The sequence below is a fragment of the Denticeps clupeoides genome, chromosome 7 (assembly GCF_900700375.1).
Source record: "Denticeps clupeoides chromosome 7, fDenClu1.1, whole genome shotgun sequence".
NCBI classification, from domain to species: domain Eukaryota; kingdom Metazoa; phylum Chordata; class Actinopteri; order Clupeiformes; family Denticipitidae; genus Denticeps; species Denticeps clupeoides.
This window is the reverse complement of record NC_041713.1, coordinates 9,563,969-9,636,057: the sequence shown is the minus strand read 5'-3', so window position 1 is coordinate 9,636,057 and position 72,089 is coordinate 9,563,969. Positions and strand designations below refer to the sequence as shown.

Genomic DNA, 72,089 nt, shown 5'->3' with positions numbered 1-72,089 from the left:
GTGTGTGTGTGTGTGTGTGTGTGTATATATATATAAATAAACACTCAATGAATATATATCTGCTCTGGACCATAAAAGCTGAAGAGCAGCCATACCATCCTCCGGTCTGGGGTAGAAGGACAGCAGCTCAGGTTCGACCTCCTGGACAACTTTCTTCTTGTTCATTCGCTGCTGCAGCCGCTGGAAGATGCGTTGCTCACGGATCCGCTGGATATCCCATCTAACAGAGAGACAGTGGTGGACACATGGATTGAAAACAGAAAAAAAAAAATGTCTGTGTCGCTGGCTCAAGTATCTTTCACTGTTAAAACATGCCTGCCAGCCTACAGAATACAACATATTTTCACGATGATCAACCTCTCCTCAATCTTGGTTTGAGTGCCGCTTCGATGCATAAGGCCGATGGGTCACAGTTTAACAATATTTGACCGGTCAAAGTTAGACCACGGGCGAAGGAAGCGGAAAACATTAATCCATGTCATCAGAGCAGGTTAGGAGCAGCATTTCATGTGATCATCTACTGATAAATTAATGATGAATTTGCTTAGGTTTGCTTCTATGAGAAATCATACTGCCCCTTCCAGTCATGTAAAACTACAGAAAAAGAAATTTGAATGCTATTCAATGATCTACACACCTTTTCCTCCTCTTTTCACCCAGCTCCAACTTTGAGTGCCGCTTACGGAAGGCACTGTCTTCCACACTCTACAAAAGAGGTCACATTTAACTCCAAGAACAAAAACACCATCTTCACAATATTCTAAATCTTTGAGATGAACAAGTATTACTATGCTGGCTTGAGTAGTGGTAAACAGGTTCACAGTTTACCTCTGATATGCTTTTGGCCTCTACCTCTGGCAGTGGCTCCACAATATTCTCTCTCCAGGATGGTACTGCCAACAGACAATATATCCAGAACATTTTTATATATAAAGCTGTGAGATCAAACTACTGTCTCTGTCCATAATGTATTAATGACAGAACCAAATTCACCATCCACATTTTCTTCCTGAGTAGGTGACTGGTCATGCCATGGAGAGGGTGGTGGCTGGTGCCAGCAGCACAGGTACATCTCTGTGGTGGCTAAGTAGGGCACTTCCTCTGTCAGAACAGTGGACGTCCCTGCCACCGCAACAACAGAGCGGTCCTCCAGGCTCAACTCATCCTGTGCCTCCTCTGAGTGGGAATCCTCCTCCTTAACTGGGGAACGTGTCTGCCTGCGAAGAGCCCTTTCAAACCTGGAGTCCTGGAAGAGGAGCCGCCTGTTGATCAAAAGAATCACATAAGTCAACATTTGTTACAGTTTCTACTCCTTAGCCCCTCAAGCCACAAATATTAGCCTCTCTGTAATGTCCCCTCAACTCAAAAATATATTATATATCAAATTTTTATGCATACACAGGTATCTGTATGGATGTAGAGATGTGTAAATTGAAGGAAGTTATAGACACAAGTCAGTTTAAAGTAAAAAAAGAAAACCTTCACACACACATCAAAATCAAAATTCAATGTTTGCATTTAACAGAAGGGGGAGGGGTTTCCCCACACAGGTAAATTGTATTAAGTTAAACTAGGAGGCATAATGCCCCTTACCTGTAGATAGTCATAACGTGTGTCTCAATTCATACGCTCACGTGCAATTTTGCTTGCTTGGCTTTCTTTACCTTTTGTTGCCCTTGCCTCCTCTGCCATATTGTATTTGTTTGGGGGTGTGAAGTGGGTTCTGGGAGAGCCCTGGTGCTTCAGGGCTCTCCTGGTGTCCTTCAGGTTCCTTCTGGCGTGGTGTCTGTGAGACACGCTGCTCCTGGTTGCCTTTTTTTATCAACTGGAGTCGCTGCTCCATCCGTTCAATCCTTGCTATGAGCTGCAGCATATGACAGAGTTAGAACACAGAAGAACCTAAACCGCCTTCTTATTCACTACATCATAACAGTTAAAAGAACCCATTATGGTAATCATGGCTATTAATTACCATGAATAACATAACCATGCCCTATACACTAGACAACTTTACTTGGGACACTTTGGATCAACGTACCATCTCCTTCTCAGCTTTGAGCTCGTCGATCTCGTTGCTCTTGGACTGCAGCTGATTTTGCTGCTGTTCAATAAGCTCCAACTGCAGGAGGAGGATCTGCCGTATGCAGCTGGCCTGCGAGGAGCCATGGCTTGGGCATTTCTGCATATTTTTCCACTTGCTGCCTGAGGTGAGCTCAGGTGGAGGAGTCCCCAACGATCCCAGGGCGCCTCTCATATCCCCAACGTCTCTGGGCTGTTTGTTACGATTTGATGTCACAGGGTCCATTTTACCCATACTGTTGTCAGTCTGTCCAAATAGTGATTTGCTCTTGACTGGGGTGCCCTCACCCCCCATCTGCTTTCCAGGGGGTGTTAGGACCCCAAAGTTCACCCAGTTCTCCTGCTGGGCCTCTCAAACCCAAAAGTACTCTGCACAATAAACTACAACCAAGGGACTGAACCTTTAAGCGAAGCTGTTGTCCACTTCTTTCTATATGGTACGCAAAAGTCTTGGTGGACTTGGTGGACAATGTCCTTATCTGCTCTCGTAGAGTCAGCAAAGAAGTCCTGTGATTCCAACAGGCTTACAAACAGCCTCTTCTCTGGATGTCTGGCAACAGATTATTAAGACACGTGAGACCCCATTCTGGGGCCCATTTCCCTGGTCTACGTTTAAAGAAAGCCTTGGGTTACTATATATTCAACGCGTCACATAAAACGACTTGAAGAGATGGTTTCAGCCTCCGTCGGCTGAATTGCGTGCGTGAACATGAACGCAATGACGTAATGACGCACTGACGTCTTTCCCCGGGAAAGCAAGCCACGCTGTGCCAAGTCGCCACAGAACTTAGCCTTCACAAAACAAAGGACATGGGTAAACGCAAATGGCAGCATGAGCCTAAATTATCCACTTGGCAGGTAAAGTTTCATGATTGCAGTTCAAAACTAAGCCTGCATATATCAAAAACTGCACGGCTCGCTCGACTGTACTCAAGAAAGCCCAGTCCACATGGCTAAAGTCCACGATCCAAACTATAAGCAGCTAAACGGAAAGCCACGTCGTCCATTTTAGCTCTACGGCAGCAAAAACACAATGACAGTCACTTTTAGAGGCTCCCTCGGCTGCAAAGGAGCCGCCGTGACGCCATTTTAAGGGCTTCAGCACCAACGTTATTGGCGTCGTGGACGAAGGGAAACGTTCCACTCCGAACACTCTGCGGCGTCTGCCCCGTTCAAATTTCCCTGCTCCCACGCGAACTCACCTATCGCGGCCATTCCCTGGCTGCAGGTTTTCTATTAAAAAAATAAAAAAAACACAAAGGATGACGCATGCGCAAAGGACCTTCCGCGGCGAACTCGCAACGATTGGACGAAATCTCAGGTGTCGCACAGAGGACTTGATGGAATTTACCAGAGTGACGTCGAACCTTTAATTAACAAGAGATTAAAGTGTGTGGTGGGTTTTTATTTGTTTGTTTCTACAAGTCCGAAGTAAAGAGGTTTAAGCGTCGATAAAATTTCGTAATCACATTCCACATGGGGTGTGTTCAGCTTTCACTGTTAACGTGGTAGTAGCCTAGTGGGTAACACACTCGCCTATGAACCAGAAGACCCAGGTTCGAATCCCACTTACTACCATTGTGTCCCTGAGCAAGACACTTAACCCTAAATTGCTCCAGGGGGACTGTCCCTGTAACTACTGATTGTAAGTCGCTCTGGATAAGGGCGTCTGATAAATGCTGTAAATGTAAAATGTAACGTAGAGCATTTTCACAATAGCCACAGGTACATTTTCTTTCACATTTCTTCTCCCAGCGGTTTAATTAAATTTTATTCGGCTACCTGAAAGTTTCCTCCCGTGGGGGTGTGAATAACTTCAAATAAAGTTGGACGAGCCGCCTAAGTCGACGAACCAGTCGATGGGTGGTAGTAGCCTAGTGGGTAACACACTCGCCTATGAACCAGAAGACCCAGGTTCAAATCCCACTTACTATCATTGTGTCCCTGAGCAAGACACTTAACCCTAAGTTGCTCCAGGGGGGACTGTCCCTGTAACTACTGATAAATGCTGTAAATGTAAACGAACGCCTGCGTTGCCGGGCGAGTTGAGTGTGAGTATTTGTTTGGCCACTAGAGGTCGCGCATCGCCCACTTTACGGCGAGCCACACACACGTCCTAGAAACTACAAACGATCACGTTCATTCGTGCATCTTACAGGTTTGACATCGACTCTTATTAATAGTTTTTTATATAATTTTTTTTATATATAAATTCATAAAAATATATATTTTTTCCGAACATCGCCTGTGCATCACCTTTAATAGCATTTTCAAAATAATGGCTTATATACAAAACTTATTACTTGACAAAACGTGAAAACCGATAGTGTTTAACCTATGAAATGACAGAAGGTCGTGACAACTTTGAACCTCGCGTGTTTTAATGGGCCGTAACGGGGTTTTATCATGGGGGCGGTGTGTTAAAGACCAAAGCCGAGGTTCTGTTCTGATCTCACATGTCGCTGCAGTTCCTCTGGGTGTTCACAACAACAACCCCGCCGACGTTACCCCGCTGACTTGCTTCCTTTCCTTTCCTTTTCTTTTTTTTCTCTCCCTCTTTCCACGAAAATAGGCTACAGCGCCGGAGCCGCCGCCCCCTCGGGCTGTTCTGGAGCGGCAAGAGCGCCCCCCTCACGTGGACCGGCCGGGTGACCGCGCACATTAGTCGCAGTGCCGTGTGACGACACCCCCCACCCCCCTCTCACGCTCCCGGCCCTGGAAGTGCGCTGTCCTCAGTGCTGGAGCTCACATGGCGCACGGGGCAGAGCTCCTGGGCGAACGCCGGTTCTCCGCCTCTCCCCGTGGCCCGCGCGGCCCTGCCGAGTCACGCGGACAGTGGGTTAGGAGGAGGACCAGCCCGGCGACGTGACCTATATTCACGGGGCTCCGGTTTCCTCCTCTGCCCGTTCTTAGGTGCCCGGATTGAAAATCACGCGTCCGCGTGATGTTGCACTGGCGAGAAATACACGGACAAGTGCACCGGAGCCACGTGAAATTATTGCAAACGTTTCTCCTTCTGACGGTCATATGTTGTTGCTAGGCAACCGCGCTTTGACAATGTCGCGTCTTTCGACTGTTCCAAACGACACCGATGCACCAGCAACAAATCGCGCCCAAAGGTCGAAGAGGCAGGACGGCGAAGCACGCGGAGGTGATGCGCGATCCCTCCACGCACGGCCCTCCTCACGAGGACGAACACGGGCACGGCCGCCCGCCCTCCTCCCACTCCGGAATGTTTTGTTCCTAATGCCGCTGCACGGAAGCTTTTTTTTTCACGACTGTCGAGGAACACGGTCGGTTGTTGTTTTGAACTTGTTTTCGTTCCTCTGAATAGAAGCGTTTTTTTTTGCGACGATATCACTTTTCAAGGAGCTGAAACGTTGTTTTCCACACGATGCTCCTTTAACACAGCCCTAGTAAGACTACAAGTTGTTTTTTTTGTTGGTGAAAAAAAATAATAATAATAACGCGTGATTTTTTTGCTGCTGTTTCGTGCTCTTGATTCAGTGTGAATCTTTCGCCTGTTTTTCCCCGCATTTCACCCCTGAACCCGCGCCGTGAGGTCCGCGCATGCGCGCGTGTTCTCTCGTGGACCGCGGCCAGGTAACGTGCAGGCTGAACGTGATGAAAACTTGTCACTGCACTCATCCACGGGAGCTGGTGTCTGTGTCCGATGGCCTTGATCTGTCAACACGGAACGCGGGCGGGGCTATAAATACGGTTTTATTTATTGCACACGTGCATGACAAAGAACGAGGAGATCGTGAGAGTGTGTGTGTGTGTGTGTGTGTGTGTGTGTGTGTGTGTTTGCAATACGTGCTCAAGATTGTTGTTTAACCAGCGTATGAGTGCAGTACCTATGGCTTATTTGTGCTAGTAATGTAGATATATAAAAGCAAGAACTCACAAATTAATTGAAACAGCTAAACAGAGTTCAAGTTGAGCTTTATTGTCATTTCAGATACATGCATGTTAGACAGTACATAGTGAAATGAAACAACATGTAACATTTAAACAAAGATGCTGACATAAAGTGCACGTGTGCGACAAACTGGTTACATGAAGTGCAAAAACATGGGACACAAGCAGCGCATGACAAGCAGTGCAAGAATAACAGAATAACAACACAGACAGCGCTAAAAACCAGTGAAACAAGTCATGAAGGAGTGAGGTGCAGAGTAGCAATGTGCAAATGCTGCTGTTGTAATAATGCTGTTATAGGAATGTAATAGAGATATGTTAGGAACGTCAGAGGTAAAGCGTGCGTTTGTCAGTCCAAAGAGGAAAGTCCCTGAGTGTTCAGGTGTCAAATGGCCCGAAAGCTTAAGTACCTTCAACCCGGTCCACCAAGGTGTCACTGAGGTGCCACTGAGCAAAGCACTATCCCCACACACTGCTCCCCGGGCCCCTGTCATGGCTGCCCACTGCTCACCAAGGGTGATGGTTAAAAGTGGAGGACTTTGTTGTGTCACCGTGTTTCACAATGACTATCACTTCAAGCTCACTTTCCCCTCTCCTGGATGGTAGGAGGGTGAAGAGGGCAGGTGAGGGGCTTGTGTTGTCCTTTACAATGCTAGTGGCTTTCCAGATGCAGCACGTGTGGTAAATGTCCATTATGGAGGAGAGACTCCAATGATCTTCTCAGCTGTTCTCACTCTCTGCTGTAGGGTCTTGCGGTCCAATACGGTGCAGTTTCCAGACAGTCATGCAGCTGGTCAGAATGCATTTACCTTTTACATTTACAGCATTTACCAGGCGCCCTTATCCAGAGCGACTTACAATCAGTAGTTACAGGGACAGTCCCCCCCTGGAGCAACTTAGGGTAAGTGTCTTGCTCAGGGACACAATGGTAGTAAGTAGAGATGCTTCAGCAGCCGCAACTCAAAATAACTATAAAAAAAGTACTTGTTTTCAGGCAATTTTTCTTAATACTGTTAATAAACAGTACATAAACAGAAGGGGAGTTCGTTTCTTAACCCCTCCCCTTCCTAATTGAAATTCACTTGATGTGCAGGGGAAGACTGGGGGCCTGTGGCTGGATTACAAAAAGCCCAACAATAGCCCAGTGAGTTCATCGAGCCACCTGTGGTGTCCTGTCTAGGACACATGACCGCAAAAAAGAGAAATTCAGTAAGGGGGTCTAGTCCCAATAAGACCATTTCAGTGGTGGCTTCCTAATAATCCCCTTCATTGAACTTACCTTTCCGCTAAAAAAAATGGATGACTTCAGCCAAGTGGATGCTGCAGTGTGGTAAAATCACTGCTCCTATTGTCTATCTGAATTCTCTTACTCACTAACCGCTTAGGGTCACATCTGCCGGAGCCCATCCTGGGGCACACACATGAACACAATTCATTCACACCCAAGGACAATTTAGATCGATCCCCCTAGCGTTCAGTCATTAAGATGTTGGGAGGTAACTGGAGAACCTGGAGGAAACCCACGCCAACACAGGGAGAGAATGGGATTCGAACTCACTACGCACTACCACCACCAGTTCAAGTTATGATTATTATTATTTTAACTGGACTGACCACGGTACGGCAGCTCAAGACCTTCCTCTTTAGAGAATATTTAGATTAACTTGTAACCTTCTTATTGTCTGACGTATGTATACAAACTACAACGTAGTGAATAAAAAGATTGTATTCATAGATGGGGGGGGGGGGGGTCCTGGTGAACCAGAATTGATCACTTCATCGATTGGTAACATCGACGCTGCCAAATGCCTTAAATGTAAATAATATATTGGCCATAATAATTTCACTCTCGCACCATACGCTGCCTTTTTGTACAATAGTCTCCTTCTCACCACGTTCCAAGATGATCAGCGACTCGCGACGACGTCTGCAACGTGAACTCGCCACATACCCCGCAGTGCTGCAGGCTCCACGTGCGCGGGGATTTAAAAAAAAACCCTGCTTATATGCGTCCACTGAAAAAGTGTGTCACTGGGACACGCCGCGCACTGCCTCTCCCCTCCCAGGGGTCACATGGTCCCGTTTCAAGCAACGTGCGCGCTGGGGAGCGGTCTGCGCATGCGCCGAGCCGCACGCCGCGCCGTTCCTGGGAATGAGGCGGTCGGAGTAAAACCGGCGTTGCTGCTCCAGCCGAAACCGCACACCAGACCGACACGGACACGGACACGGACGCGGACAGAGACAGAGACAGAGACACAGCTTGTCCGTTCAGTCCCATACTAGGCGCACTTCAAGCCGAGCTCCGCACCGGCACGTAGCGCAACGCTCCACCTCACCCCTCCGACCCGGCGGCCGCTGCAACAGACGTTTTCTTCCGCGAAGGCGGCATGGCACGTTCATAGAGGAGCGGCGACATCTAAATAAGACCAAGGCGAAGCGTCGCTGACGTCCAGTGGGCTTTTGTCCCCTCCTTTATCCATTCCACCTCCGTATGACTCTACTGGTCCTCAGGATGACAAGCGCGATGGACACGAACAACAACACCGGTAAGTGTGGAGATTATTATAATATATTATTATAAATTATTATAAAACCGCGTGTTGGCATGTCCATAATCCCTGCATTAAAACCCTTGCGGTGGCTGCACACCGTGTACGGGGTTTGAGAAGTTCAGTAGGACTTGGCACAGTTGGTGTAGTGTGGACGCGGGCGACGCGAAATAACCACAAAACAAAAAGAAAAATCCGCAAACTTTACCAGAAAGTTAAATAATAATCAAAAAAAGACTATAATTCTATACTAGAATTCCTAATCGTGCTACAAAGTGTGTATTATAATTTTCCTTTTTGAAGTAGCCGTGTAACCTGTTGAAAAAAGTAAAATGTTGATTTTGGGGTGATATTTACGTACACGAGGGTCGCAAGATATAAAATTAGACTTCGTGCAAAGTTTATTTTTCTGGATGTCATTATTGTGAGGAAGAAAAAGTAATAAAACATATTTCGATCCCATATAAATCGGCCACGTACGAATCACGGGTTAGCGGCGCACAGGGGCTGCGGGGAACTGGGTCACGGCGGCGAAGTCAGGTGTACGGACGCCCCGGCGACGTGTCCTCGCCGCCTTCACATGGACCTGCGCGGCGCGCCATGTGCGTTTTGTTTTCGTTCGCGCTGCCCGCCTCCGCCCATTGGTACGCGCGCCGACCGCGTTGCATAATTGCGCCGACGTCGCTCGGCCCCCCCCCCCGCCGCACGGTGACGCGGCCGCGGCGGCCATGTGCGCGACGCGATTGGTTTCAGAAGTGGGACACGAAGCCGATCCGGGGCGGCGTAACTGCTGGTTTGTTATGACACGCTTCCTATTGATGCCATTGGGCGCCGGCCGAACTAGGACTCACCCCGCCATGTGCAGCCTCGTAATCGCCGCGCCGTCGTTTTTAGCCCATTCGGATCGTAACAACGCTGCGGTTATGATAGAAACACCACATTTTATGAGCTGTTGTTCGAACGGATAATATATTAGTAACTATTCACATACTCATGTTTCATATATGTATATATATATATATGGTTATATATATACGGTTATATATATATACACACACACGTCTGCCGGTAAACGTTGGCGTTGCGAAAAACGAACGATTGTAAGGGGGGGGGGGGTGCGCCTCTGTTATTGTCACGAATCAGGACCGCGGCGGCGCGTGCCACCGTGCGCAGGGGCAGTGGGCGTGTTCGCCGGGCGGGGCGGGGCCGCGCTGGGCGGGGCTTGCGCGCCCGGTCTCGTTGAGGAGTCTCATGTACCCGAAGCACGTGGAGCCGCGGCGTGATGCGGGATAATGTACTCGACACGGGGTCTCCGAAGACGAGGTCCCAAATCCCGCCTCCCCTCAACATGCCCTCACCCGCGGTAACGCTCAAATAACCTATAATGTCTTATAATAGGGAAAGGAAAAATAAATATTGCAATCTTTTTTCTTTTTTTTTTTTATCCACAGTGGGAGTGGAGAATAATAAATTGTAGTGGCTCATCCCGTGTGTTGTCAGAGACAGGGTGATGAGAAGGATCAGGGAGGGCCGGGCTCTGGTCTGGCCGCTGCACGTGTTGTGGCTGTGGCTACACCTGACACAGTGACCCTATGCCCTTTTGTTCTGATACACGGTTATGCAATCATCAGGGGCTGCCAATTTTGGAATGTCACAGAGCACGGAATAGGACGGACAAAACGTTTCTTTTTCTTTTTCTTTTTAAAGGTGGCAGTCCTGAACATTTTTTATTACTTTATGAATTTACAAAAAATGTCAAAGGACAACCAGGCATAACGTGTTTTGCAAAATAGTGAAGCTGATTATTGCAAAATATAGATTACAGGGTCCAAATCAAAGATTAAGAATGACATTAAGATTAAGAAAGTCCTTTAGTACAAACTCAAGGCTAATGAGCACATTATCCTGGAGCCCGTGTTCCATAAAACCTTGCGTAGTGCAGTCGCCCCCTCTATCTGAAAACGGTACTTTTTTATTTTGTCTGTCACCTCCACCCATCAGAGAGCAGGGCACCCTAGGGTGATTTGGCATGTGACATGATCGGAGAGGGCGGGTGATGAACAAGTTATCACTCTCAACCGGATACGTGTCAGCATTAGCCTATTAGATTATGAGGCAAAGAGGTGTATGGGTGGAAAGGTGCGACTGAGAGGAAGAGATGAATCTTAAATCATATAAGTAATGTAGTTGTAGCAGCATGGGACACATTATGTCGTCTAAGAGGGTTTGAACCATCATGGCCTCCTTAAGGGATGCTAGTTTGTGCAGAAGAGGAAGGTCACAGAACAGTCGTTGGACTTTGGTAAACATCTCGGGTCATTCTGTTCTGTGTTCCTGGAAAGTGCATTCATCAGGATTTCCTCCTGCCCCTCCCACTGAGGCTGAACATGTTGTGGAGACCCCTTGTGCCGCTGCCTATGCAAAACTGTGGGAACATTACAAATGGGATTTCCCTATGGTGAACACTGAACATCTCCCATTGAGTCTCTATTTTTATTTCAGCTCTTTTTTTTTCACTGCATGATAGATTGTAGTATTTTATGGGTGTGTAAACACTTCTATTATCTCATGTCCTTCCCCCAGGTGGTGTGATTTCATACATTGGTTCTTGCAACGGCTCTCCCAGCCGCACCAGCCCCCTGTCCATGTACAGCGAGAATTCAAACAGCAGCCTGCAGTCGGTGTCCCAGCCCTGCTTCGGCTCTTCCCTGCCGCCATCTCCCAATGGCTCCCAGGACTCCTCTCGCATGTATACCAGCAGCAGCAGCTCCAGTTCAGGCTCTGGTGAAGAGGGCGGTTCTTCCAGCGCTGGCTCGCCAAGGCGTCGTGATGGAGGCAGCAGCTCCCGCTCCTCACCGAGCAAGTCTGTGGCCAGCCTTACAAGTGAGTTGTGTGGTCCTTATCTGCCCTACCCACAAATCTATTGAATTGGCTGATGACTTTCACACGGAATGGGTTATAAAATCGTTCCTTTGTCCAACACAGAGCTGAATGGAATGGTGCTTCTGTGCAAGGTCTGTGGAGATGTGGCCTCTGGTTTCCACTATGGCGTCCATGCCTGCGAAGGCTGCAAGGTAGAGCATGCCCACATGTACCCCTACACCCCCAAGTGGGCTTCCTGAGAATTTTAAGTAACCGGATCCTTTCTATCTGTAGGGTTTCTTCAGGCGAAGCATTCAGCAGAACATTCAGTACAAGAAGTGCCTGAAAAACGAGACCTGCACAATAATGAGGATCAACCGCAATCGCTGTCAGCAGTGCCGCTTCAAGAAATGCCTGTCTGTGGGCATGTCTCGTGACGGTGAGTGCTATTCTGATGAACGGAATGTTTCTATTGTGCCATGGAGCTGTCAATCATAACGTGCTGCACTCATCTTTATAACCTGTAATATTCAGTGGATCTGTTTCCTTTATTTATCCCAGCTGTGCGTTTTGGCCGCATCCCGAAGCGTGAAAAGCAGCGGATGCTAGCCGAGATGCAGAGCGCTATGGACAACATGGTGAACAACCAGCTGCAGAATGAGTTCCAGCTAACCAGTCTAGGCTCCACTTCCTCCTCATCGTCACTGTCTTCCTCGTCGTCTACATCCTCCTCTTCCTCGCCGTGTCCTGGCCAGACGGTGGCGCCCCCAGCACTGCCCCAGGCTCCTTCTCCCTCTCATGCCCAGGCTCCCGAGAGCCCGCCCGCCCTGTCCAGCTCCCCGCCGCTGTGCCCCAGCCCCACGGTTGACTGCACCATTTCCGCAATCACGCGGGCCCACCGCGAGACCTTTGTCTATGCCCACGACAAGCTGGGCGTGGCACTGCACCCACACAACTCCGCCGAGTTCGGCAACTGGGACGTGAACCGGTGCCCAGCCGGGTATCACCTCAATGGCTACAACTCCATCTACCACCGCGACAACAACGCAATTCTGCAGCGCAACAATCACGAGGTGTCGCTGAACAACAACCAGCTCCCGCATCATGGCTTCCCACTCATGAACAGCCAAAGAATCCACAACAGCAACTTAATCGGTAGCCATCAGGGACAAGTGGACTTTGGCAACTGCCCAAAGAGAAACCACAAGGACATCTTGCTGGTAGGTCCACCGAACTTGTGTTTTTTTTTTTATCTTATATGCCCCTTAAAGTGCTCCAGATTCATGAAGAATGATATGTGGTTTTGATTTGCCAAACACCATTAACACCATTTTTTTTTTTTTTTTGTAATGTCTCCAGGCTTGTCCAATGAACATGCGTCCTCATGCAGACCCGAACATGTCCGCTCAGGAGATCTGGGAGGAGTTTTCCCTCAGCTTCACCCCGGCAGTGCGGGAGGTGGTGGAGTTTGCCAAACACATCCCCGGCTTCAGCACACTGTCCCAGCACGACCAGGTCACACTCCTGAAGGCCGGCACTTTTGAAGTAAGCTGCGCATGCAACGCTTTAGATGATTCTTATTTGATGAACAGCACATTTAACCGGCTTCTTTTTTTCTCTGTCCGTAGGTGCTGATGGTGCGTTTTGCCTCGCTGTTCAACTTCAAGGAGCAAACAGTGACCTTCATCTCCGGGTCCACCTACAGCCTTGAAGCCCTTCGGGGTATGGGCATGGGTGACCTGTTGGGTAAAATGTTTGACTTCAGTGAGAAGCTCAATGCTCTGGAGCTGTCCGCTGAGGAACTGGGGCTCTTCACAGCCGTGGTACTGGTGTCAGCAGGTGAGTGAACATAATCTGTGGACAGTTCTGAAAAACCAAAGCAGCATAATGGTGTTACAACCGGTGCAAATAAGACTTACTTCACTAATGTACATAAAGTGCGTTCTCTGGGTTTTCAAAATCCTGATGAGACATTTAAGTACATGTCCCTTGTCTTATTTGCACCAGCCATAGCACCATGAACAAATGAAAACATACAATTTCTATCCAATTCTGTGAATTCCAAATCTTATACATTTACTTTTCTTCTGCTCCAGATCGTTCCGGAATTGAGAATGTGAATGCAGTAGAACTGCTTCAGGAGAGTCTGATTCGGGCACTTCGCACCCTGGTCGGCAAGAGCACGCCGGGCGATGCCTCGCGATTCACTAAACTGCTGCTTAAGCTGCCTGACCTGCGCACTCTGAACAACATGCACTCAGAGAAGCTGCTGTCCTTCCGCATTGACGCATGAGACCAACGCCGTGCCCAACACCAGCTGACTGAATCAGCACCACCATAGGTGGATGCACTTTCTTTTTTTCTTTTTTTTTTTTTTTTTTTAGGTGCCCAGCACCATTTGTCTGCTAGCTGGGCTGTTTCACCCTGTCATCCCAGAACGAAAAGACTTCTGAAGGGGTGACATTAAATGACCCTAACCCTAATGTCCAAAAAGCCTATGAAGCAGTTAAGCTGGCATCAACAGTCATTTATAGTCGGCAAACTGCCAATGCATTAGTGGTCCGGTTCACACACTGTACACCTCTGCCTCTGTGATGTGGGGGTGCAGTCATGATCATTATGAAACACAATCTGTAGGTGGTAATGCAATCCTACCTGGGTTTTTTTAATACTAGTAGTAAGAATTTTAAAACAAAAGAACCAGCACTGATAACACCCTATGCTTTACCATATCTGCCAGGTTCTGGGGTTCTCCGGGAAGCTGCTATATGCACACAACACTCATTTCTTCTATGATTTACCAGCCATGTACATACCAGCATATGTAACATGTATTCAGTCCAACATGCACACTTCACCACAACCCTGTGACTTTGTAAGAAGCATATATGTATATAAAAACCAATACTTGAACATTTTTAAACATGTATAATGTGTACATATATATATATTTTGTAGTTAATGTTAAGAAGGAATGCTCAAGGTGCAAAAATTATCATGTGGGCATAAATGTTTAATATTCAGAAAGTCTGTATGCATATGTTTTTCAGATGTTATAAAGGCATTTAAGAAATGCTATTTGGAATGTGTGTATCCTTTTGCCTTTTATAAACAATTGCTGTGTTTTACTTCTGTCCGGCACTGGCTTGTAAGAATGTCACCTTGGGCCCAACACGGGGACACGGGGCACCGGAGTACAAAGGAATTTGCTATTTCCTTCCTCTGGCATCCCCTGATGTAGAAATAAATAGCAAAGTTCTAATATTGTCAAATATGACACAAACAATAATTACAAATGATGAAGACAGGGGTCCAGTTTATATGGTCAACTGTTTGGATTTGGCTTTAATGATAAAAGCCTAGTATGAATATGTAGTTGGACATGTAATTATGTGGTAATTCTTGTATGATGGACAAAATAGGGTTGAGGTACAAGAGAGCAAACTGTCATTTTCAATGTAAAAAATAAATATATATATATATATATGAAAAATAGCAGCATGTACTCTGCAAATACAAAATGTCTATTTTCCTATGGCACCTCTGTAAGTGTACACTTTATTCATTTGTACAAAAACAAATAAATACTGTGGAATCATGCATGTTGTTGTGTCTTCATATTGCAAACCACTCAGACTTACATGAATCACGTCATTACAATGGTTTGTAACATGAAATAATAGCCACGTTGACATTTTTAGACTGTAAATCTAAATACACTTCCAAAGCAACAGCAAAAGAGAAGTGTCCCACAAGCAGTCAATTAATCCAGAGGAGACAGTCTATAAAAGAGTGGCATTAACCATAATAATTATTATATTCATGGCAAATATGGTGACTGCTCAAAACACACCTGGTCATTAAAGCATCCCCATACCTACAACTGGGATCAGAAAAGTGCACCCACAGGCACAGCACAAAGAAGTGGGTCAAGCTGCCCTTGTAACCCAACTTTTTACAGCTTCTCTATTGGTCCGGTCAGCAGGGGTCCCTCCATCCAAAGAGCCAATCAGAATAGAGCAGACATAAAGCTGAGGCCTGAATGAGCATCCAGTGTTATGACTGAATGAGAATGGAAGAGAGGAGGCGACCGCATCCAGAGGTGGCACGTAACCACGACACTGCTTTTTTTTTTTCTCTTTTAAACTGGATTAAAGATTTATTAAAAACTTTATCCACTGAGGGTAAGACAATGGAGGATTGTTTTCCGAACTTTTCTAGGCTAAATTCACACAGTATTCCGGGTCCTCGTGTTATCTAACCTTGTTATGTCACTGGCTTCACGGCATGCAAGAGTCCCGGGGAACGTATGCACCTACTGCCACCTAGTGGCCTGCCTGCGTAACTACATCAGAGTTGCCAACGAACATAAAAACGAACTTCCATCACGAAATACATTTCAAAGGTGGCATCTTGCATTTGATGTAGAAGAGTACTAGACAATACGAGTAGAAATAAAAGTGGTTTTATTGACACATAAATGAAAGAAAGTGACAGACAAAACAAGGAGTATCAATGACAGAAACTATACACACACAGTCCCCTGGATGTTTAAACATTTGGGCAGGAGGAAAGATACTCCAGCCAGTCAGACAGAGAGGGGTTTGTTTTGGGTGGCTAGAAAACGCAGAAAGACAAAAGTTATTTAAAGCTGCCACACACATTATAATCCACATTTTGGCATAATTATCATCCTTAATACATTTCAGTACAGGCTTATAAATATGCACAATGTATTGTTTTGCTAATGTATTGTATTGGACTTTATGAAATCAATTGCTTGCTAATGTATAATCATCTGGAGACATGCTGTGGTACTTGCCTGTAAAGCAGAAATGTCAGTCAGGCTGCCATCCTTGAGCACAGATAGCAAAGTGACATGTCCGCTGGAAGGGTACCCTTCACCCACCTCCAGATGGCACACAACAGACGCAGACTTGAGAAACACCAGCAGCTTCTGTGCAGGTCGCCAGTCTATGGCAAACCTGCAAAAACATGCAAAAACTGATAATTGCAGTAAACCATAATCTTGTTATACAACCAACAGTTGCTAAATTCCTTGACAGTAACAATAATATTTTACTTTGTCCTGACTTGAAGACTAAGACATGGCCATTAGGGAACTTATGCACAACCAGATGCAAGATGAAGCCACTCAGATAAGCCCTGTTATTTATACCAAACACCCAGATCCTGGTAATAAGCTTCTGAAAAGATGTCCCAGCAGGGTCACCACAGCCACCAGCACCATAATGGCTGAAGCTTCAGGGATCTTCAAATGGACTGCACTGTCCAGTACCTCCAAACATGGACAGATGCTCTATACTGCTTTTTGGACTTTTCCACCACTACACCTGTTGGACTTTTTTCTTTTCTTTTTTTCATCACCAACCCTGCACTGACACCAATTGCAGGCTCACTCTAACCTAGAAGGGGATCCCTCTCTGTTTCACTTGTTCCCAAGGTCCCAAGGTTTTTTTTAATCTCTCCAAGGGTTTTTCCTTCTTTTTTTTTTTGCAGAAGGGTCAAGCGTGGGGGATGTCAAATGAAGGGCCTGTCAAATCCCATTGAGACATTCTGTATGTGGTTTTGGGCTTGAGGGAAACAAGCCTTGCTCTTTACTGCTTGTAATAGTTTAATCAGTACTGCATACCTGGAGTGCAGAGACTGGATTTCAGCCAACTTTTCACCCTGGCTGACATAATGCTGCATGACCTCTAACAGCGTGGCGCTGAACTGGTGCATATGACCCTCAAGAGACTCCTCCTCAAACCCTGTTGTGCCCTGAAACACCTAAGTGTTGGGTGAGAGCACAGAACAAAAATTAAGATTCAGTCCACTGTTATGGTAGCATTTTCTTAAAAGTCTAACATGAACATCTGTCAAAGGGCAAAAATATTATGTGATAATATTTTGTGACATAAAACATTTTTGTGTATATATATATATATATATATATATACACACACACACACACACACACACACACACACACACATATATGTGTGTGTGTGTGTGTGTGTGTGTGTATAATTGAACATTGGTGTCACCTGCAAGTGGAAGCGTTCATTGGGGCTGGTGGTAACAATGACACGCAGGGGCTCCAATTGTCCAGCCGGTTTCATCTCCACACAAAGCTCTGAAGGGCTCACACACACCACCTTGTACTGCATAAGGCCTTCAGTTCCTTCAATATATTCCAACAGTCTATAGTCAAAACAAGAAATAAACAAAACCGTGTTTGCAGGGTTACTTTTTTCTTTAGAAAATCCAGTGTTATGAAGTAAATGAACACACTGCATCACACAAAATGCTAATCTTGCACTGTGATGGGCTGATTTGGACTCAGGGGGGTCCCGGTATGTCATTATGGTACCTCCTGGTCTTATTTGCCCCATTTACCAGTTACATAGTAATGTCAATGCTCTTTTATCCAACCGAATGATGTTGCTTAGCAACAGCACCAACAGCTACACTATACACAGAACTGTACAAAACCAACACCAACCTAAAATGTGTTTAAAATGTTATTATTGTGTGAGTAGTATGCAAACATTACAATTTGACAATGAGCTTTTAGAACATCTCAAGGGTCTCACTTGTCTCTTAGTGATGAGAAGTTATCCAGGCTTGATAAAATCACATCAGTCTCCTCAGTCATCTGTTTGATCTGTCGGTCACAGAGGCGCAAAGCATTACGGGCCTTCTGCAGTGAGTCATCCAGCTGTAGGCTCATCTGTGTCTGTGCAACAGAGAAAGAACGTCAGATGTGATCCTGTCAATGCGTAAAAATCTGGATTTAGCATTCAAGCCCTGCTGTAAAGAGTTTTCACACTTTACCTGAAATGCCTGGTTCTTTTTCTTCCTAATCCTCTGCTTCAGTTTGCTCTCCTCGTTCTTTTAAAGGGTACGCAAACACCACACCACATGAAACCCAACATTTTCTTTCACAACAAACCAGACATTGCAGACATTGTTAAAAACAACTATAAGATTAGATTAGATCACATAACCATACCTTCTTCTCCAGGGAATGAATCAGCCCCTGAAGTTTCTGTTGTTTGTTCTGCAGCAGGTATATACGATCCTGCAGGGCACTGATCAGAATCTCCACCTGCCCCAGTCCCTGCTCATACTGCTTCTTCAATTCTTTCCATTGCTTACGAGCATTACTGTCTAAAGAGAAACAACAGAGGTCGCAACATTTACAGAATCATCTAAAACCTGGGCTCCCAGCTTCTTCCAATACCTTGAACATTCATCCCTTAACAAGGAGCTTATCGAGGCTCAATTATGCATTTAATTATGCAATTTTAAAAAGATACATCACTCTCACTCTATGATTAGTGGAAATAATGATTGTTTTAGCTCTTATGTAATATCAATCATATTATATAAAGTGGTTACAATAACTTCAGGCTCATTATTTTAAAACCCACTAGTGAATATCTTGAGGGAAGTCTTGTTTTCTCCATATGTGCACATGTAAAAGGTACTGAAAGTCCATATTCCACATGTTAAAACACTGTACGACTGATACATCAGTCTGCCTGCGTGACTGTCTGTGATAGAAAGACTTGCCTGGGTTTCTGGTTTGAGAGTCGCTGAGGAGCTGCCCTGGGGACTTCAGCTCTGTCAAAAATGCAATCATGTCATCCAGCATGCACAGCTGCTGACACATAAGCTTCTGCTTTCTTCTGCAGTCCTGCACATACAGAGATGCACCACTGAGGTCAGGGAGGCTTTTAAATCACCAAAAGACTCAAACCACAGCAAAACATTTACATTACCATCAAGTAAGGCACCATTAGCTCTCCCTCTCCTCTTTCCTGAATATCTGTCACGCTGCATGTTAACTTGTTAGGATCACTTCTTTCCAACAACCTACGTCAGGACACAGGAAGAAACCACGCCAGGTTGACACTTGATTGTTTTGTCCAAACCAGCCGACCATCCACTTGCAGAATAATGACTATTAGCTATAGCTGACTAATTCAGAATTGGTATTTATTTCAACGGCACGTATCGTATTATATTAGATTAAGTTTATCTTTCTAAAGTCGCACATTTTTTGCATGCCTTGTAGCATTAGCATCACTGCAGTAAGAAAAAAAAAAACATCGGTCACTCATTTAGGATGACTAGACACACAGATATCTCAAATATTTATTTAATATGTTTGTTTGTATATTAATATATGAATGTTACCATATATTACTATAGCGGACCATCTTATTACTTACGAGCGAGCAACGTCGGTCTCCATTTCTACTTTTGAAAACAGGCCGCCGAACGCTGATTGGTGAGATCTAGACCAATCAGCCAGTAGCTTTTGCATCACGTGTTACGTGACGTAGACACCGTTCTTTTTACAATCGGTGACCGGGAGATGTCGCCATTCTCAATCAAAATTTATTAGGCCCTGTGCACTGTGTATGCAAGAACCGCGAAATGCTATACATTTAAAAACCAAGCAGTGTTTTCTGACGTTTTTGATCCAGACTGACACGTGTTTTTAATGGCCTTATAATGAAGGTGTGGCTTATAAGCAGTGTGGCTTCCATAAATTCATGCTTCCAATACCAGTCCATAGAAACTATACTGGTTTGGGCCTGGCCAGTACTTTGATAGGAGACCACCTTGCATCCTGTGGACCAGCATTTCTACTTAAAGCTAGTGATACACTTTTATTTTTTTTGATAATAAAAAAAAAATACAACTAATAATAATTCATAATAATCTAAATGGGTCAACTTGCAATATGTAGTCAGCTTAGCTGGCCTGTACTTTTTGAGGAACATTCACATTTGTGGCATTTAGCAGAAGCCCTTATCCGCAGCAACTTACAACAGTGGGGTAGTAGACTAGTAGGTAACACACTCATCTATGGACCAGAAGACCACTTCCATAGGTTTAAACCTGACTTAGTACCATTGTGTTCCTTAGTTCCCTGTGACTACTGATAGTAATTTGCATGGGATAAGGGCATCCGATATATGCTGTAAATGTATTTGGTCAAGATTTCATATTATGAATTCAGCAATATCTTATCACAAGTAATTATCAACAAGGCTGTGGTGGTCTAGTGGTTTAATGAAGCGGGCCCATACTCAGAACGTTGCCGAATCCCGATCTGCCAAGGTGCCACTGAAGTGCAACCGCGCAAAGCACCATCCCCACACACTGCCCCCTCGGGCGCCTGTCATGCCTGCCCACTGGTCACTAAGGGTGATGGGTTAAATTCAGAGGACACATTTCACTGTGTGCACCATATGCTTTGCTGCTGTGTATCACAATGACAATCAATTCACTTAACTTTTTAACAAGAACTCTATTCAAACACAAAATGAACACCCTGGAAAAAAAAAAAAAAATCCACAAAACTGGTCTATGCTTTCAAATTCATTTTCGATCAAGAATGAACAGATCAGAATAATGAAAGAAAGAGTCACAATAACACATTCCGCTTTTCTCATCTTTTAATATCACATTCATGTCTATGCTCTGTATTGTTTACAAGGAGTTTAAAACAAGTGTTGATGAACTAAAGGAAAATCAGGCAGGCAGAAAGTAAAAAGTTGAAAGTCCAGGCATGGGGCTGTGCGCTCAGGAGCTGTGAGGGGACGGGAAAAATGTGTATGATATAGATCCCCCCTCCAAATCCCCCTCATCCCAAAGTTTGTTTCAGCCAGCTACACAAGACCTTTAGCTCCAAATGAATAATTAAAAGATAAAAAATAAAAATGAGATTGCTTTTGACATCATGCTGCTCTGAAATGCCTCACAGAGTGTTATGTTTATGCACTTCACAAAGATAAAGAGTGAGAGAGAGAATTCTAATTCATCCAAAACACAAGAGATACAATCCTATGTCATTTTAAAAAGCAATCTGAGAATAAAAAATAAAATAAAATAAAATAAAAAGACGATTTTGAGGTTAAAAACATACGTCTACTGAAGAACAAAACTGGATAATGAAATTTAAATTTTATCCTTTATCCCTCCCACCCCCATTTCACACAACTTTTTTATTTTATAAGCTATTGATGGAGGAAAAAAAAAATCTTTGGAAGAAGTAAAAGTTTCTCTTTTAATAAACTATCCACTACAGTATATTGAGATGCTGCTACCCACTTGCTTATTAATAATTTTATTTTTCAGGAGCATTTAGATTTTTTTTTTTACATTTTTGTGTCCTTTTCTATTTTAGCATTGCCCTGTTTCTCGAAGAGGTAGATCAACAAAAAATTACATGATTACAGGTTTTTGTGCCCATTTATTCAGGAAATGAGGACAAAGGAAATAATTATGGGGAGATATTTGTGGGGGGGTCAAAGTGTAAGTGTAGAAAAAAAAGGGGTAATTTTTAAGGGAGGAGAGTGGTTGGGGACGGGATTAAGAGGTCATGAGGATCCCTGCCAATTGTTTTTTTGGGCTGGGGCAGAGGGCCTGTTGAGGAAGATGGAACAGGCACAGACATTATTTGATCAACTGAGGTATTCAAGGATTAGTTGAGGGACACCCATAGCTTATTCCTCCCTACAGGGGGTATGCAGTACTAAACTCCAGTGTGAGTACGGGGGATGTTTTCACACGCAGGTGGTTTCATTTAGCACCAGCATACAACAGTGCCTCTTCTTCTTCTGTTTGGGTTCCTCACATTGCTCCCATCCTCAAAGATCCCCGCCTAGTTCTTTTTTTTTTTTTTTATTTTAGCACGCCCGGACTTGCTACAAAATCCCACCCCAAGAAAACTCACCCCTTCTTAAGCAGCACCCCCTTCCTTCATCACCCCTCCCCTGAAGTCCATCCTCATTGCTTCATATTAATAGTCAACTCTAAGCCAGAGAGGTAAAGTCAACCCAAAGTTAAAAATGAAAGATATGGGAAAAAAATAAAATAAATGTAACATGCACTGTCACTGTTGTCTGGTTTTATATAAACAATCTTATGGCTAAGTCTTGAGGTAGCGTTCCTAGTTATGTGAGGTTTATTCGTCCGTGTAGCACCCAATATCTTCCTCGAGTTTAGGCCAGAGTCGAATGCCGATGCTTTCCATCTGATATAAACATGCACCGATGAGGTTGAGGTGGACTCTGTTGTCTATGTGCTGAACTATGTGCTGAAATTAGTGGAGTAATAATCATGTTTTTTCTTTTCTTTTCCTACCCAGCAGAAGAACCTTCCTTGCCAGGCTGTGAACAGTCATTATGACACATGCCACATAATTGCATAAGAAAGACAAAAAAGGTGTATATAAAATAAAAAAAAAAAAAAAAACAGAGCGATTCTGTAGCGCTCAGGGTAAGACTGGGCCACAGTGATCAAAATCAGAGGCCCGAATCGGCTCTGTATCCACAGACACGAGCACAAAAAAGTTCTTATCGGACCTCCCAAAAGAAGCTCTGTTTGGCACAGGTTAAACTGCTCGTTGTTAGTATTTTCGACTGATTTAGTAGCTGTTGAGATCTGTGCATTAAACGTAAAATCAATAAAATAACCCAAGAACCCAAGCTAAAGCAACCATTTCGGGGAAATAATAAAAACTAGAAACGACCAAACAGAAGTCAGAAAACGGACACAAACAAGCCAGCGTAAGAGAGGGTGTATTCCAAAACAGGTGAAAAAATGTCCTTATATATATATATAAAACAAAAAATGCTCACAACCCCAGAAACCAAAACAAAAAGAGAGATGGGTGAGAGGGTGGAATATGGGTTAAAACGGAGAATGACGTGAAGGCAAAACGGGAAGAGTGGATTCCATCACAAGAGCTGTTATAAGGGACACAAATATGTATATTGCTCATATTAATCTCTCTTCATCCCAATTCTCCTCAAAACAAACGAAAAAAATGTTCCCATGTTCCTCTCCTCTCGTTTCTCCCGTTTAAACAAATTGCCAAAAAAAAAAACCCTCTCTGTATTTTGATTCCTTTCCTACTTTGCATCAAAGTTCCTGGAGATTTACAATTCATTTTAGTCAACTTCTATTTCCCTACTACTAATGAAACAGTATGCAACCAGATGTCATGTCCAAATAAAAGCTTGCTGTTAAACAAATTAATAAAGTTGCTGCAGTCTGAACAAACCAAAAGCACGCCTTGGCATCTATAGATCCTCTTTGCGTCGTTTCCCATGTGAGGGGCTGGGCAGTGTGTTTGTCTCGGAGGAAAGCGCAAAAGGCAACAGGGCTTAAAAAAAAAATGAAAATAATAAAAATAATAAAACAGCAGGTGTCTCCTGAGACGATTTTGGGAAGCAGAATCAGGATGGCAGATTTCGGGAGCATTTTCGCAATGAGAAGCAATGTTAGTGTGAAATACAAAAGGAGGCGATCTGGCAGTGTCAGTCTATAGTCACACCATGTTAACTCTCAAAAAATCTGTATGTTATCCAACTGCCCCCTCCCCAATATACCTCAAAAATACAAAATGTTACATATTTTTTTCCTGATTGCTTTCTTTCACATTGTATGCACAGGTTAAATCTGTTACGAATTCATGTGATTCTTGCTATTTTTTGCTCCATGTGTCAGAGAATAACATCTCCTTCTACTTTTTCTGCTTAAAAAAAAAACAAAACAAAAAAAATACCCCATATCACTAACCCCAGCAAAATGTATTTTCTTATACAACCCCCCCAAAAAAGCCTCTCACACACACACACACACACACACACACACACACTCAATTCAAACAGCAGGGAAGGATTCAGAGGGCTGAGGCTGGGCCAATATCGTTGGAATGGGGTCTGTCATATCTCCGTTGTATGATGTCCTACGTAAGGCTCAACACATTGAAGTCATGTGAAACGTGTGACCATATAAACAGCTATAATGAAGCAGCAATATCTAGAGTGGGTTCCACAAAGCAAGATTTCCAGGTTAGTTGGACAACTCAAGCTTAAAGATGAGACTTTTTTTCCAGTTGGATTGTTCTTTTAGTTTAAAAAAAAATAATAAAAATCTTGCTTGTATCGCTCCAGCATTTGTCTGTGCAGTTAGAGACATCGGGAGGATTGGGCCAGGTGGCGCTACTTCACGGAGAGGCCACTCGCCCATTGGCCAGGCGGAGACCAAATCAGCTCTAAGCTCGCCCCAGCAGGAACCAGAGGGTCGCTCCATGTCTGAAACTGACCACAAGCGACAGCCCCCAACACACCCTGAAGCCACCTCTGGTTCTAATGAAATGGGGACTGTTCATACACACGTACACACAACAAAAGAAAAAAAAAAAATACCAAAAGCAACAAGACAAAAAAAAAAAAACAAAAAAAAAAACTTTGTCTTAAAAAAATAAAATATTCAGGACTATCAGCTCTTATATAAAACACCAGCAAGCAAACAAAGAAAAAAAAGAAAGAAAAAAGGAATACTGAGGTAACAATACCCTGAGGTAGGTTTTTCTTTCTTTTAATTTCATTTCTCTCTAATTTGTTCTAGTAACAGTGAAGAGGACCGGGATCCGGCAGCCTCACCGGCAGACTCTGGGCGAAATGGGAGACAGAGAGAGGGGAAGGCAATTTCTCCTGCCTGCTCTTGACCTCTGTCCTATGAAGGGTGATTGGAGGTAGCAAGATAGCAGAGTTTGGCCCTCAACCTCCTCCTCCTCAAAAAACAAAACACACGCCTTGATTTCTGTTGAAGGCTCATAAACAGCGTGAGACTGTTCGTAAATGATTAGCCAAGCTCTGCCCTCTACATGCCATCGCTTCACGCCCTCTTTTCTCAGTCCTTATGGGGCTGGGTTAACTCACATATCATATATATATAATATATATAAAATATGCCATTTGGACACAGGCCGCACACCAGCGAGCATCGCTGGCAGGTTTTGGGTCGTGGCTGACTGGGATGCCGTGTTCACGCCACGTAGCTGTTACCCTGCAATAGAACTGCAGGGCCAGCCACGGCCTGTGCGCTTACTGTACTCTCACTGCCCAGACCGTCCAACAAGCCTACTGACATGAGAAGGAAAGACCACCTTCTCGAAAAAAAAAAAAAAAATCACTTCTAAAGGGCTGCGGACGGTCATGCGCAGTATCTCAAACTCATATTTATGAAGATTATATTTACAACCTCATTGTTTTCTCCTTTTGGATTTTTTTTGTTGTTGTTCTTCTTCAACCCTTATGGCTTATACGCCACATGGGACAACAAGAGCAGTGTTAACAACTGCAGCCCCTATGCTGTTCTCCTACTGGCTGGCACAGGTCACCTGATCGGTGGGCCCCCCTGTTCACATGCCAGTGCAATTGATTCCCTCACTCCCATTCTCCCAGTTCCGCAGCACTGCATTTTCATTAATAATACCTCTGAATAAACATTTCTATACATATATATCTCTATTTTTTCTCTTAAAAAAACACCCTTAAAATATCTGAATGACTGGAGATGGCTGGGGCCAAGGCAGAGATGTCATGAGCATGGAGGACTCTGGGTAGTGTGCATACACTCTGAGACTAGACTCGTCCTCAAATGCAGATCCTGGATCAGGCTCCCCAGCTCCACTCCTAATCTTTAGTACAATACGAAATAAGGCAAATCTGCCCCAGTGCCTGCAGTTAGGGGAAGCTTCTTCTGTATTTTCATAAGGCACACCCCTCTCCCCCATCCTAAAGCCCTGCGATCCCCAGTCACTCATTCAGGCCTGGCATCTGGTCTCTGTTTTTTTTTATTCTAAGTTTACTTCTATTTTTTTTTTTTTTTTTTTTTTCATCTAAACGTTGCCGTCTCTCAGGCATTTTCCCTCTCTCCATTTGATGCTTCTTTCTCCCTGTCTATCGCTGGGTCTGTGTGTCGCCATCTCGATCTGTCCATTCGTTCGTTCGTTCGTCTGTCTGTCTGTCCGTCCATGCAAAGGCTGCAATCCCCTCCCGGTCATTTTACTTCCTCCTGGCGGGCTGGGGCTCCTGTGCTACTCCCTGCGGACCCCCCACATCGTACATTCTCTGTGGCTGGGGTCCCGGGGGTCCTCCCACACCCCCTTTCTGCTGCTGTTTGACTTGGGTTAGAATGTCCCTGATCTTCCTCTGTGCCAGCTGAGAGAGAGAGAGGGACAAAAAAATATTAGTTTTTTCTTCCGTAGTTCTAGGAATAACATAAGAATCAATGTCAGTGATTCTGATTCACCTACACTATCAGTGAAACGTTTTGACATATTGAATGCTAAAAACATATTCTCACCACAGGAACTGTTTCAGGGCTTTTAGAAAAGCATCCCTGTTGTCTCATGGTGGTTGACAGAAGTTTAAAATATAATCAAAGAAAACTTCAATGCTTTGAAAAGTCTAATATCTGTAAAGTTGTGTTTAAATGTTTTTGTAATACATGATCTCAGATATTTGATTATCTCAGATATTTGATGGTTTTGAGGGTTCCGTTTTGCCCTAAGATTTTGTCCAAAAAAGTACTCACAAATGAATAAACCTTTCACCAGTATTATGTCCAAAATTCAAATTAGAGGAGGTTGACCTTTAATTAAGCAAGCCACTACAGACTTGCCTGCAAAAAGGATTTGGAAGGTGAAATAACTTATCCTAGGCAGAAAACGCAATAGGGAGATATCACACCTGGCTTGCGTAGAAGTGGCCAATGATCTTGACAATGACCTGGTCCTGTTCGTCTGGGGTTTGCTCACGAGGAACAACCACCTCTGCAGCGGTGAGGTTCTGCAGCTCGTTCACCTAGAAGGCATAAACCGCTAAGTAACAGTACTCTACTATCCATGTAAACCAGTTCACTAAATTAAATATATTTTTTAATTTAATTACATTTGATTAATTAAAACGCATGCTTGTGTTTGCTAATTGGATATTTCAAATTGCATGTTAAATCAAAAGGTGTAAAGTGCTATTGTTGCACGTTTTATTACATTGTTACATATAGTGTTCAGCTCTTGCTGCTGAGGTGTTACTAGTGTCATTAAATTAATCCAGAATCCATGTAAAACATGAACAAATCATGTACATGCTGAAACAAAATTGATTTTTATCTATACTATTTGACAATGTTCAATCCACATGAGAAACGGCATTCAGACAAGATCCAATCACCATGGCGAAAAGTGATTTTAATACCAAGGGTAATGACAGACTGCATAGATTGCATTTTTCATTATCCAGATACCTATCTCAAGCTAACATGATGTGCAAAATGTGCCAGTAAGATTCATGCTATGTACCGTTTTGCCTCCTTTGCCGATAACTCTGCCGGCAGCAGCAGCTGCCACCTTTATGTGTGTTTCCAACTTTACTTCCTCCTTTGGGCCAAAGAAGTTCTCCTCTTTCAGTTTGCCATAGATCCTTCCCTGAGCCTAAGTGTAGAGGAGAGATAACGGTTGTTTGAAAGCTCAATCATTCTTTTCATATATAATGAATGACAATTATGTAAAATGTACTAGAATTCTATTATTTGCATGAATAGAATTTATTTATATCTTATGGCCTGACACTATTCTCTTCAATGGGGGCCATACCTTGAACTGAGCCTCCGGAGGTCCTGTCACAATGACCATGCGCATTTTGGAGTCAGGTGACTCTGCTGGTGCAATCTGAAAACAAACTAAAGAGTTTAGTTTCATGCAGGGGAGGGTTCCCAGTGGCTATGCTGTAATAGATTCTGACAGAATTATGTTATACCATATGGGCACATCAACAGTGAGACCCTCAGTTGATCAAAAAGAACATCTCATCAATCCTAATGCATAGGGCGTGCTATAGCTTTACATGTATATGGTAGTTCTGTAAAAACCCAACCTTAATGGAGGCTCCAGCAAAACGGCTGAGCTGCTTTATGTGCTGTCCCTTCTTCCCAATGATTGCTCCAACTGCTTGGGCTGGTATGTACACATGGACAGTCTCCTGCTCAGGAGCCTAAAGAAACAACATGAATGTCTCTTAAATGGCACAATGCAATGCTATTTAGATGTTCATATAGAAATGTATTCATTGGTACCTTATATTAAAGACAAACAACATCCATAATTTGCAGTGTACAATCAGCAGCAATGTGAATATTGGTTTGGGATAACAATTTGCTGTATGTTGTATATGAGTGTATTAAAACAGTCATAAGTGTGGTCACATGCTTGAAATCTGTGCTAAATTTGTAGGTGGCATTCCTGTTCTTTTCTGGGTGCAGAGAGCTTGATCCCTATGGTCACCTGTGCTCATCAAACTCATGACAGAATGTCACTTTAATCCAGTCAATTTTCCAGTAAGACTAGAGTACTTACCCCAAATGATCCATAGGGGGTGCCAATAGCAGGGTTCCCAGGAGGTGGTGGGGGCATAGAGGAAGAAGGAGGGAAAAGACCCAGTGCTCCAAGGTTCAGCCCAGGAATTAGATGAGTCTGTTGCTAACAGAGACGCATAGAGAGGAGTCAGTATGCAATAAATAATTTCTCCCAAAAAGATATCTGACAAATGTAAATGAATGGTGTAAATACTACAGTTTCCATGAACCTGAGAGATGTGTGAAACGATGTGTGATTGGATGCTCACCTTAGATAAAGTGAGACTTGCATTCAGAAACATACATGTACAGACATCTCTCTTACATCCACTTTTCCTTACTAAAACCACCATGCAGACAAGCAGGAGCATGCGATGAGACAGGACAGCGCAACTCACATTCATGGCAGCGATGTCGTTGTCATAAGCCTCGCGCACTTTCTTCATAATCTCTTGCTCAGCAAGACAGCAGGCCTCTATCTGGCCCTTCACCGTTATCGTCCTCTCTGGGTTGTAGAGAGTCAGGTCCTGGAGACTGAAGCAGAACACACAAAGGTGGTAGAACAAAGAAGAGGAAATGTTAAAAGAAGGCAAACGAGGAACTATAGTTCCTAATAATATACAACGGTTAATCAAAGCACACTGCTCCAGCTCTTCCAATATAATCACAACACAGGAGAAGACAGATAGCATTGGGATGCTTCATCCAATGAGACGCTTGTGTCTCTGCCAATATGCCCTCAGAGAATCATAAATAAATCAGAATTAAAAAAATGCCCCCAGACCTGACTGCCAGTCAAATTATTATATTTAAGTATCAATACCAGTGCTAATTGACATCAAAATAGACACAAAAGTTTTGATTATTACATGAGAATGAATTTTTGACAACATTAATTAGATAGGAAGGCTGTTTCCCTTTGGAGAGAAAGACCAGAAAAATTGTACTTTTTAGCGAATTTTCAGTAATTATTGAATCTATTTACAATATTTAATGTATGTGTGTGTGTGTTTGTTTAGTAGTTCTACTCACGGAGAGATGGTGATCTTTGTGTCCGTATCCTGCTCAACCTTCTTCAAGTTACGTCCCTCCTTCCCAATCAGCCGACCCACAAAATTGTTATGTGCCAGAATTTTCAGCGGCACTTCATCTGCCCTGTAACACACACACACAGTAGTGTGTGTTATTCATGTCCAGTGTTCATGTCCTTCTCTAACATACTTGTGAAAAGTACATTGCACCTATGTCAATTAAATCGATTGTTTGACATGAACAATAGGTACATTTCAAATGGGTATTTTGTCATGCTGCAAAATAATGTTCCATGTTCTCAGAGGCCTTTTGCCTATTTCACTTCCACTGAACCCACAAAAGCCATACAAAATATATACCAAACACTGTCCCCCCCCAGTCACGCCTGTATGATCACATATGCAGACTTCCACATTCCTAGTGGCATGTAAAAACTTGCAGTGTCAGCAAACCCAACGGTTTAGTACTCATCACTCAAACTGACCCCTTGTTCTGTGCATACAAAAACAAACTATTTGCCAAATGGCTTAAAGCATTCCACTCAAGTCATTTAGGGAGGGTAGTAGTTTGTTGTCTAGAAGAAACCAACCAGCGACCCTACAAAGTCACATTTCTGTTACATACAAATCAATGTTATTAAGCCCATGTTGTAGTCAATGTTAAGTTGCTCTCTGTAAACATTTTCAAAACTTCCTTATCCAGGTGAGGGAATCTCTGCAATTTATGTGCAATGATATCTGATGCATTTTTCTACTAAGAGGTTCCTGAGAATGCAAACACATTTTACTGAGGCCCTATCTGTACACTCACGTCTTTGTGTCCTTGGCCTCCTGGTGCATGATTTCCAGGATCATCCGGCAGGCTGCAGAGCAGCCTTCTGGTGTGGAGTGGATACTAATTGGCTTCTCAGCAGCTCCAGCATTCTCCTTACGATGGACATCAATCCTAGAATAAAATTTTCAGAGAATCATATTAATTAAAAGCCTTCCAATGAAGGACCAAAATTGGGGTAGACCTACAGAAGCAAAAAGAATAATGGCCACTCACTTGCTCTGTGTCTGCTTGGTAATGTTTCGGATGGTAGCGCCCTCCTTGCCGATGATGGCACCAACGTACTGGGTGGGCACCAGGAGGCGAAGGGGGATATCAGAGTGCTGGTGTTTGGCTGGGATGCCTGAGCCTGGCGAGCCCTGCCGGGGACCTGCGCGGGGTCCATACCCTGCACGCCTGCCATTATCGGGGCCACGCTGGGTATCTCCCTCAGAGTTCTCGTCTGGGATGTACGAGACTCGCAGTGCGTTGTTCTCAAACTGGTACCCGTTTAGTTTCTGGATGGCTCTGAAAGACATGGATTAACGTGGATTAGAACAAGGCCACCACATAACCAAACTTTTGTGAATATTGTGAATGTTTCTAAAAGTATAAGAGCAAATTGAGAGCAGATATTCTGTACCAGTGTGCCCACTGCATTTCATGCAATCTAAATGATATTACACAAACAATTTTTAAAATTTAAAAGAAAGCATTGTTAAAAATCCTCGCTCTTGCTACTTTCCAGTTTGCGAGCGCTGTTCAAGCTTCGCTTCTTGTAACACTAAGCGCACGCCACTAGGTGTCAGAGCGAAGCTTTTCAATATATTAGACATGGCTCAGCGCTCCTGCAAATGACACCTTTAAAAGTAACACCCCAAATCGGTTCTCAGAGGAGCTTAATGATTATGAGCAGATGTGGAAAGATCAATCTGAATGGCAGAAGCTACAGCCGAGTCATAGTGAGAACAGAGTCTTACTGTCTGGCCTGCTCCCGGGTTCCATATGTAACATTGACCACCGCAGTCTCACTCTCTGTGTTCACTGAGAAACAGAAGAACGCAGAGGAGCAGAGTGAAATTGACATCTTGATATGTTCTCTGTTTTAGCAAATCCTTCAAAAAAATATATTAAAAGTACAGATTATTGATTCAGTCATTAGATTTAAATATTGCAACGTTGTATAAATAACAATTGAAATATGTCAGAACAAAGTCACTGCATGAGTCAAAGCTAATCATGATAGTATTAGATTGGCATAAAACGTTAAAAAAAAAAATTAAATATACAAAAAATTATGTAACTTTATGGCACATAAAAACACCACAAGGATTAATCTCAAGACTAATCCTTTTAAATAAAGACCTGTGTTGTGATCAGAGAAAATTCAGCATTTTGGCATGTCTCCATGACTACAGAGGACTTGCATTTATTCTTCATAATGAATGGTTTCAGGACAAACGGTTTTGTTTCATATCTATATTGTTATTGGGGGGAAACAAATCTGTTGATTGCTTTTAAAACCTTAAAAAACAGGACACACTACAGAAGAAATAATGAAACAATATGTTTCCTGAGATCCAGCTGAAGCAAGGGGAGTGACTAGTGGGATTTTCGAGAGAAGGAGGTATCTAACTGGGTCATCATACTGTGGTTAGGAGTGCTAACAGCAGGAAGACAACCCATAAACCAGTCGAGTTTCTACCTTGTTCACAGTTCTCCACAGTTCCATACTGAGCCAAGAGTCCATCAAGCACCTGCGGAGTAGTTAAAGAACAAGATCAAATCATGAAGAATGAAGGTAACAGACACAAAAAAATCTGCCGACAGAAAGATATTTTTAAAAATTACGGTTATCTGGAATGAATTAACTTTATTAAATGGTGTGTATATAAAGTAATTTTTTACTTTCAATTAAATACAGAAAAGAGTTCATCACTAATCATCCCTAATACCCTGGGCTCTAATGATAATGATAAAACAATTATAACATAGAAATTAGGAAAGATATTATTTAAAAAAAAAAAAAAAAAAAAGTGTAGTTTCTTCTTGCCCAATCACATTTGATTGTAAATTTCACCAGTTTACAATAAAACAGCTGTGATCTACTGCAACAGGTTGATGCAAATATCAAGCCAATAAACCTGATAAAAATGTTACAACCGCTAAAGCTAACAACAAATCTTTGCCAATAACCCGGTAAAAGTGGTAAAAGCTAAACCTTTGAAGCCTGCAAATCTTTTCCCTGAAGCCTAATTATCCTGTAATTAATTAGCACCGTGGCTGAACGCTATCAGTAAGTGGACACAGCTTGTTCAAATTTAACGGTGTCGTTGGTCCAATTCTCTTTGTCTGGATGATTTTTACTTAGATATTCCCCTCGTAAAAAAAAAAAAAAAAAATTATAATCTTAAATCGTTTCAGCTCAAGTAACAGCACATGCAATGCCACCACACACAGAGATATAGACAGCAATATTAATAAAACATGCTAGAACATGCAAGTGCCTCGTACAGTTTGATGATGATGCATCCTTATTTAAGGTTATGAGTCAGTTTTGCTGTTTAATTTTAAGGGGATTTATCGCAACACCACTGCTTAAAACTGAACACTACAGGCTTTTAATGTTTATTTGTTATGTTCTCAAGATGCCATTCATTATTAATTCAATCCTGTATATTTGAGATTTTAAGATTCTGCATTGAATATATTGATGGATGCTTAAAATATTAAAAATAATTTTGTTTTGATCAATAGTTTATTCAAAAGTAAAGGGACATGTACTGATGGACAGTGATATACAGATTAACAGTAAATAGCTTGCAGAACAGGTTGGATCAGTAAGGTAAAAGAGACAGGTGATGGGTTTTTGTTATCTGATCAAACGGAAATCTACACCAATCAGACACAACAGTGGAACCAGACAGGTGAAATGAATAATACAGATTATGTGGTTATGGAGGCACCTGTGAAGTGGTGGATTTATTAGGCAGCAATTGAACTGTTAGCTCATTGAGTTGATGTACTTAAAGCGGGCCAAATGGAAGGGTGCTACAAAACAGATCTTTTGTGGCGCTCCACAAACGATCAAATGAGTAGGACCAAAAACGTGGCCCAAGAAAGGACAATTAATGAACTGACATTGATGCATATGGGGAATGGGGTTTAATACTGTCTGATCTAATCAAACAAAAAAAATCTGATGAAAAGCTGGATGCTTTTATGATAGAAAGGTGTCAGAACACACAGAGCATCACAGCTTTCAGCGCCTGGGGCTGTAGAGCTGTTGACCTCTATCCCCAGTAGAAATTGGAACCAGAACTGGATTAAGATGAGGGACATTTTCTTGCACCATGGGAAGATGAAAAGTTGGTGGAGGTAAAAAAGTGAAAATCTACAGAGGCCAATGTCTCAGTGGGTCAGTGCTGTTTTGGCGCCATAAGTGAGAACTACATAGAGTATAGCAGATGCTTCATGTGGTTTTATCAATACGTTTCCCTTTCAGAACCTACACACACAGCACTTGAAAGGTTCATATATGGAAATATTTGTGTAGTTGGACTTGTTACAAAAAGCCCACTTTTAAGAGAAATTGCAATGTACAATTTTACAGCAGTTATAGAACCCTACACACCTTTTGGGACTCATTTCACCCAGGTTTTTCTAGTCAATGAATCACAATCTCTCAGATCTTATGAATGATGCGCTCATACACATAAACAGCAGTTTTGCCCGCTTTCAGAAATGTAATGCGATGTCTCCGCCTATTGTAACTACTTGGAACGAGCCCCCTTGTGGACAACAATGCAAGGACAGGCAATGGAGCACAGTAAGCCCAGCCCATCGGAGCCGCAGCCTGTAACCACGATGGCTGTCAAAAGGCAGCATGTGCTGTGCCACGCCCCACATACGCTACACCCACTTTCAGAAATACAGACATAGAAAAAAAAGAGCTGGAACGAGATATATATAGACTAAATATATAGACTTTAATGCAGAAAGAACTGATTGTTTCCTTGAGGGTGACCATTATTTAAGACAAAAAAGAACAAATGCATTTGTGCTACTAAATTCCACCTCCCACCCACTAGAAGGACTGTACATACACTTTGTGAAGGGACTAACATGATTATTTTACACATGATAATTACATGATCAGCCTGGTCAGGGGAGATAAAAAAAAAAAAACAGAATTCCTCTATTGTTTGATACACATTAAAAAAATTGGCTTGTGCACTCACCTCCCACTGTAAATGTGGCGGAATGTTTCGGATTTGGATTTTCCTGGTCCTGGAAAGGTAAAACAGAGTTTCAGAAGGTCATTCTACAGTTCACCAACAGTTGAATGCATCTAAAAGAACTTCATGGAAGTAAACAAAGAAATAATAATAATAACACTTTTTATTAATTCCCATATGCATACTGAATCTAAATTGTTTGCATCTTCTGGAGCATGTTGCCTGTTAGGAGCTACTAAAATGTGTAACAAATATAAATACAAAATTTACTGTGCTAATAAAATTAATACATTTTTCCACTCATTCCACACACAAATTAAGCTTTCACGCATTATAGAATTTTATCTGAGAACAAAGTTCCACCTACTGAGCAATTAAACAATGTTCAGCTTTGTTTTAACAAATATGTTAACGAATGGTATGTACAAATTATTCTAAATAATTTATTTAATTATTTCATAAACCGTTTCACAGAAAAATGCGTGGAAGCATTAACATACAAAGAATATCTTCTGAGCCCAATCAAAAGAGAAACATCATTTATCATCAAGTATTTAAATCCTGCAACATTTCAACACAAAAAAGGGGCGTACGAAATACAAAGCTGGACCTGAACACAGTACAGATCGGACCGTGTCGGCTCTAATCAAACGCAATGAGGAGATAGCGACTGGCGCTAACTGCCAGCTTGCTGATCCAACTGCCTGTTGCTAGTGCAGACTTTGTGTAGAATGTGTGTGTGTGTGTGTGTGTGTGTGTGTGCATGGGTGTGTAGGGAAGGGTATACTGAATTGGGATATTGAAACCGGACACTGGCCACTGCTGTAGCGCAGTGCCAGCTGCCCTGGAACCTGTCCCAATACATGGGCACAGAGTGAGGGTGACAGAAAAGGAGGGAGGTGGAGAGAAAGGGAGGGAGGGGGACCGGAAAACAAAAAGGCAGAGAGAGGAAAAGTAAAAAGGAGGTACGGAAGGTTACTAAAAAAAAAAAAAAATTACTATAAGAACAAATAAAAATCAAAGAAATATAGTTATAAAAAGAATCACGCATGCCATATAAAGAATAAAATGCACACAAGGTGAATCAACAGGGCAGTACGACACCTTGCCACTCCACAACCACAGTACATAAATGACAGAGATGAACGAGAAACAAAGGACAGTTAGAAGCGGCGGCCGCACGTGGCCGAATGCCGCGCTGCTTCCAGGTGCCTCTAGGGGGAGCTCAAAACAGAGAACGAGAAAACCGCGAGGAGGTTTGGTGCAGAACGGAGCAGGAAGTGAGAGCCAGGGGTCACGTGGGAAGAGGCCGGTCTCCATTCCACTCAGTCGGCTGGGAAACAGGTTAAGAGCAGAAATGCCCCCCCTCGTGACCTCTGAACTCCAATGGCCACACCCACTGAAATTTCATGCTAACCGTCCTGTTTCCTTTGTGTGCCAGTGGACCAGCATCCAATCAGATTGAAGGACTCAGACGTCCAAGACTGGGCAAAAAGATTACGGTCATGGGTGTACTCTGGCCGAATAACACACAGAACCAAAACATCCACAACCAAGACCAGAAAACAGCCATTTTATGTGCCTGCCCACCAAATTTCAGATGGATAAAGGGACTCAGATGGAATTATCGTTTGATTCTAAATTATTTAAGGTTATGCCAAGAAGACATGAACCAATCTTTGCAATTTCCCCCCAAAAAAATCTAATCATCAAGGTTTTCATGCATGTTTTCTGGCTAGAGGTGATCATCAATAGACCATAACTCCACCAAACCCCCACTCAGACACTCCCTGCCACACACACCCCTCCAAGGCCCCGAGACCTCTAAGCATCTCTCCACCCCTCACGGCTGAACTCTGAACTCGTACGAGCTTCACACATCACTACTCGCCACCCACAAAGCAGTCTCATTGGCTGGAGGACCGTGGTTTAGGGAGGAGGCTAAGATGGATGGTCCTCGAGAACACAACACCATGCCCTTTTGTCATGGCTTTTTTGTCAACTGTTTTTAAAAATTATTATTTTAAATGTCATATGCGAGGAAAAAAAAAAAAAAGCATAATATAAATCAGATCCACTTTACATTGTGACAACTTCAGACAATGAGAATCGGAATATTCTCTCCACAACGCCACAACCAGAAGACCAAGGAAGAGAAGTCAAAAAGGTGAAGAATATTTTGCGAGACCAAAAGATGGCTGAAGCGGGGGTCCATTGTCACAATGAGGGGGAAGGGCCGTTTTGGTACATTTCAAAAAGTCCACGACTGCCCCTTATGAGTGGCATGTTGGTTGCATAAGCATCAGGAGAGCAGGTGTGTGGGCAAGCAGTTCAAAGACTGTTTCTATAGATATGTCTTATCTCTCAATACTTTTACACTTTGGTTCTAAAACGCTCACTGAACTTTGACCCTAAAAAGATAACCCCCATATGTTTTCTTCTCGCAATCAGCTCGGCATACATGCCCACATGCACATGTGAAACTAGAACACATACATGCACCCGCCCGCCCGCCCGCCCGCCCGCCCACACACAACAGACGCACACAGCAGGTGCATCTCGCAAGGGGCCGTTACACCGGTCTTCACCCGGGGGGCCCCCCACCCATTTAACATGTGAAAGCATTGAAGCTCTGAAGCGCCCCCATAGGGCTACAACTGGTGCATGGTGGAAAAGCCACAGCGGGGACGGCACAACTTCACCGAGAGCCCGGAGACAAAGACAATGAGCTGCATTCCAGCCGCCAAAAACACACGTTCAGACACCTCCACAGCACGACGCACACTCACGCAAGTTCTAGTACACACACACACACACACACACACACACTCCTTAACATGAGTACGCCCCTTCTTACCACATGTCCCAGTACCAACATAACAGTGAAGACCTGATCTTAGAAGGAGAGAGAGGGAGAGAAAGACAGAACATATTTGAAAAATACATGTTCAAAGACACACAAGCCCACACAACCAGAGGTCAATCAACCCACATACATACATTCACTCTCTCTCTCACACACACACACACACACACACTCAAAGCAAATATACCCACAGTGTACACCGAATGTGAAGAGACGCTGAACAAATTACACTATTACAAAAATAAAAAACAAAATACATAGACTGCACAGGGTAGCATTTTAATACCATGAAGAGTAACACTTAGTGTGCAAAATTTGCACAATATTGAAACAAAGCCACAAATCAGCGTTTGTAGATATGGGGATATTCGGCATGACGACACTAAACATGACGTATATCTTGATGTGAAATAACCATACTGACTAACTTATGTGATGTGACAACTGAATAATAAATAAAAACTACCTTAAAAAAAAAAAAAACACTGAACACAGACATTCATTAAAATTTGCGAAGAGGCATATCAAGGCGTTCTAATGTCTTGCACAAGATTTACATAATTTCACTGATCAGAACATAGTATTACAAGCGTTTCTTTGTTTCAACAGCCATTCACAAAAAGCTTTAATAAAATCAGTAGCACCCTCCGGTAATTGTAAATCATTACTGTGCACATTTAGATGCATTGCACCTTGTGTTTGAAGTATACATAGCCAAAAAGATTAAGAGGTGTCATATGATCAGTGAGATTGTTCACAAGGCCGCCCACACACACAGTAGGTACCCACAGACCCCCAGATGTTAAGAGTGCGAGGCCCATAACTAGTGCTAGGGGGTCAAGCAGGAAATGGAGCGCACAGGAAGCGCTGGCCGTATATTTCAAGCCCCTGTCCTGTGGAACTTCCTCTCTGCCCAATTCCCCTGCGCTAATCAACCAGTGGCGGTGGAGGGGGCACGAAGAAACAAGGGTACGAAAAGGAAAATGGCCCGCATTGACAGCAAAGCGTGCTCTCTGCTTCCTCTGCCGACTGCTCCAGCCCGTTCCTCCACCCGCCCGCCACAGGCGCACAGAACAGACTTCCTCTCAATCTCCAAAGAACACAAAAAAGCTACTTGTTGTTTTTTTTGTTTGTTTTTTTTATTTTTTCTGCTAAGGTGACGTAAAGTGCCGTGTGGTGTGCGCTACACATGTCAGGCACTGAAAGAAAGTTCTGGAGTGGGTGAGCTGCACACACCGCGGGGGCAGGTGTATGTACAAGCGAGCAACAGGCAGACCGGGCAAGATGATCTACACTTAAAACAGTCTCGACCATGCACATATTAATTTCATTTTAATTTCAACAAAACAAAAAAAAAAAAAAACCCACACAATTAGAGGTACCAAAACAAGCGCTAATGCTAACAAGGAACAACAACATAGGTAGGTTGGTGGTGGCAGTGCCAGAATGTGCTGCCACAACAAATATAAAAGGAATAAATCCCTTTTTTCCCCCCCAGAGATAAAATCGCCCAAACAGGTGAAATGCAACATTGGACTTTAAAATGTTTCTCTCTCCATCAGCACAGCACCTTACTGAATGTAAAGCCTTTAAGAAGCTAATGCTAACATCTGTAGATGCTCAGGAAGCCACCAACAAAAAGGTACGTCTCTGTGTCTACACCTGGTTTACTTTGATTTAAAATTGTGCATTAAATCATTTGAAGATTTTACATATCTTCCTTTATCCTTTCCTGCAATCATTCTGCCGAAATCGCTCACTAATAGGCCTTAAAAGGAAACTGATTTGTGTTGAAAAGGGTAGGGAACAAGACTGAGCAGCAAAGATGTGTTAATTGAGCTTCTTTGTGATAATTGTGATAACTAAAGATCCAAAAATGCAGATTAATATGCCCAAGTGCTAAATGGATGAGGCCTGCTGGCTTTCCTCTTTTCCCCTAGAATACAATTAATGCTACTTATGCCTTTTTAGTCAACAAACTTTTACATGTACAAAATACATAAGGCACTGTACATGCTACACATGTAAATAATTATATTCTACAATCTTACATGCATATTTACCATGAATTATATTTTACTAAACTGAATCAGAATCTTCAGCAAATGTCCAACAAAATTAACACAGAAGGCATTTCTGAACATTTATGCAAACTAGTCATAAAGATACATTTCCTACAAAATTATTACTGTGTAACACCAGCAAAAGCAAAGCAATAATTACATTCAACGTTTTTTTAAGCACTGGTTTGTTATTGACCAAAATCATTGTGAACATTAAAATTATTATTATTATTATTTTATTTTTTTAAATCGCACCAGCCAATAATTACAATATTTTATCTAAACATTCAATCTGAGCATTTTTGAGTCAACATCAGGTGATATCAATTACCTGTTTCCAAATTAATTAAATTCAACTGTTCTAAAGAAAATGGCATCACTCTCTACAATACGTGCCGATCAACCACCAACCATTGCAGGTGGTGGTAGTGATGGGGGTGGGGTTTTTCTGAACATTTTGTCCCTCCTCTTGCTCTCTCTAGGTTACTGGGGCCCACAGTTGGACGTTCTAAGCTGATTAGGTCTTGCAGGAGGAGAACAGCTTACAGTATGAGGAGGTTTCTCAACAAAAATCAACACACTTGAGTTGTTCAGTTTCAGTTTCAATTAGGTCAGTGTCCACTTCACTGCAGTGCCAACCTGCTGACGGCTACAAACGTGGTAAGAATCTGTGATGTTTAGTGATCATGGTGCAAGTAGTGCTCCACTCCAACTAGTGGCCACCACTCTTGGCATCAAACAGAACAGTGTGGTTTAACTTACGAATGAAACGGTGGAATGGAGGGTAAAGGGGAGCGGTAACTTCAAAATACCCCTCCCCCTACTCTCTCTTTCTTCTCTCACTCTCTACACCCCCCATCCTCCCTCCCGGAATACCTGATAGTGCCCCCAACCCCCTTCTCGCATGTCTCTATGGCCTGCCCCACCAGAGAGGTTAAAGGTCTTTTCCACAAGCTTGGCAATCAAAAGACCCTGATGCAACATTAACCCCATGGCATTCCAAGCGGGAGTGGGGTGCAGTCAGAGCACCTAAAACTGCCACGACTACCCTGGAGCTGCCACAGTGCAGTCAAAAGGGCCCAGTGACCAAATACAAATACGTCTCCAATATATACTGAAACAGAATCTGTTTTTTTGAGATAGCAGAGTTGTTGCATGTCAGACCATGCTGTAAGACGCAGGAGGGAAAACATGTTGCAGGTGATGCAAAACCCTATTTTGAGAGTAATCATTTAAACAGTAATATGGTTAATCATATACAAATTCTAATGAGGTTAAAGAATGACCATGTTTAAGATTGGCCTGATAGCTACATATTTATTCAGCGCTCAGTTTCTAAACAGGAATATAGATTAAATCAACCAATAACATTACCAATGCCAAATGTACTACGACTGGTAAAAGGGAAAAAAATTATGCAGCAGCTACTAAATGTGAAACGATGGGCAATTGGAACAAAATATATTTATTCAGTTTGTTTTTAGTAAACTTAAACTGAAGTGAACGTTAAGAGTTGAAAGATGATGTTGCTATAGGGGTTGCAAGTACGAAGGAGATGTGAGGGTAAATATTTAATAGAAGCTATCTAGGCACCAGAAACCATAAAATCATAATGAATATTTAATAGTTGGTGAAATAAGGGCAAAAGCTACAGAGGATTTAGTCACGTTCGACCTATGTGAATCTATGGCTGCAGACTTGCTGGACAAACCATTTAAAGTTCAGTGCGTCTTTGAGGGTGTACAAACCAGTGCAGATGTTAGACAGTGCTTGAGTCTTTAAATAGCCTGAGACAGAGATAGGGCAGGAGGAAAAAAGGAAAGGCTGAGGGTGAAAATAAAAAGAGGGGACAAGGGCCGTATTTCTGTGTGTGTGTGTGTGTGTGTGTGTGTGTGTGTGTGTGTGTAAAAATGAGAGGGGGGATGTCAGGGAGAGCTTTCATCCTGGTCTTTGGTAATAAGCATGTGACAGAGTTGAAGAAAAAATGCTGATTAAACACTCAGTCTCAGCATCCAAAGCTTTAAATCAGGACTGAACTATGTGTTATACGAATGGCTACACACTGCAAAAAAAACAATGTGTGTTTTAAACTGTTCCTTTGAAAACCTTGCAACATAATTTAATTATATTGAAATAATTAATTAAAATACATAAACTCTACACATTTTTACTAATGCGAAATTTTTATTAAAAATAAAAACTGAAACAATCCTGGATTTGATCCTTTCCCTTTATGAACAACCCATGTTGATAATGTGTAGCCACATTATCAAAACACACACACACAACTGCCATTACTCTAGCATGTCACAGTGCCTTGGGGAGTGACGTGCTCAGCTGAGGAATGCCAGGCTTTTGCCCCGGTAACCATTGGGGAGAGGAAGGAAAAAAATAAAAAATTCTTTCTGCATTCTTTCTGTATGTATGTATATATGTGTGTGTGTGTGTGTATATACACACACACACAAATAATATATATAGTGTGTGACTGTGTATGAGAGAGCGAGAGAGATAAAGTGCACAAAAGGAGAGACCAACACAGAATCCAACAGTTCCCAACCTAGCGTCTTGACCCTTGACCTCGGGGCGGATAAGGATAAAAAGAGCAAGGCCAGGGGCTGGGGGCAGGGGCAAACAATTGGACTTTTCAAAGGAACTATGGCCTTAGTGGAGGTAAAGGAAGCCATGTTTGCAGGGGTGGGCGCACCTTCCCCCCACCCTATCACAAGCATTAACGTCCACAGCACCTCTTTATTAAAACACTACTCCCAATCTTTTAAATGTGAGCTAATTTCCCAATTATATTTTATGTGAAAAGTAACAAAGCTTAATTAAATATTTGATCAAGTTAACCAACACTCCTATCTCTCATAAATGACAGTGTACCTTGAAGGCGCTGCAGCCACTGGAGCGCCGCACACACTACATGCATGAAGACCGCATGTGCAAAAATGTCCTTTAACCCCATTTGTTTGCTTTGAAAAGGCGGGTTCTAATGGGGTGGGGACGGTGGGGTGGGTGGGAGACCCACTTTATGGACAGGCCTGGCGAGAAAGAACTCTGGAATTCATTTAATGGTACATAAAGGGGGTGTGCCTCGAGTCTGGGTCAAAGTTCACGCCGCGCTTTGCTGTGACCCGCTCCACCACCAGAAGATGGAAGCCGCCCGAGCCTCCATTTTGTGAGGCACCGCCGTCGGTGGGGCTGTGCGCACTCAAAGCGCCCAGAACCTCCTGCCCGGGGGCCGCCAAACGTTCCGAAACGTGCGCGAAAGCGGAGTGGAACCTTGCGCCACGCCACGCCACGCCACCGCCGAGCGCGACGGCTCCGCGTACGCACACTGGACGCTCGCCGTGCGCCTTCACTAGCCCAACTCGGACCTTGGGTCGGCGCGTCAAGGTGGAGGCGCCATGTGCCCCCCGTGCGCCGACGCCATTTTGTGGAGGAGGAAAGGGCCCGCGGCGCCGAGACGAGACAAAGCGGGGCGCGGGCACGCTGCGTCCCGAACACGATTTAAAACAAAGAGACGCAGATTATAAACTCCTAAATAATTTGCTGAAAGACGCGGTCTTGCTTAGTTGGTTTCAAGTTGTTCCGACAGGTTTCCCCGCCGCGTCGCCTGTACGTCCCTGTTCCGGCTGCTGGGATAGTTGATTTAAAGCGCGCCCGTTCGAACAAGGTCGACAGCAACCACTTCTGAATAAATATTTATTTGTTTATTTGGGGGATCGATGTATTAAACCGGTCGTCTGTCACTGCGGTTTAACGGGGAGCGGCGAGGACTCGGGCTGCACTCGACTCCCGTGTTATTTACGACACGTGGATTCGGTTAATGGAACGAATTTACACCACCTCTCAATGACCCTAAAAAAAAAAAAAAACCCACAGGAATCAAGATTAGAATCGGGGACTGCCTACGAATTCTGGCGAACGGACGGGGACCAGACCAGGGCGATCTACCCGAAGCCGTCCGACAGGTCGCCCTTATCGAATTCGTATCGTCATATATAAAGCCCTGTTGCGTGCTCGGCCACGGCGCACATAGTCGTGCGTGCAGCGCCACGCTTGCCGGAGAGCTCAGGCTCCATCCTCCGGGCGGCCATCTTCGCTCGACAACGCCCAATTACCACAATGAATCACGGTCACATGAAGCAGAATGTGCTGGAGAGCTACGTGCAACCTATAGAATCCCGCGGGACTGGCGGCCAGGGGGATGGGTGCGGCCGCCCCCACCCCCGATGGCGCTGGCTTAAAAAAACACTAGTAAAATTGCCAGGTTTGTAGGGTATTTTTTTTATATATATACATATTGCAAACAGTCATTTGTCACACCCCTTCACCAAACACCGCGGATGACGTGCGATCAAGTATTGTTGTTGGTTTTTAATAGAAAAAAAAAAAATCACTGTATTGGCATCGATGATTGACGCAGGCACGTTTTCGCGTGTGCGCAGCCGACTCCGCTGCTTTGTAGCCGCACGGTGCCAAACGAGATCAAGCATCGCGCACCTATGCTGCATTTTATGGTTTTTATTTTCTACTGTTGTTTTTAAATGTTACTTATAGACAGAGGGAGGGAGGGGGGGGGGGAGAGAGAGAGAACGCGTTCCATGCCTCCCCGCGGTGGCTCTGCACCTCCCCCACAGCCCGGGCGGTGCGCGCCGCAGCCCCGCTGCCGGCCTGCCTCCATTCATAAAGTCAGTAAACTACTCCCGAGTACTACGGCGCCGTGAAAGAGGCGGCGCGCCGCGCCGCTGCGCCGCCCACCCGGGAGCTGTCAGCTCGCCGGCTCGGGAGGGCTCCTGATTCCGCCCGATCAAAGATGATGATCATAATGAATCGTAATAATAAAAACAACAACAACAACAACACCGGAAGCGCGCTTCCCTTTCCCTTCCACGTGAGCAGGGAGAAGGATCTCAGACGTTTCGTTAACATGGGTCAAAACTAGTCAAAATGTGGGTTTAACACACACACACACACACACACACACAGAGCTCGCCGAGGGAGGACATCTACGGACCCGAGCTGTTGCGGGAGCAGAGGAGACCAGGTCCCTCTTCATTTCAGACATTCTACGGCGTTTGAGGAGTGCATTAACCAAGTCGCCGTTCCTCTTGAATAAAACGAACAGGTGTCACTACCCCCCACAATCCTCAAAATGAACACAAGTCTACAAACCCAAAAATCGTCCATATCTAGTATAAGTATATCTGACCAATGCAAACAACTTGAGTGGTTTATGCAACACCTTCCTGCGCAACAAATGATTGTTGTTGTTTTACACACTTGTACCTGTATTTCACTATTATTCTATAATAAAAGGGGATAAAGGCCAGATAAGGTTTTTTTTGTTGTTTGTAAGACTAAGACCTGCTTGCAGAAGATTAGAAAATGTGCCAGCAAGTTAGAAAAAGTTCATATAAAAGACTGAATTTAGCTCTCAAACGTCTAGTAGTCCAAGGGGCACACAGTTGTGAAAAATATTTAATATATTGTGAAAAATACTTAAAATAAAAACTTTCCCACTCGGTTCTAATAAAAGTCTCTGTGTGTAACAACCACCTTGAACCAATTATTGCCCCCCCTCCTCACTGAAGTAAATGCATTATAAAAGCATGTTGCTTTTTAGTGCTAAATTGATTACCTAAAGCGTGACCCCATTTAAAAAGAAATATTTAACTTATAACCTTGAGGATTTTGGATTTAAAAAAAAAAAACCCAAAAAAAACAGGGTAATTATTTACAAAAGTGATCACATGCAGATCCACATTCTCTGTGTGGCCACAAACTTCTACAATTCTTCTCAAACCACACTCTCCCTCATTAAAGTACCTTAAAATTAGTTCATATATGCTTCGTGCTTTTGTTCTTTCATATATATAATTCATTATTTAGAGCAAGTCAAGGCACTTCTGATTCGGACAGAAGGTTCTACATCCAGCATCCTCAACACCACTAACACACTCGCTCAGCACACTTGACTGCAGATCCGTGAGCACATGATGATGAATAGTCAACACATGGGTGGGACCATGGGCAACAAAAAGGTGCTTGAGGATGGAACAAGTGTTTCATCACAAACAGGGTTCTGGGTTGAATAGGTGGAGTTTCATATAAACCAATTCACTCAGCAAATGTTCAGAACAAGATGGCATGCAACTCGTTGGATTTTCTAGCCGTGTTTCACTACGTGCAGTAGCTTTCTTTTAAAATCTTGGGAGCACAAGCTTCACTCATGGTCAAAGTTTGTAGAAATATATTTGTTTAATATGAAATACGCACCAGATAGCAGCTCACCAATAAATGCACACCGACTACAAACATGACACAATTACAACAATGTGAATCCAAGTGAAGACATCCTGGATAATTGTCTGATGTTCCTCCCATACGTTCTCACGTACACGCCGCAATGAGGTAGGACTGCACGTGGATTTAGGGGATTCATGCACTCAGAAGTGAACGTTTGCAAGCCCCTCCTCCCATTTTCACTCCCAGTCTCTTCTCCTCCTTGAGCCTATGTGTGTGCTGTGGGGCGTGCATGTGTGTTCCAGAGTAGGGGGGGGTGGGGGCATGACCATACCAGCACATGCTTGTTTGGCAAGACATGTGACCCAGAGGCTCCATTTTAACTTATTCTGAATCACAGTGGAGAGAGAGAGAGAGACAGAGAGAGAGAGAGAGGCGAAAGACAAAAAGGGTGGGGGGAAGTGTTGGAGGGAAAGGTAAGCATTAACATTTTGGAGGCACAACTCTACATCTTCCTAAAGAGAATAAGTTCCTAACACAGCATGTCAGTCCATAGGACATTGCTGTAAATGTACAAATTGTACCCACTTGCTAAAATGATCATAAACTGACTTACACACACTCGTCAGGTTCTTTGCAAGAAAACCTCTTAAGCACTTTTAAATATAATAACGCGGTAATTGCGTTAATCATGTTATTCTTGAGTCAAACATGTTTTGGTCATGAGGAGCAAAAGGAATAAAATATAAAATTGTTGACTGTCCAGTGCAGGGGTGGGGGTCTCCATTCAAAACACTCCAAATCTGAACGAGGCACATGAACAGTTACTCATTCAGTCCGTCCATCTATATAAAATGTATCAGTCACATATAACTATTTTCTACTAGTAAGTACTTCTACGTTTCAAATGCTTTGAAGTACTTTTGTTTTTTATTATTATGTTAACTAACAAATAAAAAAAATTACAAAATTTAATCTATAAATGCGCACACTCGTGCACACACACACACACACACACACACACACACACTGAATATTTGAAATGATAACAGTTCAGAGCAGTCAAGAGCCTTGCTTGGTACACTCACACAAAACCTAACACTGATGTTTGTGAAGAAGGGGGAAAAATTAAGTAAATAGAGATTTAAAAAAAAATATATATATATATAAGTTTGAGAAAGTGTTCCTGTAGCAGTACCATGAAAATGACTTCCTTTACATATCAGTAAGATATTTTACACTGCATTTTTATGAAAGGAGCCTTTAAATGCAAGTGCAGTGTAAAAACACACTCACGCAAATCGTGCGCATCAATGAAAGTGTACGCCATTTACATGGACATTATTTATACCTACACACACAATTCTAGTCTGGTAAGATCCACATCTTAACTGGTGATTCAAATTATAAGTAAAGTCACCACCTCTGAGTCTCAGACATAGCTATAGATATTTAAAAAATGATCAACGTTTGCTTATCCAGCCCAACTAACAAGCATCGTTTCCCATCTGGATGAAAGCACCGCTGTAACATTATTCACGTCGTTGACCAGCCCAGGAACATGTGGCCGTGTCCCCCCGCCCGCATTTGAGAGAGCAGGAGGAAGAAGGATGTAAAGAATTTTTAGGTTTAGGAAACACCCCCCCGTTACACATTTGCACCCCTCCCCCAGTCCTCCCGTCTCACCCTTCTCTAAGGGTGTTTAATGTGGCCTTTGGCGGGCAATACCTTCTCAATGAACACAATGAGGGTGTGAGGGGTGGAGAGGACAAGGGCCCCAGGCCTTAGACCAGTGAAACAAAATACAATGAAGTTGTTAATTTTCAAATGTAGTTATCAGCATTTTGTAACCAAACATAAAGGCATCAGTACAAAGTATAAGCACTCAAATATAGCAAACACTAAAACTATAAATGTAAATGGAAGCATGAAAACGTTCCTGCAATATTAAATGCCTTATTTGATCCAGCATATCATTGGTCTTTCTGACAGTCCAAGAAAAAGCCAAAGACTGTTTATTAAAGCCTTCCTAAAGTTCTGGCTAGACACGTGAACACCTCTTGGTCCTGACATCTCCAGCAGCCTTATATTCTGTTCCGAAGGGCTGACATAAGATGCTTCAAAATGGATGCCCCTCCTCAGTCCATCGCCCCGTCCTTCCAATGTTTAAGCCACGTACTTCCCGCCTCCTCCGAACCGGGAGCTTACGAACACTTCCTCATTCACATTCCACGGCCACTGGCTCATGTGTTTTCAGAGAGCTACATGCTTCTGCGAGTGTACGTTAGCATCATGCCTGCCTGGGTGTTTTGGGGGGCATTTAATAGCCACAAGAAGCAGGCGGAAGATTTTGGTGAAGCGGGGACCCCACCCTGTTAAAAAAAATAAATAAAAAATCTGACCCACACAATTTCAGCTATTGTTGCAATGACATACTGAGGGTCCCCATCCAACGGAGTGTTGCCTGGACCCACGTCATTTTAACAAGGAGGCTCTGCCATTCAAAACCCAACACAGAACCTTCCTCCCTCAATTGTCCCTCCACCCAGTCCCTCCATTTCCTTTCATTCTCCTTACCCCTGGCTTCTTCCAGGTCAACGCTTTGTAATTTTAAAACAAATTTCAAAAGGACATGTTGCAAATCACACAATTTTTTTTAGGATGAGCGTGAACGAGGGATTAGAAAAAAAAAAAAAAAAAGTGGGTTGTTAGTGGGGGGAACTACTCCCTCAGCCCCTTTAAAACAGGACAGATGGCTCCAACCGAGGAGGGGGAGGTTGCACGTTGGTGAGGGTCTTCTGTGGAAGGCTAGTGGGAGGTGTTCTTTAAGGAGGAGGCACACATTCCCTCCGCAAGACATTCGCCCGCTCGCTCCCGAACGCCGAACCATGCCGATGACTAGGCAAACCCCACGAGCGACGCCAGGCAACGGCCTTCTACATGGCTGCCCCTCCCTGCCTCATGCACCCCACCCCCCCTCCATTCCCCTCTCCCTCTCTCTCTCTCTTTTGCCACAACCCCTTTGCAGTTGAGCAGTAGGAGAGAAGCTGATCATATGACTTCGGCAGACAGCGGGAAAGGAAGGGGGGGGGACGGGGACAGAGCGCTGGACGGAAATAGTCACGCGTGCAGCAGTCCTCGCGCGTTGTGCTGGCCTGGCAGAAAGTCGCATGTACATGTGCGGCCATAATTGCTGGCGGGGCGGGGCGGGCCTCCCCCCATTGTGCTTGCGTGCGCGTGCGACCGCCTCTCGCGCCGCCTCGTCAACAGCGCCTCGGAACGACGACACACAGGTGCTCCTGGCTCCTGATTGGTCGCACCCCCGTGAGCCTGTCAGCCCTCCCCTCGTGCTCAGTAGTAGTACAACTGTGAGTGGGGAGAGGGAGGGAGGGAGCGCGCGAGCGAGCGAGGGGCAGGAGCACAGCCCACGCCAGCCGGTGCGAGCGGTCGCGGCGGCGAACGCGTCTTGGATTCAGGCACGGGAGCCTTCGGGTTTTTTTTTTTTTTTTTGCTCGCGTTTCCTGAACACGGAGCTTTAACACCGAAACAGACGCCATCATTATAACTTAATTCCAGAAGCAGATAGTTTCCTCCATCATTCCTTCTCATTTCAGATGAACAGGCTGATTCGTTAACAATTCCATTCAGTGTGCAGATGTGCTCTTATTGTGTAGTTTTCTGCTCTGCAGAAGAAATAAACGTACATAATCGTACATCACAGGTACATCACAGTGTTAATGGCCAAGTCTCGTTTAAAAGGCACATCGAGGTCCTTGTGCCTAGAAAACTACGGCTCATAGTTGGGGGTCTAATAAAACAAACGATTACGGTAATTGATGTAATCAGAAGCTGATTCTTTTTACCCCCTTGCCTACTTCAATACTAAAGTCTCTTCCAAGCCATGTGGGCTTCCATCCTTGAGCTACCGGTCACTACAGTTTGACACTACTGGGTCAAATAAACCAAATACGAATTCATGAGCATGTAGCATTTTATTAAATCCCAAAAATAGTGCATAAAACTATGAAAACTGGCTTTTGTGTATGTGCGTGACTACAGACAAATTCTATTTTCCTGGCTTTCTAGATGCGCTATTATAAAACCACTTAGCATTTAATATTTAAATAATTATTTACAGCAGCTCAATGGAACAAGCAATTCACCCATACATATGTAGCATTCCTCGTGAGCCCTAAAGCAGCAGGAAGGTATGCGTCTCACACACACACACACACACACAAAAAGCACTCTTCCCCTCCCCACTAGCCTCCTATAAAGAACAATGTAAGCACAAAGCAAAAAAAAAAAAAAAAAAAAAAAAAAATCACAGAAGTTGTTAATGTCTGATACTTTGACAGAGAATCTATATGTTTCGTTCAATGTTCTCACAAAAAGCTCATTCAGAACAGGATCTACAACTGCTTTGAGTGACATTCCGCAGTACAAGAATGTTTAGGTTGTGTAGGGTCTAGATTTAATGCACATTAGGTAAAGTACAAGAGGAAGAGATACTTCCTCCGACTATCGTTGGCCCCCACCAAAACTCAGGCGAAAAGGACCTAAAAAAAACACACCACCACATCCCTTGAGCACAGGGCGGGGGGTGTTGTGGATCCATGCATAAAACGCAGGAATCAAAAGACACCCATATGCATGACAGTGCTCTGCAGCAGCAGAACATTTACACACATGCAAATACGGGGCTGCTGGGTGGTCCATGCCAAAAGCAATGAATAATCTGGGACTGCAGATTAAATGGGTGTGCAAATTCAGCAACAAAATGTAAAGTTACTGTCAAAACACAACTTTATTCATAAAAAAAAAAAAAAAAAAAAACGATTGTTAATTTTACACGTGGTCTACAAAAATGTAAAAGGTTTACTTCGCAGCGGTGTTGGTAGGGTTGAAAAGTTGCAGCAAAACAAACTCATTCCACTCGTTCATTTCGGACAGGGCCGACGTTTACGTCACGACAAAGCCATAGCATTTTTAAAACGACAACGCGTCGGCCCGTTCATTTCACCCGTAAAGGAATGGGCGTTGAAGGCCTGCGCCATTTTGCTCGCTGGTGACGTTGCTCCACACAAAATGTGTCCACGTGTTCGTAAAAGGTTCGCGTGGACTTCTCACAAAAACCACCATACGTAAGAATAAAAAAATAAATATATATATATAACAAAACAAAACGCACATACACGCACCAACCGTCGTCATTTGCCTCGCACTTCTCATTTTTAACAGGAGTGATTGCGTAGTTAATTGCTAAACCTATTTACTGCGTTTCAGTGGCGACCTGGGTCATTTTTCATTTACCTGCACGTTATACCACGTCGTAACCCACGCCAATATATACACACACACACACACACACACACACACACACACACACACTGGACCCAACGCGACAACTTCCACCAAGACGACGCTACCTGATCGAGCGCCAGCATACGCCATTACTGACGTCCGCAAGACTTTCAGTCATTTTCCTTTTTATTACTATTATTAATTTGACACGATTTAACAACGCGCTCGGCGCTGTGGCTACACGGAATAAAATCCAGTTAAACCACGTCGTCGTGTACAGTGCGTAAAAAAAAAAAAAAAAAAAGTTATTGCTTATTAATATATTTCGTCGGTTTGAGGAAGGATTTAAAATAATAATAATAATACTAATAAAAGAGCATGGTCGCTGGTGAGAAGTGATGAAGCCCCTTTTTCCCCCTCACGCCAGAGGAGTGGTGAAGCGGAGGGTGGGGGCTCGGAAGGGGAGGAGAGGGCGAGGGGCCACCATTTTTGCTACTGAATGCAATTTGAATATTCGTGCTCAGGTTTTTGGGTCCTTGCTCTCTCGTTCGACAAAAAACGACAGGGAAAAAAAAAAAAAAAAAAAACCCCAACACGCACCAGTCGAAACTTGCCACGCAAATATGGCGCGTTTCGCACAAAATGTGCCCAAGTCGCGATTTCTGAACAATTCCGCGGACCTCGCGAAAACGAAGAAAGCGTCGCCATGTGGCCATAAAACCCCCACCCCAAAACCGGCAAGTAGAAATAAATCACTTTTTCCTATTGTTTTTTTTTTTGTGTGTGTGTGAGAGAGTTTGTTTTTTTTAAGGTGCCCAACATGCGTCCAGCTGCGACCGCGGTCTACTTCGCCTGAGAGGAGGCGAACACGGGGGCTTCCGAGGCCTGGTCGACACGTTTAAAAACCACACACGACCGCCTGTCCCGGGGTCTCTTATCTGCCTGTAAAAAGACGCCCCGGGTTCTTCTTCCCTTTTTTTCTTTTTTTTTGGGGCGAAAGGTTGAGGCTCATAAATATGCAGTGCAACCAACACCCAGGCCTACAGCATGGCGGAGCCTGGCGACGTGTGAGCATGTGCGAATAAAGTGATGACGCTGTGGCCAATGTTCTCAAATCCGCCATGCGACCGCTGTCCAGCCGGCCACATGCATTCATATAGAGAGAGATATTTATACAAAACGATGCATTTCGAGGGAAACGTGCAAAGAAAGGATGTGCTGCCAAGATCACAAAAAAAAACAAAAAAAAAAAAAAAACGCTAGTGTTTACAATACATCATGGAGTGTAAAATAGACCCAGATCCATTTCAATCACCATTTTTTTTTTTTTTTAAAACCAACCAAAAAAAAAATTATACAATGTTCTAAAACACGACCAATGACAGTTGACTGCTTTGAATATAACCCAGTAAACCACTGATGTCGATATATGCACCATGACAGGAGGGGAACAAACACACACAGTTGAACAGTTGCAACAATTGAACTCTTATTAAAAAAAGAACAATGAAAAAAGAATAGAAAGAGAGAGCCAAATACCTTTGCTTCTTGGGAACAGAATGTTCGACCTCGATTCGTTTGCCGTGAAGCTCCACTTTACCTGGAAAAAACAAACGTTACGATATAAAATGAGGCCACGTCGCCATTCATTTAAAACGCGGAGCTCATCTGAACGTAGAGTTAATATTTACATGTATAAATATAAAAAAAAAATGTATTTATTTGGAAGGAATCAGCAGCGTTGATTTGGTCGGACTTTTAATTCGACTGAGATGTACAGTCGTGGCAGCAGCGGGCCCGCAGCGTGACAGAAAGTAAAGTTGCACACTCGCAGAAACTACTAATGGTCGCGCAACAGCGTCCAAACGTCGCGTCCTGGACGCCACCGACCCACGAAGCTGGCCTCGCACACCCACACGGCGACCCAGTGCGTTCCCCGCACTTTTCCACGTCCATCCATCCGCCATTCATTCATCGAGCGGCACGTTTGCCGCTTTAATAAAAGACGGAGGAGGACGCGGCCGCGTGTTGGGGGGGGATTTTATTTTATTTTTTTATTTTTTTGCAGAACAGCAACGCGTTTGAAACATGGCGACCTTCACATGCTACATACGTGGAAACGTCTCAGGAAGAAGGGGAGCTTCGAAAAGACAGATAGGCGCGTGAATCAGACGTGCATTTGATAGCCCGTCCGCAAATGTACAAGGAACGTATATATGCACATATATACAATCATATATACACACACACCGAGAGAGGGGGAGATTTCTTTTAAATCGTAGGCTCGCAGTGGCCTATTAGGCCAAAGGGGGAGGGGTGTGAGTGGGTTCCACAGCAGAACCCAGCATACAGCAATTTACACACCGAAGGCGCCCCCTCCCTCCCTTATTAAAAAGTGGATGCATGCTTTTATGCCTCTTTTTTTTATTCTTATTCTTTTTTTTTTTTTTTTTAAACTCCAGCGGAACAGAGGCCCGGTCGCCGGGTTCCCTGGCAAACGTGCTTCGGCGGGACCTCGCCGGGACGGACGGATCTCTGGAAGGGCAGAGAACGCGGGCACGGTGGTCGCCGCGTTATAGCCGCGCATTACGCGCCGCCCGCCCTCCCCTCGCCCGCATTTTTAAAAGTTGCACGGCGGCGTCCTGAATTATTGCTGCTCGCTTACTTGCCCCCCTTCCGTACACATTTCTTCTCAATACAAATATTTACACACACACCCACATTCACGTTTGAACGTGGGACTCCGTGGACGTCAGCGGAGCGGGGTTGCTCGGAGCTCGGAGCGTAATTTCGTGAATTAAAACAGCGGCGGCGGCGATGAACGAGACGCCGAATTCGCTTACCGGAGAAGGTCTCGATGGCTTTCATAGCCCACTGGTCGTCCGGACAGTCGACGAACGCGTAGCCCGTTTTCATGAGGAACTGTCCGGAGTACGGGATCTTGTAGTCATCGAAGGTTTTGACCAGGTCCTCCGCGGTCACGTTTTCATTCAGATTTCCGATATAGAGCTTGTTCATGGTGGAAAAGCGGGGCGATCGCGTGTCCGGTGGAAGAAAACCAAAACAAAAACTTGCAGCAGCGCGACAAATAAAAAAAAAACGAGAGACGGTCTGTAGATACAAAAAAAAAAAATAATCACTTGTAGATGTCAACGAGCCGCGCACATGAGCGGCGAAGTAAGACGCGTAAAAAAAAAATGTCCAAAAGGCGCAGGAGGAAAGTTGATAGTAAAAGCAGCAGTCTGATAAAGTCCAGCGGGAAGAGAAAATAAAAATAAAAAAAAGTAGCGAAAGGAAGGAAAAAAAAAAAATCTCGACCGTGGCGACCGGAGAGGATTTCTCGCGGCGTGCGGAATTGTTATCAGTCGGAATTAATTTGGATGGTTGATTGTGGTGGAATAGTGGAAGAAGTATGGCGGGATTGGGAGGAGGAGGAAAAAAAAAATATTTTTTCCCCTTTGCCTCTCTCTCTCTCTCTCTCTCTCTCTTCCTTTCTCTCTTTCTCTCCCTTCTGCCCTTGCTGTACCCAGCACTGTCACAGATCCTTCTGCCCGGCGATGGCACCGCCTCTAAACCGACTCGAATTTACTCGTTTTTTTTTTTTGTTTGCGAAGAGGAAACCACGTGGTCTCGGAGTAGCTGGCCCGGCCCTCCGAACGCCACAGCGGATGGGTGTGCTGGCGAAGGGGGTGGGAACGAGGCTCGTTTTTCTCGCTTTTTTTTTTCTCTTCTTCTTCTTCTTTCTTTTTCCCTGTGTGCTTTGCGTTTTGTCGTGCCCCGTGCACAGGAGAGGGGGTGGAATTTATATATATATATATATATATATATATATATACATACACATACATACGTATATATATATGTATATGTACCCCACCCCCCACGTGCACACGTTACCTACACATGCGCGGTCTTCGCCGTGTAGGTGCGCGCTCTCCATCCGATAACAATGCCGGCGCGGTTTGTTCCGTGTTGCGCGGCGGAATATTGGTGAACGGGGACGTGGCCGTAAACGTCTTAATTTCGCGGCGAGTGGCCGTCCAAAGGTGAGACGGGCTCCGCTGCGAGGTTGACCTGGGTCGCGGTGCGGCGGTTTGGTTTCTTTCCGACCCGCCACGGACCCTTTCGATTATTGATAATCGGTGATTGGCCCCCCTCCCCCCTTCGTTACGTAGTCGCTGGCCGCCAAAAACGCGGCCTCATCAAGGAAGCCCTTCAAAAGCGGCCATTGTGGTACAGTCAGGGGGCAATGGCCGTTTAGTGGGTCAGCGTGCTGGATCGAGGGGGAGGGAGGACCACGGACATATACAACAAATCATGGCACCGCGTCCTTTCAGCGCGTCTCGCCCCACGCCACGCCACCGCGCTGCAAACGTCGCGGAGCCGCGATGGCTGCACAGTCCCAGTCGGACGGTCCCCCATCTCAAAATGGCGACCCTAGGCCCCGAAGCGCGACGTGGGTGAGCCCACGCGAGAAACGCCCACTTCGCCCCTGTTGTGATCGGCGCCCACCACCCGAGAGATCAAATGTGGCGACCACCGTCAAACAAAAACCCCACGGCGACCCGGAGCGTGGACGTGGCGTCCGCCATTTACGCGCGTGGACGTGTCGCTGATTGAGAAGTGGTTTTGATTTCCGCGCCCACGTTTAATCGCGCACGTTTCGGGGTCTCGAGTGGGAAGTTGAGACACGACAGGTTAGCCGTGACACGTGGTCCTCCCTCGTAACGCGCGGGCCGAGCGGATTCGCCGATGATTTAAGATTAGTGGATTATAATATGGCCCCACGGTGGCGCGACCGGTCTGCTCCAGTTTACGGCGTGGCGCAGTCCCACAATTAAAAATACATATACATTTTTCTTACTTTTTTTTTTTAATGCAATAATCTTTATAAATATACGTTTTAATTCCACTTCCTGACACCGACCACAGTAATCCAGGGCCTGCGGATCCTGCGTGTATGTGTACGCTTGACAGACCTGCCGCTTAACCTCTCCGTCATGTGAGTGGGGTCAGTGGTTTTTACCGCTTTAATTCTGTATAAATGGGTGTAGTAGCAGGTAATCAGAACCGTGACACTGCCCCCCCGGAAGTTACCGGGTCAGGCCCCGGAAACTCGACAGGACCAGGCTGGTTGCCGATTAGTTAAATAAAGGTTTAGGGAAGCGTCTTTGTTGACAGATGCACTTTCCTCTGCCAAGGTAGAATTACCAGCACGCCTGACGTATATATTACGTCTGAATTCAGTTCATGCCACTGAATCGGCACAAATGGTTTTAACCAGCCTTCACCTAGTCCGTTTGCTGTTTGGAGGGGCCTTACATATCCGCTGTACGTAGTTTTAGAACGTTTGTACCATGCAACCTTACAATTGGATGTCTTAAAGCTCTCATTTAGGATGGAAAGCATTCAACGTCCTTTCACGTTGCAGAATGTGATTTTAGACTTTAAAAAGTGGCGGTGGGAGGTGATGCAACGAGGATATTGTCTAATTCACCAGGAAGTAGCCGACTGCTGTCATTTGTTCAGGTTTTATAGAGAAAAAAAAAAGTCGTTTCACCCCCCATACTGTTCAGAAACTGTACATGTTTAGTGTGAGCTGAGTGTGTGCACACTGACCACTCCCGAGGTCACGTGGCTGTAAAGGAACAGGGTATGTGTCAAACGCTGGCACACGGAAGTGGCTCTATGTGCTCCTGACACGCCGAAGACCGCACAACATTTAACGCGCTAGCTGCAAGATAATCGCAGAGGCGCTGATCACGTGAGGCTCGCCGTGAGTGGCGACAGTGTCCCGAGTAGTGGTGTTTTCATAAAGATGTGAAGAGTTATCAGCGCTATTGTACGTTTAGCAAATTAAAGACCGTCAGGATCCATCACGCAGATCCACGTTGCTTACACGTTTCATATCGGCCCTTTCCCACAACGCCATATGCCACTGTCTGTGTTTTTTTTTTTTTTTTTTTGATGACTTTTCAGGAATATTTCTGCCTAATCTGCACTGTCAAAGAGCCCCCAGGCCCCACCCCTTTAATCCAGGTTTAATCCGGAACCGTATCCCACGAATGACCGAGACACAGTGTTGCATCTAGTATGTTGAATTGTTTATTCATTTGTTTGTGTGACCATGACCCCCAGTGATGTCTGATTAATGGCCCACTGCTGATTAAAGTAATTAAGATCACCGTGATAATGATTTCTTTTTACGCTGGGGGAACCGGGTGAAAGACTTCATGCCACTTCTTACTGAAATTACCTAAGTAACTATGCATGCATCTTTTTAAAAAAAATATATTTTTAAAAGGGACATTTAATACCACTACATTTTACACCACCGAGAGAACTGAATGTGTAACTTTCACCAGGTTAAATCCAGTTGCCTTTACAGCAGGTTACAACCAACACCGTCCACATCGGTGACCTGTACAAACTGGAAGGCTGTTGTACCGACGACTAACTACCCACTAACACGCTGTTGGCATCGTGATTTCAAGGACAACAGGAAAGAAAGAAAAAGAAGGAATAGAAAGTTAAGTTGGAGACACGTCAGAACTATAAATAAATGACGTCTTACGAAACGCGCGGCAGTTTAGCGATTTCCTCGGGAAAACAGACGCGCAAGGGCTCCACGCTGAGCCACTTTTGAGTTGTTTTCGTCTTTCGACGAAAATGCCGAGAGAGAAAGGGGAGAGGACCGGGGGGGACACCTCCCCGTTCTTACGAAACGCGGTACAGGGCACCTACTGTTGGACCCCGCATCACGTTATTAAGCCACCGGCTCACTTGTACCCTGTCGGGTCTCCCTTTTCTCTCGTTTCCCTCGCAGGAAGAGTGCGAAACAAAGCGTGGGCCGAATGGAACTTTTTCCACGCAACTGCACATGCGTAAAAAACGCCCAGGAGTGGCCCAGAAACCACGCCGCCAACAGCCGCGCGATTTGTTACTATCGAAGAAGAAGCGGGGCGGACACGCAGCCCCGAACCACCACCACCCCCCCTCGGCGCCGGTAGTCTTATCGGCGGCGCGACCTCGGGAGAAGCTGCGGCGGAGCCCCGGTTTCCGTGCGGGACTGGCGCCCCCGCGCGGCGGCCCGGGGAACGGCAGCGGGAAGCGCGCCGGCGCGACTTATGCAATGCATACGTCGCACGTCTCCGCGGAGAGAGGGAGGGAGGGAGAGAGGGAGGGAGGGAGAGAGAGAGGTGGGCCAGGCGCGGCACACCCGTGCCACCTTGCCGCCAGAGCGGCTCCTCGCTCCCGAGCTGGGCGGAGGGTGCGCGGGATGGACCGGGGAAGTTGCGCCGTGTGCGCGGACGCGCCCTGGAAGCGTCCGCGTTATTACTCCGCCGAAACGTCTCCCCGGGCTCGATTCGCGTGGCAAGTGAAGCGTGAAATTCGTCCGCCCGAATTTGGCGCGACGCGACTTGGAAGCGCGAACCGGGAACGAAGCGTCGAACGGCGGCAAAAGATCCACAATAATGTTAATAATAGAATCCGCGCAAGTATTTTCGCACGAATTTAACAGATCTTTATACTCTAAGGTTGGAGTTATTACTGGGCGAGATTCTTTGCAACAATTTAGACAAACATTTAGCGGCTCAGAAATTCGGAAACGAAAGTTAGATTCAAAGACTGGACGAAGATCTATTTTCACAAACTCATTCTTCATAATGGACATCGTTAAAATAGCAATAATCTAAGTGTTAAATCATCAGAATATGGGCCAAAAATATACTAACATTTGAGCGTAGGTATTGGTCAAATAAAATGAAATCACACAAAAATGTATTTTATTAAAAAAGAGCATATCTGACAAATCAATTCGAATCAATGGAAATGGATGTTTTGTTGATATGCTCGAACCTGGGTCTCTACGTTTGTTCTCTTTCATTCGCCAAAGTCATTTGAATGCTAAATCGCTTCAAAAAGTTTACTAAAATTGTTTGACACAGTAGACGTCGAAACAATTACGACAACAAAAGCAGCAACAATAACGCCCGAACAAACCCACGCGGCGGCGGGATTTGACGTCGTCGCGATTCGCTCCGCGCCGACATCGGGGAAGTTCAGGTTCAGGCTTGAACCGCAGTGGTTTATCAAAAATGATTTATTTCTTCTTATAGGTTCAAGGTGGGGAATTAAGCTGCCTGACAGCCCACGCAGCTACTCCGCAAAACGATATATATATAAAATTCTCCTGGACTGGCACAGCAGTGATATTCAAATGAGGTACTCTGCATGGGGAACCCATAAAAAAAACCCTCAACGAGATCCAACAGTTTCCTTACTTATCGTATAAAGCTATTACTTTGTAAGTCATTTGCACCTAAACAAAGAGTAACAGGTAGTAAAGAGACGTAAAATACAACCATGGATCATACGTAGGACTGTAAAAAAAAAAAGTATTTACCTGTGAGCCGTTACGTGCATAAATGACCAATAATTTATACAAACGCAATTTGCGCACATTTGTCTAGTCTCAGATGAACCACCTGACACAATCGAATTCAAATTAAAACAGAATAAAAGAAACTGAGACATTAGTGACCAGAGACGTGCTGCCATGAAATTCAGCCCTAAAGCTCAGGAGGTTTAGGACACTACAGTTCTTGCATTGCGAAGTTCTACCTCTTCTGGTAACTGCACTAAAACTAGGAATCCGTGATTTGGTCTTGAAAGAAACGTGTCATGTCTACCAGAGTCAGTCTGCAACAAAATCGACTTTATCAGAAGCCGAATGCAGTTTGTAGTGAGAGGACATCACGCACCTGTCACAGCGACATTCTCAGATGAACTTCAGCTTCTTTCAAACAGTCCATCATATCTTCAGCTGCAACTTTAGATTTTTTCATGTTTCCAGCAAACTGTTCACAAGTCCCACCCACTGCAGGAACCATCTAACAAGATCATTTCGGTACTTTCCAAATTAACTTTCAGACCATGTCCATGCATCTTTTCCTGTAGATTTGACATGATAGAAAGACATGTGCACGATAGTGAGGTGTGGACTGCTGAGAAGTATTTGTTGACCAAAATTGTGAGATTGCTTCCATCACAGGGAGTTCCAGTCTGGAGAATATATGATACTGTACGAATTATAATAGATTCCCTTACAGAACAGGTACATTTTTTTAGGACCTGCCATTACAACTAGTTCAAGAATCCCTTCCTGCAGTAAACCTGTGCTGAATTTTGAGTGGAGCAATTAATCATGATCAATATGAGCAGAGAGCTTTCCATGTATTCTCAAGGCCAACTGAAAACATATGATTTAGTTTATATTTTCATGAACCCAAAGATTACATCCAAGGTCACAATGGATAACAGGCATTCACACAGGCTCACATAATCATACTGTAATTCAGCTGCAGAACTAAGAAAATAAAAATAATAATAAAAAAAAAAAGACATTAGAAAACACAAACGTAGACTTCAGTAATCAGCATGGTAACACATTGCAGTTGCCTATAATCTCAGTCAAGGTGCTCCATATGTTTATGAATGAAGAGTCTGAGAGAAAATCACAACAGAACACAAAGTAATTTACGTTTTTACACAGATGCTACGGATGTCTGGACAGATTGGTGTATTTATTGTTTCATATTTACATTAGCAAGGAATGAAACTAACAAAAAAAAGTGAGACAAGCTTCTTACAGAGGAAAGTAAATGTCACACGCTGTATATTTGTCATCGTAAAACGCGGGGGAAACCGGTCTCATAGCATTCAACAATGTAGCCGGTAAGTCTGGAGAACATACTAAATTACGGCTGTGTAAAATAACCGAAATTAAAAAGTGCCAATCATAAGTGCTATAATGTTTAAACAAAGCTAGTGAGAATAACAATACCCAGAGAAAACTGGATTATTTAGAGATTTAATAGATCCCTAAGATTGACGTTGTTTCCCCAAATGCTGATGACAAGACCAAAGATGCTAAAAAAAAACTGTGGACCATCAATACCACCTACTTGTAATTAAAGGTCCAATCAAAAGATTGATTTCTTTTTCTCTTGCTACCATTAAATAAATCAAACTATGTTAGGTGAACAAATTAGTTCCTCAACTGCCCTCAAATCCATGCAAGAATTAGGACAATCCCAGTTGTCAGTATCTATGTACGTCTAGAGCAGGGAAACAAGGGAAGATATGCCATTCATTCCTGCTAGATTTGGGTTTTCTACACATCTTAATTGCTTCAGTATACCCTTCTGTCTCCATTTCTTGAAATCACTTGCTAGCCTTGATTCAAACCACAAGCTCATTAAGTGCTTGAGGGTTAAATAAGCAACAGAGAGGTGCTGCATTCAGGGTATTTGCTTTCTGCCACTGCCTGACTTATCATGCTCAAAGCTGCATTAAGAGAGTCTTTATTAAAAAAAACAAATAAATAAAATAAAAATCTGACAGCCACAGATGCAAGGCTTTTATTTCTCACACTACACTACTGTTCTTGGCATCAAACAGAGAGAAGGCCTGAGGACTGTGATTTATATACAAAAAATCCAAAAGCACACCTGGCTTTTCAGCTCTGAGGTAGCATCCCAGCCTCGTGACGGATGTCTCGGGAGCGCAGTTGGAGTGTGCGAACGCAACGGTAAACGCTACACAGTTAGGTGAGCCTGTCTAGCAGCTCCAGTCCAGATGAATTAGTTAGTCTATGTCCATAGGGGGGGGCTATATAGACTATGCACACTATATTGACTATGTACAAATTCACATTTGCATCATTATCAGTTTGATCTGATTCAGGCAAAGCACTTAATTATGAATTTATGATTAAATTTTTTTTATTTAATTTTACCCTCGTTTAATTTTACTCTCGTAACCAAACAAGGTAAAAAATGTTAAGATGCACAGTTAATAAAGGATCTAGGATGTGGCTGAGGGTGGCTCAGAGGTTGCATATTTCTAACCGTGTTGTCAAACATGAGCGGATCAAAAAAAAAAAAAAAAAGCAAAGGTTTCCATTCTGAACGTCCCAATTGCATACAGTCCAACCTTATGACTATAGACAATGTATGATTTTTTTAAAAAGTCCCCCCCCCCACAGATCTCCCTCAGGAATGACAAGAATGCAGTCACTGGCCTATAGGAGGAACGAGGAAGAGTAGGAACCAAACCAAAGTGAAACTTTTCTGCTCCTCTTAAGTCACAAAAAGTCACCAACAAGACCAGTATAACCCTGTTTTTGCTCGTGTCCTCGCAAGCGTCCTGGGAAAACAGAAATGGGACAGAACGCTTTGTGGTCACATGGTGCCACCTGCCGTCTAAGGCTGGGAGCTGCCCTGGCTGTCGGGGTCAGTGCCTGAGGAGCTGGTGTCAGAGTCTGAGTCGCCGTCATTGTCTTCGGACAGGCACTTCTCACGCACCCGTCTCTGGATGGCACTCAGGCGTGCCAGGAGACCCTGGTAGTCGAAACGACCCCTCTTCTCTCCAAAGGGATCCTACAATCAGGGATGGAAATGCGTTAAAATTCTGTGTTCTAGATTCCGAAATATATTTTGATACAATTTATGGTTCACTCTGTACATGCCACACGCATGTAGGTGAGTTGTTTTTGTGGGTGGAACCCTTTGTCTAATGAGCGTGCTGGGAGTGTCACACACAAACAAAAAAAATGAATAGTAATACAGCCTCATGTAGACTATACAGATGTTTTATTACATAGCAAAGTATGCAGTAAAGAAATCGGTCATTACATGCTCTAAAGAACAGAACAGTTGTGTCTGTGAATAAAGTGGTGCACAGCTTTCCCGCAGCGACTTTCCTGCTCGTTTCTCCTAGCAACCAAATGCATTGATGTTTCGAAATGTCAAAAAGGGCAGCTCAATAATAGTTGACAGGGAAGATGTACACGACACAACACCAAGCGTTACTATTACACTTCCTGCCTGCGTGTGGTATAACAGCGAGCCAGGAGGCGCGTGTTACTCGTTACCTGCATGTTCTGTCCTTGCAAATGAAGGCGGTCTTTGCAGACTCCCTCATAGAAGTCATAGTACTCCAGAAAGGACTTCTCCATCACACTCCTGACAAAATAATAAAAAAAAAAGCAATGTTAATGTAAATAAGCAACCTTTCCTCATTTTTGTTGTGTATACTGTGTACTCTGTGTCTGATAAATGCTGTAAATGTGTACTATACACAATTAAGTAATTTACTCGCACAGCCAAATGCTTATTCAAAAAATTGAATATTCTAGCCAAAAAAGTGGTTACAATTTCCTGTTTGAGACCTCAAACAGGAAATTGGTTACAAATGAAAGCAGACATATTCCTGACAAAATAAATAAAAGTTGCACCATTTTCTCTTAAAATGGTGCAACTGAAGGGACAGAGATACAACTCCATAAATATTCTAGAAGACAGAAAAAGAAACGTATGCTGTTCATTTGTTTGTGTGCGCGCATTTCCTTAGTCCCTGTGACAGGGAATGAATACCATAACACACCTTGGGTATGGGACTTCTGGTAGGGGTGTTGAAATTGATCTCATAGTCAATGCAACATGATGCAGATGTGGACGATTCTGCATCCATGCAGTGCATAATTAAATATATGATGTCGATTGCTGATTTTATGCGTTTTTTTCGGCAGAAACTGACACCAAGAAAAATGCTGCATGCAATGCTGCACAGCCAAACGAACGTTGGCGCTCAACATCCATGTGGATGCTTTGATTTGCTCCTATCAGCAGAAAAACGTTCAGCGTTCAATCTGCACTCACCTGATCGGCAGAAAAACACCTGCGTGAACGAGGCCTTAACAAGTGAACGTTCACACATCTATTACTAAGGGTGATGGGTTAAGAGGAACCATTTCATTGTGTGTGTTTTATCACTTTCACTTTGCATAATAAAACAAGAAAAAAAAACTATTTCAGCTCAAATGCTTTATCCTGAAAGATCACTATGAGGAAAAAAAAAAAATCTATAATCTATAATTAAAGAAACATATTACAAGTAAAGAAAAATATTTTCAATGTCAGTCATGCATATGAAAGCGAATCCAGGTGACTGGAATACGAGGAGTGGCACTAATTATGGAGGAGGAAGGCATGAGTGGCATCAGAAATGCCAAACACACTCACCACAAAGCCTCAGGGCAGGGCACTTTGCCCTCCAACATGTCACAGACTGCCACGCGCATGGTCTCGTGACGAATGCACTCGTTGTAGTTCTTACTGTCTCCTGGATGCCTCTCCTATGAAAGAAAAGGAGAAAAAAATGGGACACCAGATGAAAATGAACTATGTAACTAGACATTGAACTGTTACCCATCCTTTCTTGGATCACACGCAAATTATATGATGAGCATGAAATTCTCGTCCGTGGTGAGATTCTTCACTTGATTCTTACTGCCTTGTATAAAAAAATAGCCTGCCAATAACCATATTTACAGTTGAAACCAAAAGTTTACATACACTGTATAAAGACATAACGTTTTGTTTCTTACTGTCTGATATTAAATCATACACATTTTTGGATTCTCAAAATAATTTCTATTTGCTAAATGTCAAAATAATGTTTGAGAGAATTTTGAGATTTTCTTATTACTTTCTTCAAAGTCAAAAGTTTACATACATTTGCTTAGTACTTGGTAGAATTGCCTTTAAACTGATGGACTTGACACAAACAATGTGGGTCTCCTTCCACAAGCTTCTCACAATAGTTTTATGGAATTTTGGCCCATTCCTCCTGACAGAACTGGTGTAATTGAGTCAGGCTTGTAGGTCGCCTTGCTCTCACACATATTTTCAGCTCCGACCACAAATTTTCTATGGCTTTGTGATGGCCACTCCAAAACACTGACTTTGTTGTCCTTATGCCACTTTGTAACCAACTTTGCAGGGTCCAATGCTTAGGGTCATTGTCCATGTGGAAGACCCATTTTAGCCCAAGATATAACCTCCTGGCTGATGTCTTAAGATGCTGCTTCAATATTTCAACATACTGCGCGGGTCAGTGGTGACCTAGCGGTTAAGGAAGCGGCCCCGTAATCAGAAGGTTGCCGGTTTGAATACCGATCCGCCAAGGTACCACTCAGCAAAGCACAGTCCCGACACACTGCTCCCCGGGCGCCTGTCATGGCTGCCCAGTGCACACTCAGGGTGATGGCTTAAACGCAGAGGACAAATTTCACTGGGTGCACTGTGTGCTGTGCATCACAAGTGACAATCTTCACTTTTCTTCATGATGCTATCTATTTTCTGAAGTGCACCTATCCCTCCTGCAGCAAAACAACCCCACACAACATGACGCCGTCACCTCCGTACTTCACAGCTGGGATGGTGTTCTTAGGCTTGAAGGCATCCCCCCTTTTTCCTCCAAATATGACGATGGTCATTATGGCCAAACAGTTCTTTTTTTTTTCTTTTTTCATCAGACCACAGGACGTCTCCAGAAATTAGGGTCTTTGTCCCTGTGTGTATTTGCAAAGTGCACATTTACAGCATTTACAGCAAGTGTAATCTGGGTTTTCTTTAATGTTACTCTTGTGGAGTAACAGCGCATGTCGGTGCACACAGTGAAATATGTCCTCTGCATTTAACCAATCACCCTTGGTGAACAGTGGGCTGCCATGACAGGCACCCGAGGAGCAGCGCGTGGGGATGGCGCTTTGCTCAGTGGCTCCTCAGTGGCACCTTGATGGATCGGGATTCTGATTACGGGGCCGCTTCCTTAACCGCTAAGACACCACTGCCCAATGTGGCACCTTAAGGCATCCGGAAATTGCTCTTGTGGAGGTCCACAATTCTCTTCCTGATGTCTTGGCTGATTTCTTTAGACTTTCCCATGGTGTCACAAAAGTAAGCAGTGTGTTGAGATGTGCCTTTAAATACATCCACAGGCGTGCCTCCAATCAACACAAGTGGTGTCCGTTAACCTATCAGATGCTTCCAAAGCCATGACGTCATCATCTGGGCTTTCCCAAAGAGTTTAAAGTCATAGTAACTTTAGTGTATGCAAACTTAAAAAAATAAAATCTCTCATGCATTATTTTGACATTTAGCAGATAAATTATTTTAAGAAACCAAACAGGCCTAAAACTTAAAGGGTTTTGTATGATTTAATATCAGACAGTAAGGAAAAAAAATTGTGTTTTTATACAGTGTATGTAAACTTTTGGTTCCAACTGTATATCAGCACTACATTTCACAGATACATTAAGGACAGACAAGTACATTATATACATAAACATAAAGAGTCAGCTTCCTCTTCAATGATTAAGCCTATATCCTCCTTTTAGTATAGGAATAGGGTTAATTCATGAATGGGAACAGTTGTGCAATTAGTCAGGCTTTATCTAGTGGTGCCCACTAGCAAGTACAAATCTTCCTTGGAGGATCAGGTGTCCCTTACACTGCAGCTTTAGACAAATTCAGGCTCATTTGTTACAATACTGCCTTCATCTAGAAAGCACTAAAAGCACTAAACGAAGTGAAAATGTTCCTCCAATAAGTGTGTGTGTGTGTGTTAGGAGATGCAGGGTTGCAGTCATGCTTTACCTGTTCAAAGCCAGGCTCATTGTGGTAGGGGTTTTCTGTCATCAGGGACTGGATGGAGATTAAAACAGAGGAGATACTCTGAGCGGGGCTCCATGCTGGACCTGTCCAGGTGCTGCCGTGTCGAACACACATAGTACTGGTCAACCAGCTGAGTCAACAGCGACACTCTTAACATCAAACAGGAACCATAGTAATCTGATGGAAAAACTATGGCAACTGCCCTAACAAGTTCTAGGGGGTCAGAATGGGGCAAATGCCACAATTAAGTGGAAGCTACCAAGCACCATTCTAATTTTATCAATGCAGAAGGTGCTTCATTTTTTGTTTTATAACGCTGCACTGGGTCATAAACCGTAGAACCACGCATGGTTATTATATTTTGAATGTGTAGAATCTGATCCTTGGCGTGAGGTATGGCACCAACTGCGGTACTAAATGAATTTTTACCGCTATTGGCTACAACAGTTCCGCATTAAAATAATTCCCAAGACAACAACGACAGATCCAATCATTAATAAATCTGCTTTTCTGCATGATTAATACCTAAAGTACAAATACCAGGTTTTATGCCACTAAAGCGAATGGAGAATTGTGAAAATATAAACCCGTAATCCTTTTGAGCAATACTGGCTAATCCTTTTTCATTTCAGCAGCAGAACAGAAGTGGAATCAAACTTTCCCCCCATACAGAACAATGTAATGGAACAACAAAAATACACATCATTAGAAAAATATATATAAACAAATAAAAACTAAATAGAAAATCCCTAATAGGAATTGAGGGGACCACCAGACAGGGCCCACCAGTATCATGTAAGAAGTTACGGCAGCTAATAACTGGGTTGGAGGTGAATGAGCAGCCTTACCCAAGGATACTGAGGCACACTTTGCCATTGCGATAGAAATTTGGGTTGAAGCGCACGGTGTTGTGTCCTGTGGTGATGAGCTTCACCCGTGGTGGGTGGATGGGGTAGTCCGGGGGGCAACGGAAAAGAAAGAGGAAGAAGCCCCCCTCATAAGGTGTGTCAAATGGTCCTGTTATGAGGGCATGGATCTGAAAAGAGGGAGGCTGAATGAGTCACATTCTGCAGAAAAATAAAACAGTCTCTGATATGGATTAAGTGGACAGTGAGTAAGCGAGTCAATATGACGGTTTTAATTAGTCTTGATTAGTCAGGTAACACTTCACTGGACTTAAATTAGGAAATTAAATCAAACATCTCATACCACATCTGGTAAAGCAGAGGATTCTGATTGGTGGGAATTATAAAACCCTATAATGCACAGGAACAGCAACCATTCTGGGTGCAGCGAATATTCTTTCTATGAATTATACAACAAAATCATATAATTCAGTCCACAAACAGGTTTTTGTTTGTATTAACAATTGTCCACACGGAGGCGTTATCTGAAATGTTGTCCACACCGAGACGCAGAGAATGGCTGTTTTGACCCTCCCTCCACTCCTGTTAGTGGCGCTGTAACTCCCCGGTCTCAACAAAAGTACTCTCCTTGTTTCGAGTCTCGTTCTCCTCTGTTAAACAGCCAGAAACTTGCCGGTTCAAATCCCGATCTGCCAAAGTGCCACTGAGCAAAAGCACCGTCCCCACACGCTGCTCCCTGGCCACCTGTCATGGCTGCCCACTGCTCACCAAGGGTGATGGTTAAAAGCAGAGGACACATTAATGATGTGTTTGGGGTTATAGGTCAGTGCTATTTTATAAAAAAGAAGCCAGAGAAGATAAATTAATTCTGGAAAATAACCAATCTGGTCTCCATGAGGATGCAAGGTCAGATCAGATGGACATTTTTCCCATTTTAGTGAAAAACAAACATTGTCGTGACTTTAATTATTACTTACATTAAGAAACTGTGAAATTACTCCATGTCAGGGTTTGGTTACTGTTTCACAGCATATTTGTTTTGATACTGTAAGGTTATTAAACATCCCCTGACAGTTTATATAGCTCTTAGTGGACCCCTAATACTGTATCTGAAGCCTCTTTCGTAAATTCAGCCACACAATGAGATTTCCCCAGGAAGCGTGCTTCAGTGTCTGCAGCTTTAAACGGTAACGAGGAGGAGATTCATGGAAATGACGCCACCAGCCACAATATTTGGCACAGACAGGGAGTCGTGTCGCCGTTTTTCCAAAAAAAAAAAAAAAAAAAAAAAAAATGTAATAAACCCACTGATTCTTCAGAGTCTCGTGTGACTGAACTAAAAAAAAAATACATTGTGCTCATTTTTAACAAAGCAACTGCAATGCCTCACACCATGACGGTCGGTGGAGTTACTTTATTTATTTTTTAGGGGAGGGGTGCAAAATTCCCTGGACACACTCTTTACCCCTTTTGCCATTTCTAGCCACTGCAGGACCAAAGACAGGCTAGTGAAAATTTCATGTCGTGGGATTTTAGAAAAAACAATAATCAAATCAATGTACTCATACGTAGGCTCCATCGTTGGAAGACGAATAGTTGCCAAGTGTCAGAAAATACCTTAGTCATGTCATGCGGATCAGGGACAACAAACATGCCTGGAGGAGGTTCCTTATAGATGGACATGATATCTCTGTGGATTAAAAAGAAGACAAGAAAGGTCAACTCTAACGCAGCAAGCAGCGCTGCTAAAATGCACTTTTACACTCAGTATCATCATCATCATCATCTTCATAACCATGATGCATTTGACTGGAGTATTCAAAGGACTCAGTCCATGTCAGGCGGACACTCCAGGTTTTACAAACTACCGTAAAACCGAAAGTGTCCTGGTTGTAGTTTTGACTCGACGCCCTTGTTCCAGCGGAACAGTGCGGTAGTTCACACCGCCTCGGTGCTGTCAGGGATGTTCTAGGGAGACGAAGCCCGTTTAGGGAATTACGTCAGACGGCCACGATGTTTAAAATGCCAGCCGTGACGAAATAAAATCACGAAATGACCCGAGCGCTCCGCAGTCCGCGGCAGGGTCCGGGCCGAGCTCCGCACCTTTTTATCCGGAGGATGCACTGCTGCGACGCCTTCTCGTTGTCCCAGTCGGTGCTGAGCGTGGGGTCCCAGGACGTGGCGTGGATGTGCGACAGGAGGCCCGCTCCTGCCAGGTTCGGCCCGATGCTGATGGGCAGCGTGGGCGCCACGGCGGAGGGGCGCGGAGACGTCGGAGCTCACCGCCGTGCCGAAGACGCCCACCCCGCCCGCGTACGCGCTCTCCACGGCGCTGATGGCGTACGCGATCATGGGAGCCTCCACGGTCAGGTCGCTCTCCGCGGCGGCCGCCGGCGAAGGGGAGGCCGGGTTCGCGCCGCCGACCGAGTGCCCCGCCAGGGTGTGGACGGTACCCAGAGTCGGCAAGAGCAGAGCCCCGTTGCCCTGGCTGGCTCCCACCGCCGAACCGACGGCCCCGTTGGACTCCTCTCCAGCGTTGTCCGCCATTGCCCTCAAACGTCAGCACACGAGCCGGATTCGGTTCTAGCGAGTTCGCGTTTCTTCGTCTTCACTTTCTCCCGTCGTCCTCACAGCGGCGGCTAACGAGGGGACAAAAGGGAAACGAAGTTCGGCGAAGCGGGAAACGGCGCTACGGCATGCTGCGCTCGGCGGCCCCGTCGACCCCTCCGGCAAGACGTCGGTGTTCACGGAGTCAAAAACAGCGGCTCCCGAACGCAGGCACCGGAGGGGCGGCCGCTGCTGCTTCCACCAGTCGCCCAGCGCCGACGTAGCCTCCAGCCCGCGGTGTGTCACGGTGCTTTCCTGTTTTCTGAAGCACTTCCTCCTCAGGCCGTGGAGCAGCGCCCCCCAGCGGCCACCCAGCGGCAGCGGCGGAGCAGCGCCCCCCAGCGGCCATCCAGCAGCGGAGCAGCGACCCCCAGCGGCCATCCAGCAGCGGAGCAGCGACCCCCAGCGGCCACCCAGCGGCAGCGGCGGAGCAGCGCCCCCCAGCGGCCACCCAGCGGCAGCGGCGGAGCAGCGCCCCCCAGCGGCCACCCAGCGGCAGCGGCGGAGCAGCGCCCCCCAGCGGCCACCCAGCGGCAGCGGCGGAGCAGCGCCCCCCAGCGGCCATCCAGCAGCGGAGCAGCGACCCCCAGCGGCCATCCAGCGGCGGAGCAACCAGAGCGACTTGCAATCGGCAGATGTGGAAAGTAACGAATAACATTTTAGTCACGTTACTGGAATTTGGGTAGTTTTTTTGTGACTAATTTGTAGTTTTTAAAGTTGTTTTAATCAAGCTACATTGGAAATCCCGCATCCCGCTGCTGAGTAAAAATTGAACTGAACCGAAACGAACCGTCTGAACCGAGAGGAAATTCCCACTACGTTGTTGTAGACTAATATACTGCAGCGCCCAATATTGCATTTACATTTAAGGCATTTGGCAGATGCCCTTATCCAGAGAGACTTACAACGTGCTTTCATGTTACCATCAATGAAGTGATCAATTCTAGTTCACTAGGACCCCCAACTATGAATACAATCTTTTTATTCACATTTGTTGTAGTTTCTATACATAAATAAGACAAAAAGAAGGTTCCAAGTTAATCTAAATATTCTCAAAAGAGGAAGGTCTTGAGCTGTCGTTTGAAAATACTCAGTGACTGAGCTGTTCTGACCTCGAGGGGAAGTTCATTCCACCACCGAGGGGCCAAGATGGAGAAGAGTCTAGATGAGAGTCTTCCTTTTACCTTCAGAGATGGAGGGACCAGGCGAGCAGTACTGGAGGCTCGGAGTATACAAGGTGCAGTGCGAGGTGTAATAAGGGCTGTGAGGTAGGATGGTGCTACTCCATGTTTGGCTTTGTAGGCCAGCATCAGTATTTTGAACCTGGGAGCCAGTGGAGGGAGCGTAGCAGAGGGGCGGTGTGGGAGAATTTGGGAAGGTTGAAGATCAGTCGTGCTGCTGCATTTTGTATGAGTTGTAGAGGTCGGATGGTACATAGTGGTAGACCAGCTAGAAGGGAGTTACAGTAGTCCTAGTGCCGGAAATCTAAACGGACTATCAGAAAAGAAAGGGCCAACACGACAACCAATCAGAAAACAGCAACATTGTACGTGGGTGAATGCAACACAGCCACCAATAAAAAAAAGACGTCCTGGAATTCGTCGCGTTATTCTGCTATTTGTAACAAAATCAATGTTTTATATCAATGTTACAACAATTTCAAAACTTGTTTGACATCTTAGAGAATGTTGCCCATATAATTAGCATGAGTTTATCAGAGTGTCTGAAGCGTAAAGTTTTACAACCTGTTCAACTCCTGTCCAGAACAAGTAGTCTTGGTGATCTTTCATTATCACAGGATGACTGACATATTATAATCATCTCTCTTCAAAAAGGCTAAATAATTTTATTGAATGGTCTCTGCCATGTATAAAATCTGAC

The 72,089-nt window shown here is 44.2% G+C and overlaps 4 protein-coding genes across 4 annotated transcripts in view; 1 reads left to right on the top strand and 3 right to left on the bottom strand.

The window, feature by feature from the left end:
• msl1a (MSL complex subunit 1a) overlaps positions 1–3,294 on the bottom strand; it is a 4,234-nt gene extending 940 nt beyond the window's left edge. The window contains exons 1-7 of the mRNA XM_028985929.1: positions 3,282–3,294; positions 2,039–2,430; positions 1,665–1,864; positions 994–1,262; positions 829–893; positions 638–705; positions 96–220 (exon numbers count right to left, since the gene is read on the bottom strand). Coding sequence (XP_028841762.1) covers positions 96–220; positions 638–705; positions 829–893; positions 994–1,262; positions 1,665–1,864; positions 2,039–2,430; positions 3,282–3,294 — 1,132 coding nt within the window. The remainder of the gene's footprint in view (positions 1–95; positions 221–637; positions 706–828; positions 894–993; positions 1,263–1,664; positions 1,865–2,038; positions 2,431–3,281) is intronic.
• Positions 3,295–8,079: 4,785 nt separating this feature from the next.
• On the top strand, positions 8,080–14,496 carry nr1d1 (nuclear receptor subfamily 1, group d, member 1). The gene is made up of 8 exons (XM_028985129.1): positions 8,080–8,546; positions 11,133–11,432; positions 11,535–11,623; positions 11,706–11,850; positions 11,973–12,631; positions 12,771–12,956; positions 13,040–13,250; positions 13,508–14,496. The coding sequence occupies exons 1-8, from the start codon at positions 8,492–8,494 to the stop codon at positions 13,702–13,704; spliced, it is 1,842 nt and encodes a 613-aa protein (XP_028840962.1). The 5' UTR covers positions 8,080–8,491; the 3' UTR covers positions 13,705–14,496.
• Positions 14,497–26,296: 11,800 nt separating this feature from the next.
• Positions 26,297–54,229, bottom strand: LOC114793404 (insulin-like growth factor 2 mRNA-binding protein 1). Its single transcript, XM_028985137.1, has 15 exons — positions 54,055–54,229; positions 52,751–52,811; positions 34,730–34,778; positions 32,194–32,245; positions 31,469–31,532; positions 30,726–31,016; positions 30,489–30,623; positions 29,679–29,801; positions 29,045–29,180; positions 28,648–28,770; positions 28,169–28,285; positions 27,889–27,963; positions 27,595–27,726; positions 26,984–27,097; positions 26,297–26,452 (listed from the first exon to the last, which is right to left on the bottom strand). The coding sequence occupies exons 1-15, from the start codon at positions 54,227–54,229 to the stop codon at positions 26,297–26,299; spliced, it is 1,803 nt and encodes a 600-aa protein (XP_028840970.1).
• A 6,542-nt stretch (positions 54,230–60,771) lies between these two features.
• On the bottom strand, positions 60,772–70,242 carry LOC114793416 (ubiquitin-conjugating enzyme E2 Z-like). The gene is given in 8 exon segments (XM_028985154.1): positions 60,772–62,655; positions 63,150–63,240; positions 64,300–64,412; positions 66,718–66,829; positions 67,584–67,771; positions 69,219–69,291; positions 69,705–69,868; positions 69,870–70,242. Coding segments are annotated over 8 exon segments (1,197 nt in total). The 5' UTR covers positions 70,149–70,242; the 3' UTR covers positions 60,772–62,478.
• Positions 70,243–72,089: the final 1,847 nt, after the last annotated feature.

Coding starts and splice junctions, on each gene's coding strand:
- nr1d1 (XM_028985129.1), top strand. CDS start 8,492: ATGACTCTACTGGTCCTCAGGATGACAAGCGCGATGGACACGAACAAC. Junction 12,632..12,770: donor ACCACAAGGACATCTTGCTG/GTAGGTCCACCG, acceptor TAATGTCTCCAG/GCTTGTCCAATGAACATGCG. Junction 13,251..13,507: donor CGTGGTACTGGTGTCAGCAG/GTGAGTGAACAT, acceptor CTTCTGCTCCAG/ATCGTTCCGGAATTGAGAAT.
- LOC114793404 (XM_028985137.1), bottom strand. CDS start 54,229: ATGAACAAGCTCTATATCGGAAATCTGAATGAAAACGTGACCGCGGAG. Junction 29,802..30,488: donor GAGGCCAAGGACACAAAGAC/GTGAGTGTACAG, acceptor TGTGTGTTACAG/GGCAGATGAAGTGCCGCTGA. Junction 29,181..29,678: donor ACAAAGATCACCATCTCTCC/GTGAGTAGAACT, acceptor GTTCTGCTTCAG/TCTCCAGGACCTGACTCTCT.